Source organism: Callithrix jacchus, chromosome 17 (genome assembly GCF_049354715.1).
Source record: "Callithrix jacchus isolate 240 chromosome 17, calJac240_pri, whole genome shotgun sequence".
Classification (NCBI taxonomy): domain Eukaryota; kingdom Metazoa; phylum Chordata; class Mammalia; order Primates; family Cebidae; genus Callithrix; species Callithrix jacchus.
This window is the reverse complement of record NC_133518.1, coordinates 43,450,398-43,505,098: the sequence shown is the minus strand read 5'-3', so window position 1 is coordinate 43,505,098 and position 54,701 is coordinate 43,450,398. Positions and strand designations below refer to the sequence as shown.

The 54,701-nt window shown below is 37.2% G+C and overlaps 1 protein-coding gene across 1 annotated transcript; it reads left to right on the top strand.

The window, feature by feature from the left end:
• Window positions 1–5,893: 5,893 nt before the first annotated feature.
• Window positions 5,894–48,907, top strand: SLC25A36 (solute carrier family 25 member 36). The gene is made up of 7 exons (XM_003735051.6): window positions 5,894–6,141; window positions 17,189–17,353; window positions 20,560–20,637; window positions 30,537–30,637; window positions 38,434–38,500; window positions 41,334–41,623; window positions 43,911–48,907. The coding sequence occupies exons 1-7, from the start codon at window positions 6,101–6,103 to the stop codon at window positions 44,102–44,104; spliced, it is 936 nt and encodes a 311-aa protein (XP_003735099.1). The 5' UTR covers window positions 5,894–6,100; the 3' UTR covers window positions 44,105–48,907.
• The last annotated feature ends 5,794 nt before the right edge of the window (window positions 48,908–54,701 follow it).

Here is a 54,701-nt window from a genome sequence, read left to right as displayed (position 1 = left end):
GTAAAAAATAAAATGAAATACTTATGATCCAAAGTAGGGTGGGGGTTGTCTCACCCAGGAAGTGCAAGGGGTCAGGGAAATCCCTCACCTAGCCAAGGGAAGCCGTGAGGGATGACGCTGTGAGGAATGGTGCATTCTTGCCCAGATACTATGCTTTTTCCCACAGTCTTTGCAACCTGCAGACCAGAAGATTGGTGGCTATACCACCAGGGCCCTGGGTTTCAAGTACAAAACTGGGCAGCCATTTGGGCAGACACTAAGACAGCTGCAGGAGTTTTTTTTTTTTTCATATCCCAGTGGTGCCTGGAACACCAGTGAGACAGAACCATTCACTTGCCTAGAAAAACGCTGAAGCCAGGGAGCCAAGTGGTCTAGCTCAGTGGATCCCACTCCCATGGAGCCCAGCAAGCTAAGATCAACTGGCTTGAAATTCTTGTGCCAGCACAGCAGTCTGAAATGGAATTGGGATGCTCGAGCTTGGTGGGGGGAGGGGCATCTGCTATTACTAAGGTTTGAGTAGGCAGTCTTCCCCTCACAGTGAAAACAAAGCCACCAGGAAGTTCAAACTGGGCAGAGCCCACTGCAGCTTGGCAAAGCTGCTGTAGCCAGATTGCCTCTCTAGAGTCCTCCTCTCTAGGCAGAGCATCTCAAAAGAAAGGCAGCAGCCCCAGTCAGGGGCTTATAGATAAAACTCCCATCTTCCTAGGATAGAGCACCTAGGGGAAGAGGCAACTGTGGGCACAGCTTCAGCAGACTTAAATGTTACTGCCTGCCAGCTCTGAAGAGAGCGGCAGATGTCCCAGCACAGTGCTCAAGTTCTGCTAAGGGGACAGACTGCCTCCTCAAGTGGGTCCCTGACCCCAGTGCCTGTTGACTAGGAGACACCTCCCAGCAGGGGTCGACAGATACCTCATACAGGAAAGCTCCAGCTGGCATCTGGTTGGTGCCCCTCTGGGATGAAGCTTCCAGAGGAAGGAACAGGCAGCAATCTTTGCTGTTCTGCAGGCTCCACTGGTGATACCCAGGCAAACAAGGTCTGGAGTGGACCTACAGCAAACTCCAGCAGACCTGCAGCAGAATGGCCTGTTAGAAGGAAAATTAACAAATAGAAAGGAATAGGATCAACATCAACAAAAAGGATATCCACACAAAAACTCAATTCTAAGGTCAGCAACATCAAAGACCAAAGATAGGTAAATCCATGAAGATATGGAAAAACCTGTGCAAAAAGGCTAAAAATTCCAAAAATCAGAATTGGGAATAATACACTCCTCAGCAAATACAAAAGAATGGAAATCATAACAACCAGTCTCTCAGACCAGAGTGCAATCAAATTAGAACTCAGGATTGAGAAACTCACTCAAAACCACACAACAACATAGAACCTGAAAAACCTGCTTCTGAATGACTACTGGGTAAATAAGAAAATTAAGGCAGAAATAAAGAAGTTCTTTGAAACCAATGAGAACAATGACACAACATACCAGAATCTCTGGGACATAGTAAAGCAGTGTTTAGAGGGAAATTTATAGCACTAAATGCCCACAGGAGAAAGTGGGAAAGATTTAAAATTGAGCCTAACATCACAATTAAAAGAACTAGAGGAGCAAGAGCAAACGAATTCAAAAGCTAGCAGAAAACAAGAAATAACTAAGAGCAGAGCAGAAGTGAAGGAGATAGAGACAGGAAAAACAATTCGAAAAATCAATGAATCTAAGAGCTGGTTTTTTGGAAAAGATTCACAAAATACCTAGACTGCTAGCCAGACTAATGACAAAGAAACGATAAAAGAATCAAATAGACACAATAAAACATGATAAAGGAGATATTACCACTGATCCCACAGAAATACAAACTACCATCAGAGAATACTATAAACATTTCTATGCAAATAAACTAGAAAATCTAGAAGAAATGAATAAATTCCTGGACACATACAGCTTCCCAAGACTCAACCAGGAAGAAGTCAAATTTCTGCATAGTCAATAACAAGGCCTGATATTGAGGCAGTAATTAACACTCTACCAACACAAAAAGCCCTGAACTAGATGGATTCACAGCCATAATCTATCAGAGGTACAAAGAAGAGCTGGTACCATTCCTTCTGAAACTATTCCAAACAATAGAAAAAGAGGGATTCCCCCTAACGCATTTTATGAGGCCAGGATCATCCTGATACAAAAACCTGGCAGAGACACAACAAAGAAAAAATTTTAGGCCAATATTCCTGATGAACATAGATGTAAATATCCTCCATAAAATACAGGCAAACTGAATCCAGCAGCACAGCAAAAAGCTTATCCACCATGATCAAGTCAGCTTCATCCCTGAAATGCAAGGCTGGTTCAACATATGCATATCAGCATCATATATGCATATATCCATCATATAAACAGAGCCAATAACAAAAATCACATGATTATCTCAATAGGTGCAGAAAAGGCCTTTGATAAAATTCAATACCCCTTCATGCTAAAAACTCTCAAGAAACTAGGTAAAAATGGAATGTATCTCAAAATAATAAGAGCTATTTATGACAAACTCAAGCCAGTATCATACTGAATGGGCAAAAGCTGGAAGCATTCCCTTTGAAAACTGGCACAAGACAAGGATGCCCTCTCACCACTCCTATTCAACCTAGTATTGGAAGTTCTGGCCAGGGCAGTCAGGGAAGAAAAAGAAATAAAAGGTATTCAAATAAGAAGTCAAATAGTCTCTGTTTGCAGATGACATGATTGTATATTTAGAAAACCCCACCATCTCAGTCCAAAAATCTCTAAGCTGATAAGCAACTTCAACAAAGTCTCAGGATACAAAATCAATGTGCAAAAATCACAAGCATTACTATACATCAATAATAGACAAACAGAGAGCCACATCATGAGTGAACTCCTATTCAAAATTAGTACAAAGAGAATAAAATACCTAGGAATACAACTCACAAGGGATGTGAAGGACCTCTTCAAAGAGAACTACAAATCACTGCTCAAGGAAATAAGAGAGGACACAAACAAATGGAAAAACATTGCATACTCATGGATAGGAATAATCAATATCATGAAAATTGCCATCTGCCCGAAGTAATTTATAGATTCAGTGCTACCCCCATCAAGTTACATTGACTTTCTTCAAATAATTAGAAATAACTACTTTAAATTTCACATGGGACCAAAAAAAGAGTTTGTATAGCCAAGACAATCCCAAGCAAAAAGAATAAAGGTGGAGGCATCACGCTACCTGACTTCAAACTATAGTTCAAGGCTACAATAAGCAAAATAGCATGGTACTGGTACCAAAACAGAAATATAGGCCAATGGAACAGAACAGAGGCCTCAGAAATAACACTACATATCTATAACCATCTAATCTTTGAGAAACCTGACAAAAACAAGGAATGGGGAAATAATTTCTTATTTGATAAATGGTATTGTGGAAACTGGCTAGCCACATGCAGAAAACTGAAACTGGACCCCTTCCTTACACCTTATACAAAAATTAACTCAAGATGGGGTAAAGATTTAAATACAAGACCTAAAATCATAAAAACCCTAGAAGAAAACCTAGGCAATACCATTCAGGACAAAAGAAGGGACATGGATAAAGCTGGAAACCATCATTCTCAGCAAACTAACACAAGAACAGAAGACCAAACACTGCATGTTCTCATTCATAATCAGGAGTTGAACAATAAGAACACATGGACACAGGCAGGGGAACATCACACACACAGGAGCTGTCAGGGGGTGGGGGGCAAGGGGAGGGATAGCAATAGGAGAAATACCTAATGTAGATGACAGGTTGATTGATTCAGCAAACCACCATGGCACATGTACACTGATGTAACAAACCTGCACGTTCTGCACAGGTATCCCAGAACTTAAAGTATAATAATAACAACAAAAGGAACTGGTAATAACAAAGAAAATCTCAGAACATTTTTTACTCTTTTCAGTTAACAAGAGAAGACATGGAACATATGTAAATTTAAATTTATATAAATATTTTCCCCTAACTAAAAAAAAAAAACTATGCATGAATTTCAAACTTTTTTGGTACCAAAAATTCATATGCACTTGTAACATATCTGAACAAGATCTAGTTTGAGACACAAAAAAGGATAAGACATCGGCTTGAAAATAGCCCCATCAGAGCAGCATGAATTGAAGCAAGAACAAACATCACATTTATGGTTAAGGTTGGGTGGAAGAATGGTGAAATCAAGGATGCTTTACAATTTTGATGGGGAAAATTCCCCCAAAGAAATCTGAAGTTTACAAATGAATAACTTGTTTGCAGAAGGAATGAGATAATGTTGAAGAAGCCTGCAGTGGTAGACCATCCATATCGATTTTTGAGGAAAAGAGTAATCTTGTGTGTGCCTCAATTGAAGAGGACTAACAGTTGACAGCACAAACAACCAGGCAATACCATAGACATCTCAAGCGGTTCTGCTTACACAATTCTCACTGAAAAACTGAAGTTAAGCAAATGTTCCATGTGATGGGTGCAAAATTGTTGCACCTAGCTCAGCTGAAGATAAGAGCAGAGCTTTCAATGGAAATTGTAAACAAGGGGATCAAGATGTTGAAGCATGTCTTTGAAGAATTTTAACAGGAGATCAAACATAGCTTTCTCAGTATGATCCTGAAGACAAAGCACAATCAAAGCAGTAGCTACCAAGAGGTGCAAGTGGTCCAGTCAAATCAAAAGTGGACTGGTCAAGAGCCGAAGTCATAGCAGGCATTTTTGGAATGCTCAAGGTATTTTGTCTGTTGACTTTCTGGAGGGCAGAAGAACAATAGCATCTGCTTATCATGGGAGAAAGTTAACCAAAGTTTTAGCAGAAAAACACCCAGGAAATCTTCACTGCAGAGTCCTCCACTAGGACAATGTTCCTGCTCATTCCTCTCTGTAAATAAGGGCAATTTTCCAGAAGTTTCCATAGGAAATTATTTCTGACCTGGCTCCTTCTGACATATTTTTGTTCCCTAAACTTGAAAAATCTGTAAATGGCACCCACTCTTCTCCAGTTAATAATGTTAAAAAGCCTGCATTTTTATGGTTAAAGTCCCAGAACCCTCAATTCTTTACAGATGTACTAAATAGCTGGTATCATCACTTAAAGTGTCTTTAACTTGATGGAGTTTATGTTGCACAACATAAATTTTTATTATTTTAACACAAATTAAATTTTATCTTTTAATTCCATTTTCCATGAACTTTTACTTTATTCTTTAAAAAATAAATCGAAGTGTTTTAATTCTACTTGCCTTTTTTACTTATTACACCTCAGGAGATTTTTTGCCATATGGATTCACCTCATCCCTTGTCACGATTGCATAATCTTCCGTAGTCGGAATATTCCATGTTTTATTTCTTCATTCCCCCACTGTTCAATTTTCTTCAACTACAAGCATTGTTCATAATTCTGTACTGTTTGTGAGCCTGTACAGGAGTATCCGAGCACAAGCCTTTTTATGCATTGTGGGAGTGTTACTCTGAGATAGACACCAGGGGAATTGCTGGGTCATAAATCCAATTTTTTCAAAGTAAATCCGCCCGTGAACCTGAAACCAAGGCGGTTTTTCCCCATCCCCGGTTCAGGAGCGCGCAGTCGTGACTGGCTTGTTCGCTCGGGCCAGGGGGTCGCCCTGGTCTCAGGTGCCAGGGCAGGGTGACCTACCACTCTTCTCTGCACGCGCTCGGGCCACGCCTCGCGGCCTCTTTCATTGAAAAATCCCAAAGGGATCACGTGAAAGAGCCCTGCCGAGTGCGTGACGTCACGACGCTAAGACCAATGGTAACCTCTGTTTATGTCGGGAGCCATCAAATAGTCATTCCAGCCCCCCCCCCAACCCCGCCCACCCTACGCAGCGTTGCGTCGCGCAGCTCTAGGACACGGAGCTGAGGCAGGCTGCGGCGTGGCTGGAGCGCCGCGGGGAGAGCTGCGCCGGTTGCTCTCGGCAGCCGCGTCTCGGCCAGCTCTCCTCGCAGTCCCCGGGGCGCTGTGCGTCTCCAGTCCAGGACCGAAGCCGCTGGCCGCAGCGGGCGGCCAGATCCGCGTCCCGCCTCAGCGCCCGAAGGACATGCGGGAGAGAGAATGAGCCAGAGGGACACGCTGGTGCATCTGTTTGCCGGAGGGTAAGGTCCAGGCGGGGCGTGCGTACTGGGTCTGAAGGTGCTGGGACCCGAGACGCGGGCGAGAGGGAGGAGGGGGCTCCAGGCTGGGGATGGGGGCGGGCGGGGCGCGGCCTGGGCGGGGAGCAGCCCAGCCGGTGGGTAGCAAGGGGGGACTCCGATTCTGGGAAGCGAGTGGGTGAGGCCCGGGCTCGAGGGCGAGAGAGTGAGGCCTGGGCGAGGAGGGTTGAGGCATGAAACCCAGGCCAGGAGTGAGGCTTTGGGCCCGCGGGGCGGGTGTGGCGGGGGCGGAATCCCTGCGGCTGAGTAGACGCGGGCAGGGCTGGGGTCGATGCTTGATACCCCAGCTGCCGCTGGACCCGGCCACATGCCGCAGTCTAGCGGATGTCGGGGATGCAGGGTCGCTTTGAGGAGCCTGGCTCCGAGTTCGTGTAGGTTGCATGGCCCAAAGGGAACGGGGCGGAAAGTGCGGAGGCCGAGGACAAAATGGGCGCCGGGGCCTCTTCAGCCTTTGCTCCGTGCCGCGCGCGCACGGGCCTCCGCACGTCACTCACGCTCCACCTCGGACCGCGGGCCGCTCATTTCCGGGCTCGGCTCTGCAGGATGGGTTATAGCGGGGCTACCGGCTCTAGCGGGAAAGGCTTTGGTATTGCCGGGTGATTGCTATAAGGTGTTTCTATCCTTTGAAAAATTTCTTGCCCGAGCTTTTCCAGGTGGTGAATGGGGTGCAAAGCTTTGCAGTGACTTTGGGGTCAGATTCCTTTCGAGAAAACCACCTTTTTTGTATACCCTTGCTTTTCTGCTGCTTAGGAGAAAGTAGGAGTGGAGAGGTCAAATTTTTTGACGATAGTGTTAATAGTTACTATGTGTGTGCAAGATTAGGACAAAGCCTAAAGTCTTAGTTCCCTGATTGCCAGCATGAGTACTAGAGCTGCCCATTTAGCCACGTATTTAGATTTGTTCCAAGTTATTTGGAGAATCATAGCAATTTTAAGAATTACTTATTTGGAAGATTATAACGAGTTTTCTTATCAAAAATGGCTTCGGTGAATTATACTAAGACTCTTCCCAGAATCTTCTTAAATCCTACAGTTTTTAGATTGATCACTTTTAAGAATATGAAATACATATGCAGTTCTATTCACGACGTATTGCTTTGAGTTGCACATAGGAACTCTATTGAACCAATGATGGCAATACTTTTTTTAGGTTGGCACACTGTCATTCACCAAATATTACTGCTCATCAGTTACGGGCCAGGCACTGTTCTGGCATAAAAGCAGTATCTTTCTGTTAATCTTTGAGACCCAGTTTAGGCACTTTGCTTTCCATATTTCTGCCGTGTTTACTGCCAATAATCAGGCAAGTTAAAAACATGTTTTTAAGTTTGTAGTTGTGTAGATGCTCTTGAAAAGTAAAGATGCCATGCAAATAATTGTAATTAGATCTGTATCACCTGAAACGAGGAGACCACAGATGTCGTCTAGCACTATTGTAATTTGGATGAAAAATGGACACTTTTATTTTGATTACTTCATCTATAAAATTAGAAGGTCATATTATAGGATCTCTAAAGCCCGTCTCTCGCTCCTAACATTTCTGTTACTCTGCGTTCAGGATTCATATATCAAGTTTTGTTTAAAATGGGGCACACTTATATTTGAAATAAATGTTAGCTTGATTGCTAACAATTTCTCACTTTGGATTAGGATCATGGTTTTGTTATAAAAACATGTAAATATAGGTTTTCTGGTTAGCTTTTTTTTTTTAAGAACAGGAATGGGAGGTCTTTGTAGCATCTAAACACACAGGTTAGGTGCTCCATCCCCCTCCCCCTCCCCAGTCTAGCTCATGTAGTTTATTTAGGGTATTAAATGAGATTGGTATGTAGGATCTGATACAAGAGAGGTGCTCAGCCATGTAATTTCTCTTGCTTTGCATCTCAATTTTATTTTTATATGTGGTTACATAAGTGGGTTCTGTAAAACGCACCTTTATAAAGAAAGTCCATTATATTTTAAAAGAACCAAGAGTAACATTTCACATGGTATTTAATCTTAGGCAAGGGTTATCAGAATATGGAGGCTTTGAGTTGTTTTTCTGATAAGTAAAATTGTAATATTCAAATATATTTATCAGAATCCCAGATTTCTAATAGCCTAGTAGCTGTATTGTTAAAGCCGCAACATTTGAAACACCAGCACTGGACCTTGGTTCTGGGTTAAATACTCACATGCATATCTCGTGCTTTGTTTAAGACACCCTTTGATCCCATTATGCTTTTGCCAGAGTTAATATTCAGAGTTTGTAAGGTCAGGGGTTAGGTTAATTGAGTTACGGAAGCATATCACAGCAGCCTGTAAAAAAAAATATATATATATATATGATTTAATTTTAGCTGTACCTCTAATACTGTATGTCTGTATATAGAGGTGAAAGCAATATGAAATGTATTTTAAATAAATACTTTGATAGAATGATACATTGTCTAGTTGTATCAGCTGCATATATCTACAGAGGCAGCTCATTTTTTTCTATTTGAGGGAGAGATCGTCTCAAATAGGAGCTGTATGCCTTCAGACTTTAAGTGGATGAAGTTTTTTCTTTGTAGCTTCTATTACAGAGAGATAATATATGTACTAAGTAAAATCAAAGATTATCTAAGAACTGTCTATTTTTATATCCTAGAGCTCATTCATTTATTATTTATTCAGTAAGAAACGCCCATTTTGGTATAGTGAATGGTATTTGTTGTTAAATTATTTCACCGGTTTTATTGAAGATCAGGACAGAAGTAGAATACTTAAAAGTTTAATTCATGTGGTTTATTTCCATTTCACTCTGTCCATATTTTTATTAGTCCCATTTCCTTAATTTTTACTACCTCTCTTTTTCCTCTGTCTTGCTCTGTTTAAGCTGCTATTACAAAATACCAAAAACTGGTGGCTTATAATAGCAAACATTTCTAACAGTCCTGAAGGCTGCAAAGTTCAAAATTAAGGTACTAACAGGTTCTTTGTCTGATGATGGTCTACTTCCTCATAGAAGACACTCTCTTGCTGTGTCCTCATGTAGTAGGAGAGGCTAGCCAAGATCTCTGGTATCTACAGAGGCAGATAGTACCTTACAAGGGTACTAATTCCAAATGTCAGGGCTATAGTCTCATGACCCAATCACCTCCAAAGTATCTACTCACCTTGGGATGTGTGTAGGATTTCATCTTATGAATTTTGGAGGAGACAAACAGTCAGACATCATCCTCCCCTTTTTTCCTTCTAAAAATGCATTCTGTCATTCTTACTAATAGATTGCAAAACTAAGGGAAGTTTCTTGTCCTGTTGGAGAATATTCTCAGAGAAACCTTTTTTCTGTAAATAGATAAGTATAGCACAGCAGCTACCATTTTTCTGTAAATGGATTAGTGTAGCACAGCATTTGGGGTCAGGGACTCTTGGGTGTTCTTGAGACCCTTCTTGTGGTCTGAGAGTTTAAACTATTTTCATAAAAATACTAAGACATTATTTGAACAAATATGTTGACATTTGTCCTGATGGTGCACAAGCAATGATGGGTAAAACTGCTGATGCCTTAGCATGCATCAAGGCAGTGGCACCAGACTGTAGTCATTTCACCTTCAGGTACTTGCAATTAAAAAAACCAAAAAGGCCAGTTTCACTTAAAGAATGCTCTTGAAGGGGTAAAAATTACTAATTTAATTAAATTGCAACCTTTGAATACGCTATTTAATATTCTGTGTGACAAAATGGGAAATAGGCATAACGTAATTCTGCATGCTGAAGTGTGGTTCTGCATTGTTTCAATTGCAGGCTGCACTAGCTTCTCTTTTTCATGGAGACCCATTCTACTTATAAGAACAATTAATAGACTGATTACTCAGACTTCTGTATTTAGCAGACATTGTCTCAAAAACTGAAGGAAGTAAGCCTTTTTAAGGAAAACCACTCATAGCATTTGTTACCAATGATAAAATTCTAGTTTTCAAACTGAAATTATAATTTTTGAATTGACCCCTCTCCCTCAGGATGACAGCCTTCCAATAACTAAGCATGTTTCTAATGAGATGGTGATAATAAGTAAATGTAAGTTTTTTAATACTGTGTAATAAAATGTATTGGAAGACCTGCAAACCCAATGAACCAGTATTTTTCAAATGACACACACACACATATATATATATATATATATATGTATGTATACACACACACACATATATATATGATGTCATAGAGTCAGGCATGGCTAAAGGAGTCATTCAGATTTTTAAATAGACCAGTGGATTTTAATATAACAGTACAAAAAGTTTGCTGGTATAGTTCAGATTCTACATTGCAACTAACCTTTAAGAACCTACCACTTGTCCAGTTTTAATATAGTATTGAAGAATATTGACAATTATCTAAAAAGGGACTGACTTGTAAATGTTATCATTACTTTTCGCTTTCTAGTGAAGTACTCTTTACTAGTACATTCACTAGTAAATGTTAAGTGCTATAGGGGAAAAAAGTGGTGCACCTCAAAGGGCTATGGTGAGAGGGCACTCTAGTGCTAAATAGAATGATGAAGAATCTTACTGGGAAGATGACATTTGAGCAAAGACTTGGAAGGGAGGGAATTAGCTATACAGAAGGAACTAGCCCCAGTAAGAGTGAGATCATGAGGCAGGTATGACCAGAATGGTAGAGCCTTTTTAGGCCTTTAATAAATTTTGACCTTTTCTGTTGAGATGGGAGGAGTCATCGTTGAATTTTTAAAGGCTAATTGGTCTCTTAGACTATGCATGGTGCAGGGGCAGAAGTGGGGAGTTGATTTGGCTGTTTCAATAATCCACTTGAGTCATAATGTGATTCAGACTAGGTTGGAGGCAATAGACATTGTGAGAAGTGGTTGAATCCTGGTTAGACTTTGGAATGTGAAGATAATAAGATTTTTGACATACTGATTGCAGAGTGTGAGAAAAAGAAGAGTCAAGAAAAACTCCGGGTTTTTAGTTTGGGCACCTAGAAGGGTGAAATTGCTTTCAACAGAGATACACAAGGTTGCAGATGGAACAGAGTTGGCACAAGGGGAGATCAGAAGTTCTCTTTTAGACATGGTAAGTTTGAGAAGTAGAGAGGTCAAGAAGCTGATAGTTTAAGTGATTGGATATACTAGTCTGGAGTATAGGAAAGAGGATTGGACTAGAAATATACATTTAGTAGTCATTGGAACATATGTGGTGCCATGAGCCTAGTTAAGATCACTAAGGGAGTGAATACAGAGAAGAAGAAAGGACCACGAACTACCATCTGGGGACATCAATAAAAGAGATCAGGAGAAGAGGAGGAACCAGCCAGGTAGACTTCATAGTGACCAAGAAAATACATGGTATCCTGAAATCCAAATGAAGCAAATATCTAGAAAGAAGTAAGTGATCAACTATCAAATGTTACTGTCATTTAAGATGTCTGAAAGCTGTTAACCATTGAATTTAGTTGAGGACCTTTGGTGACTTTGATTAGTAATTTCCAGAGTCGGGGAGTAAAAGTCTGATTGGAGTAGGAGAGAAATTAAAGACAACAAATAGACAGTTTTAAGGTTTGCTATAAAGGGTAGCAAAGAAAGGGGGAAATTTGATAGGGGGAATTTACTTTTGTACTAAATCTACCACATTCCCTGAGCCTATTTTGTTCCTATAGTGGATATTTTTTTTATTCCTCAGTCTGCTGTCTTACTATTTTTCCTTAAAATAATAAGCAGTTTGGGGCCCCCAACAAAGGCCTTGGTCTTTCTTTCAAGACTTATTTGTACGGAGAGTTCTGTTTCTGGTTTTTTTTTTTTAAACCAGTCTCGGTTACACTGTACATAGTTTTACAAAAACAAAAAAAGACTCTAATAGCCAAGCATATATACAGCTGCATCTTGGGTGGCTTGTCTCCATGCTTCCATGTTTATGTAAGTTGGATAAAATTTTCAGAATTACTAGTCTTGATTTTGCCTTATCATTCAAAATAAGAATAACCTGTTAATTTTTTTCTGCATCAGAAACACTTCCTGTGCTTACAGAAAGCTGTTTTACTCTCAACCACGCATAGTTGACTTTTCATAAGTTAGTCTTTCAGGTATATAGATGTCCATCCTCATTTCAAAAACTTGTATTGTTTCTTGTCTAAACACTAAAGCTTCAGAGAAAATACTTACACAAATGTACTATCAGAGAAACAATTTTTGGTAAGACTTCCTTAATGATTTGCATAGAATTTCAGGGACAGTCTACATGGTATTTTTTGTTTTGTTTTGAGATGGAATTTTGCTCTTGTTGCCCAGGCTGGAGTGCAGTGCTATGATCTTGGCTCACTGCATCCTCTGCCTCCCAGGTTCGAACAATTCTCCTGCCTCAGCCTCCTGAGTAGCTGGGATTACAGGCGGCCACCACTATGCCCACCTAATTTTTTGTATTTTTAGTAGAGATGGAGTTTCACCATGTTGGCCAGACCTCCTGACCACAGGTGATTGACCCACCTCGGCCTCCCAAAGTGCTGGGATTACAGGTGTAAGCCACCGCACCTGGCCCAATCTACAAGTTTTAAGATTGAAAAACTCCTTAGGTTTGGCTGACATTTTAAAGAAACCTCATCTTCAGTGATTGATATTTCTTAATTTGACTAATGCCCTAAGTGGATCACAGCAGGCAGAAAAATAAAATATTTTAACCTAGTCATCTTGCTTTATAAAACACTGCTTAAAGTTAACAAAATGAATTATAAAGTACCTTTTTAAATAATGTGCACATACAAGCATTGTGGACCTTATCTGAAAATACTTTGTTTGTCTGTCTATGATCCATGCATGCTCAAGAGGTTAATATTGAGGACATATATCTAAAAGTCACGTCTTGGTATCCTAGTTCTTTTCCATGACACACCCTTTCCTAAGCAGTATCCAGAAGTGCCTTGGATTTTTTCCAACTATGGCTAGTAAAAGTCCTTTTAAAGCCGGGGGAGCCAGATCTAGTGCCTCAGCAGCTTAGGACTATCTAGTTGATGGAGTTTTGTGTCTATGTACCTGTCCTAGAGATTGATGACTGGGTACGAAGGCTGAAATTCATATGCTTGCTATTCATATTCACTTAGTGAAAATTCTTCAGTGATAACCATATTAAACAATTTTAAGTATTTTATAAAATCAATACATAGCTATATGATTATTTGACTCACCAAGCCATCTTGGCCTTCTCATATCTTTAAGATAAAAGACGTTTACCTATAAAACTTTAAATGAGCATTAATCCAGGTAGTTTCACTACGAACATAAAGAACATGTAGTTATTTCTAATCTGGATATACTAGAAGTATAGTGACATTTAACAGTGTTACTAGATTCATAACCAAGAAACTCTCCTTTCTGGATTTTTGATGTTCAGAGTAATGAACTTACGCCCTTCTGCTACAGTAACTATTCTCTCTTTGGAATTCTTTGCTAATCAAGAAAGCATATAGAACAAATGAGTGACTGTTTTATAGAAATAACTTTGATTTGTAACTTTTTAAACCTAGTAAAGCAGCTATCCTTGAACTGTGTTATTAATAGCAAATTACATTGGCCACACCTTACCACTGATGTCATCCACATCACTGATCAGAGGGAAGACCAGTAATGAGTGCCTGCTTCCACTCCACTGTTTTTACTCTCTTGCTTTTTCTTGGTTTTCAAGTTAATATATTGTACATCATCTTTCCGTCGGGTAGATGAGGATTTAGTTATATTGTACCACTCTCTGTTTCCCCTTTCTTTACATCCTGTCAATATATAATTTGATGCAGGTTTTGTTAAATCAGTAGTTAGTGCTTACCTTATTGTGACAATACAAATACTGTTCACTGCAGAGCTAAATTGTCCATTATGTTGACCTTTTCTTTCTTGAATAACTTCATTCCTCCCCACCCCACGCTGCCCCTGAAGTTAGTAATTGCCTCCGTTTAAAAACTTTTGCTTAGTTATGTGAGTACTCGAACATTTGTTTTCATTTTTCCTAGAGATTTTTGTCCCACTGAATTCTGTCATCCTAATTCTATCTTGATTGTTTTGTTTTTCTCCAGGTCTGACATTTGGCTATCATCTTAGGGCTTCTTTCTCTTTCTTGGGTTAGTCTGTTCCTACATTTGATTCCCTCCCCGACTTTCCCGCCATCTTCTTTTAGTTTACTCTCTTAATTCATGGAATATATCTTTTAGTTAGCTATATAAGAAAAGGGTATACAGTAGGCAATTTCTTGAATGCTTCTTTTTCCCAGATATATAGTTTGGTTTAGTGTAGAATTTTAGGGTAAGTAATCTGTAGTTGTCAAGAAGTCTGATGCTAATCGGGTCACTTTTCCTCTGTTATGTGACCTTTTTTCATTCTGGAAGTTGCTGAAGTCCTTGAAAGATTGCAGTAGTGCATCTTGGTGTGGGTTGTTTTTACATCCTTTGTCCCGGCTAAACCTGAGCTCAGAAATGTTGAGTTTGTGTACTTCAGAGAATTAGCTTTCTGCCCAGGAATATAGTTTTATCCAGCATGTATCTCTCTGTGTGTGTGTGTGTGTGTGTGTGTGTGTGTGTGTGTGTGTGTAAAAGGCATAGAGACTGGGCATCCTACCTTTGCCATGCAGCCTGTGACAGCAGCCAGTCCTGCTGTTTTCAGTTCTTTGCCCTTAGTCATTAGGCCTCATAGCAATTCTGCAGGGCAAACCTCTGCTGCTTTTTGGTATTTCCCTCTGCATGCCTTTCTTCCTCTTTATTAAGTTGTCTTTCCTGTTGGCCTTATTGTTTGAAAACTTGCAGCTGCCGATTTCTCTGGGGCTCTCTGTTCTTCTGGCATATTCCCTTAGACAGTGAGGTTTTCGACATGGAAAGAAGATAAATCTAATGTAGTTCATCCCATCTTTATTGAAGCAACAGTTTTGTTCTCTACATCAATTCTGCTTTCCAGTATGTACAGTAATTATTTTTAAGTTGCAGCAAGAGAAATGCCAGAGTGTCACCCCTATACCATACATCTGTTGCATTCTATAATGTAAAATACTTCAGGACAACCTAAGTGCTTGTGCATATACCCACTTATGCCACCCCCACCTCTGTACTATCTGTCTGTCTGTCTATTCATTTATTGAGTCAGAGTCTCACTCTGTTGCCCAGGCTGGAGTGTACAGTGCTACAATCTTGACTTCCCCCACGGCACCCTCCCAAATAGCTATGATTACAGGCATGCACCACCGTGCCCGGCTAATTTTTTTATATATATGTTTTTTCAGTAGAGACAGGGTTTTACCATGTTGGCCAGGCTGGTCTCTAACTCCTAACGTCAAGGGATCTACCTTCCTTGGCCTCCCAAAGTGTTAACATGACGGGTGTGAGCCACTGTGCCTGGACTTTTGTTTGGTTTTGTTTTTTTATTAAAAAAAAATTTTTTTTGAGACAGGGTCTCACTCTGTTGCCTATGTGGGAGTGCAGTAGTGCAATCACCGCTCGCTAAAGCCTTGACCTGCCAGGTGTAAGCAATCCTCTTACCTTGGCCTCCCAAGTAGCTGGGATTACAGGTGTGTGCCACTGTACCTGGCTCTTTCTCCTCTCCTCCCCTCCTCCCCTCTTTCTCTTCTTTTCTTTCCTTTTTCCTTTCCTTTCTTCGACGGGGTCTCACTGTGTTGCCTAGGCTACTCTCAAACTCCTGAACTCCAGTGATCCATCACCTCAGCCTCTGAAAGGTTGGGATTACAGGCATGCACCGTCATGCCTGACCAGTTTCGATTCTCATGTATTTTTCTTGCTGAAGTGGTTTTTAAGTTATCATAGTATTTACCTTGTCTGTTGGTCTGGCCACAAAATATTTATAATACTTATATTATAAAATTTCATAGTTACTATTATCAGTAATGGAGACATAATTACAGAGCTAATATTTATTGAGCACTTTTTATGTGCCACTTTACAAAATACTTTATGTGGGTTATATCATCTTTACAACAAGCATGCAAGGCATAAGTATTGTTTTTACCTGTTCTTGTTTTGTTTTCGTTGTATAGTATTTATTTTCTTGGAACCAGGAATGACTGAGTAGGAATCATGGTTTTATGTGCTCACATTGCTTTAATTATGGAAATAATTCAGTTCATTGAATACATTTTTTAGAAGTAATTCATATTTAAGAATACTCTTTCTTAGGTTTTACAGAATATAAAATCAAAACAAGTACATGTTTATTACAGATTTTGGGCCTATTAGGTTTTATGTTCAATAAATTTAGAAAGTAAATACACTAAACAGTTAAAAAGAAATCAGGCAAAGCCAAATTGAAATTATTATGGTTTGCCATAAATGGATCACTGTTGTAGTGTGAATATTGTATGAACCAATCCACAGGTTCTTCTGAGTTCTGCATTGCTTATACTCCAAGTATACTGTGTCATGATGGCTCATGTCTTTGACCACTTAGGGAGGCTGAAGCAAGAGGACTGCTTGAACCCAGGAGTTCAAGGCTACAGTGAGCTATGCTCATGCTACTGCATTCCAGCCTTGATGACAGAGCAAGACTCTATCTCAAAAAAAAAAAAAAAAAAGATATTGAACATTTTTCATTATTCGAAGAATTCCCCCATGCCCCTTGCAGTCACTTTCTTCCCTCTCTCCTACCCCTTGGAAACCACTGATGTCATTTCTTTTCCTCTCATTTTGCGTTTTCTAGAATATCATAAAAATGTCTGCTTCATGAAGGGGATAATTTTTTAATGTTAAAAAATAAAAGCCTTTTGTACCTAGTAACAGCTCCTATCAATTGAAGACTTCAGCAGTTACTCTTGCCAGATAGTTACTAAGCTATATTCATTTTAGTTACTGAAGGTGTTTTATGTAATCAAATAGTGAAAACTTAAAAATTTGTTTAGTCATAGAACATTAAAAATTATAAATTTTAGTATGTTGGCAAAGCTCCAGATATCCATGTGAATTGCAGTTCTGGACATATATGTACTAACTTAAGAATTAAGTAGATAAGCTTTGTCCCTTTCTTTTATTTTTAGATGTGGTGGTACAGTGGGGGCTATTCTGACATGTCCACTGGAAGTTGTAAAAACACGACTGCAGTCATCTTCTGTGACACTTTATATTTCTGAAGTTCAGCTGAACACCATGGCTGGAGCCAGTGTCAACCGAGTAATGTCTCCTGGACCTCTTCATTGCCTAAAGTGAGAGCATACTATTCATGAGTCTTTTTTAGTTTGTTTGCCTAAGTGATTTTTAGATGCTTGTTTACTTATATTCTGCCACATTTAAAAAGGTTCTTTATAAACTAATTACAGAAGTTACTCTGAATTATACTCGTAAGGAACGATAATCCCTAATGGAGAACAATTAGATAATATAAAATGTAATTTTATTTCCAAGTCATTTGTATTTAGAATATTTCTTTTTTGTATTTTTAATTGAGACAGAATTTCACCCATATTGGTCAGGCCGGTTTTGAACTCCCAATCTCAGATAATCCGCCTGCCTCGGCCTCCCAAAATACTAGGATTACAGGTGTAAACCACCTCGCCCAGCCTGTTTTTAGAGTATTTCTACATTTATCCAGTGAATTTTTTTTCTAAGGCTATTATAAGTATTTTATTTTGGATTATTCATTTACTTTGGAAATGTGATGATGTTTAATGCTAACTCCTTTTGTGTATGTTTTTAATGTTCCAAGAACTCTCACAAGTAAGTATATCCAATTAATGATAATCTGTGATTTTTGTGTAACCTAAACACAGCTGAGACTTACAGCAGAGTTCTAATGCTATTCAGGATTTGTTTAACATTTCCCGATGGTTTGAAAAAGATTTGTTTTTACATTTTCCCATACTTTGTTATGTTGCAATTGGATTTGAAATTTGAAAACTGTTAAAATCAGGTTTTGCATGTTTATACTTGTAAATAATTGAATGCCTGTGTGTCTGCCTTATCAGCTCACTGTTTGAACTTAGCTCAGTAGTGTTTGTTTTGTAGTAACAAATAAACTCATTCTGTGTGTTTACCTTTGTTACTAAAAGATTTCATCAGGGCCGGGCGCGGTGGGTCAAGCCTGTAATCCCAGCACTTTGGGAGGCCGAGGCGGGTGGATCATAAGGTCAAGAGAACGAGACCATCCTGGTCAATATGGTGAAACCCCATCTCTACTAAAGATACAAAAAAAAATTAGCTGGGCATGGTGGCGCATGCCTGTAATCCCAGCTACTCGGGAGGCTGAGGCAGGAGAATAGCCTGAACCCAGGAGGCGGAGGTTGCGATTGCGCCATTGCACTTTAGCCTGGGGAACAAGAGCGAAACTCTGTCTCAAAAAAATAAAAAAATAAAAAATAAATAAAAACAAACAAACCAAAAAAAAGATTTCATCAGCCTTTTCTTTTTTAAAACTTGCTTACATAAGTACATGAATAGGTAGAATAAAATTAATAACAGTTTTGCATTGAAATGCCATAGTTAGGCCGGATGCAGTGGCTTATGCTGGGTGGTAATCCCAGCCCTTTGGGAGGCCGAAGCAGGTGGATCACCTTGAGACAAACCTGGCCAATGTGGTGAAACCCCATCTCTACTAAAAATACAGAAGCCAGCCATGGTGGTACACACCTGTAATCCCAGCTACTCAGGAGGCTGAGGCAGGAGAATCACTTAAACCCAGGAGCAGAGGTTGCAGTGAGCCAAGTTTGCACCACTGCACTCCAGCCTTTGTGATACAGTGAGACTCCATTTCAAAAAAAAAAAAAAGCCGTAGTAATAGAGAAATACTTGTATCTAATTTATAATAGTAAAAGGATTTTAATATCATGATTTTGATATTTACTACCACTGATTACCTCTCCTTAAAATTCTTCTTTTGACCTCTGTAATATACTTATAAATTCTCTTTTTCAGTGGTTTTGCCTTCTCTTCACCGGAACTTCAGGAATCCTTTTGGGCTGTGTTTTAATTCCTCAGTTTTTCAGGCCCTCTTTTAAGCTCTTTATATATTAATTTACTTAATCCCAGTAAATGATAACCAGTAAGGAGGTACTGTTCTTCTTTATTTACTGCTGATGAAACTATGAGAGAAAACTTATTTCATTGTCTTAGAGTTAGCGGTTACCAACATTGGTCTTCACACCTGAGAAGTCTGGCCACTCAGTTCAGGCCTTAAATTAACCATTAGGCCCAACTACCCTTCAAGAGATCACTCTTGAGCAGATAGATGTTTGAGAACTACCTGGCCTAATCTGTTAACTCTGAATTAAAATATTCTTCACTTTCTGTTCCTTCTCATTGCCAAAACTTCATTTCATAACTTACTCCAGGAAAGCCTTCTGTGACTTAGACGTGGCTCTCTATTCCTTTCTCTGCTGGGCATGTTTGTATCTAGGTTGTATAGTATTTGCTTGTTAATATGATCTGTTAATTTAGTTGTTTCGTTATAATTCTTTTTACCAAAACCGAACAGCAAATTTCTCAATGTCGGGGGCCTTACCTTCTTTTTTTATCTACTTACTTTTTCTAGTTATAAACAATTAAGTACTTAGTATAGCAGGTGTTAACTGAGTGGCAGGAGAAATAACAGGCCAACCATTCTAGTACCCTAAGGGACATTAGGGTGATAGATTCTGCTACAGCATTTCAGTGGAATGGGAATGAGGTAATATTGCAGTACTAAGGAGTATTGTTCAATATTGATTAAAAGACCTCAAAACCAGGAAGGAACTACATTTCTAACTGATGTATAGTTATTATTACTAAGCTTTCAACTTGCTGGTAAAGATAGTAAAATTAAGGAAATCAAAGATAAGAGTAGCATGATCACATGAAAATAATGTAGAAGTCTTTATCAATATGTCTTAATCTTTCAGGGAAGAATCCAAACAGACTTTAAAAAAAATCATTACTAGTGAATCTATTATCAGTACAAAACAATTTATGTTGTCATAAAAAAAAAAATGTGGTTTTTTTTTTTTTCTTTTGAGACAGAATTTCCCTTTGTCACCCAGGCTGGAGTGCAGTGGTGTGATCTCAGCTCACTGCAACCTCTGCCTTCTGAGTTCAAACGATTCTTCTACCTTAGCCTCCCAAATAGTGATTACAGGCATGCGCCACGATGCCCAGCTAATTTCTGTATTTTTATTAATAACGAGGTTTCACCATGTTGGCCAGGCTGGTCTTTAACTCCTGACTTCAAGGAATCTGCCCGCCTCAGCCTCCCAAAGTGCTGGAATTACAGGCATTAGACACTGCACCTGGCCACAAATTTTTAATAAATAAGGAAAACTCACCAGAGAAGCGTAACATTATAATACAAAATACCAGATTTAGACTCTAACTTTATTCATGCAAAGTAAATAAATTACCAAACTTTGAAGGGTATTTCTAATATAATTTTTTTCTCTTTCAGGGTGATCTTGGAAAAAGAAGGGCCTCGTTCCTTGTTTAGAGGATTAGGCCCCAATTTAGTGGGGGTAGCCCCTTCCAGGTAAAAAAAAAAAAAAATATGTTTAAAGTTAAGCAGATTATGGCAGTCTCTTTTGTTTCAGCATATCTGGATTTAATCATATACAGTTAAATTTATTTATTTATTTTTTAATTTTGTATTGCATTTTAGGTTTTGGGGTACATGTGCAGAACATGCAAGACAGTTGCATAGGTACACACATGGCAACTCTCCCCTTCACCCACATTTGGCATTTCTCCCCGGGCTATCCCTCCCCAACTCCCCCCACCGCTGGCCCTCCCCTTTTCCCCCCAATAGACCCCAGTGTTTAGTACTCCCCTCCCTGTATCCATGTGTTCTCATTTTTCATCACATGCCTATGAGTGAGAATATGCGGTATTTCATTTTCTGTTCGTGTCAGTTTGCTGAGAATGATGTTCTCCAGATTCATCCATGTCCCTACAAACGACACGAACTCATCATTTCTGATTGCTGCATAGTATTCCATGCTGTATATGTGCCACATTTTCCCAGTCCAGTCTATCATCAATGGGCATTTGGGTTGGTTCCAGGTCTTGGCTATTGTAAACTGTGCTGCAATGAACATTTCGTGTGCATGTGTCCTTATAGTAGAACGATTTATAGTCCTTTGGATATATACCCAGTAATGGGATTGCTGGGTCAAATGGAATTTCTATTTCTAAGGCCTTGAGGAATCGCCACACTGTCTTCCACAGTGGTTGAACTAATTTACACTCCCACCAACAGTGTAAAAGTGTTCCTTTTTCTCCACAGCCTCTCCAGCATCTGTTGTCTCCAGATTTTTTAATGATCGCCATTCTAACTGGCGTGAGATGGTATCTCAATGTGGTTTTGATTTGCATCTCTCTAATGACTAGTGATGATGAGCATTTTTTCATATGATTGTTAGCCTCATATATGTCTTCTTTTGTAAAGTGTCTGTTCATATCCTTTGCCCATTTTTGAATGGGCTTGTTTGTTTTTTTCCTGTAAATCTGTTTGAGTTCTTTGTAAATTCTGGATATCAGCCCTTTGTCAGATCGGTAAACTGCAAAAATTTTTTCCCATTCTGTTGGTTGCCGATCCACTCTAGTGACTGTTTCTTTTGCCATGCAGAAGCTGTGGAGTTTGATTAGGTCCCATTTGTCTGTTTTGGCTTTTGTTGCCAATGCTTTTGGTGTTTTGTTCATGAAGTCCTTGCCTACTCCTATGTCCTGGATGGTTTTGCCTACATTTTCTTCTAGGGTTTTTATGGTGTCAGGTCTTATGTTTAAGTCTTTAATTCATCTGGAGTTAATTTTAGTGTAAGGTGTCAGGAAGGGGTCCAGTTTCTGCTTTCTGCACATGGCTAGCCAGTTTTCCCAACACCATTTATTAAACAGGGAATCCTTTCCCCATTGCTTGTTTTTGTCAGGTTTATCAAAGATTGTATGGATATAGATATGTTGTGTTGCCTCTGATGCCTCTCTTTTGTTCCATTGGTCTATATCTCTGTTTTGGTACCAGTACCATGCTGTTTTGATTACTGTAGCCTTGTAGTATAGTTTGAAATCCGGTAGTGTGATGCCACCCACTGTGTTCTTTTTGCTTAGAATTGACTTGGCTATGCGGGCTCTCTTTTGGTTCCATATGAAGTTCACGGTGGTTTTTTCCAGTTCTGTGAAGAAAGTCAATGGTAGCTTGATGGGGATAGCATTGATTCTGTAAATGACTTTGGGCAGTATAGCCATTTTCACGATATTAATTCTTCCTAACCATGAACATGGAATGTTTCTCCATCTGTTTGTGTCCTCCTCTCTTATTTCGTTGAGCAGTGGTTTGTAGTTTTCCTTGAAGAGGTCCCTTACGTTCCTTGTGAGTTGTATTCCTAGGTATTTTATTCTTTTTGTAGCAATTGTGAATGGCAGTTCGCTCTTGATTTGGCTTTCTTTAAGTCTGTTATTGGTGTAGAGGAATGCTTGTGATTTTTGCACATTGATTTTATATCCTGAGACTTTGCTGAAGCTGCTTATCAGTTTCAGGAGTTTTTGGGCTGAGGCAATGGGGTCTTCTAGATATACTATCATGGTGTCTGCAAATAGAGACAATTTGGCTTCCACATTTCCTATTTGAATACCCTTTATTTCTTTTTCTTGCCTGATTGCTGTGGCTAGAACTTCCAGTACTATATTGAATAGGAGTGGTGAGAGAGGGCATCCTTGTCTAGTGCCGGATTTCAAAGGGAATGCTTCCAGTTTTTGCCCATTCAGTATGATATTGGCTGTTGGTTTGTCGCAAATAGCTTTTATTATTTTGAGATACGTTCCATCGATACCGAGTTTACTGAGAGTTTTTAGCATAAAGGGCTGTTGAATTTTGTCGAATGCCTTCTCTGCATCAATTGAGATTATCATGTGGTTTTTGTTTTTGGTTCTGTTTATGTGGTGAATTACGTTTATAGACTTGCGTTTGTTGAACCATCCTTGCATTCCCGGGATGAATCCTACTTGATCATGATGGATAAGTTTTTTGATTTGCTGTTGCAATCGGCTTGCCAATATTTTATTGAAGATTTTTGCATCTATGTTCATCATGGATATTGGCCTGAAGTTTTCTTTTCTTGTTGGGTCTCTGCCGGGTTTTGGTATCAGGATGATGTTGGTCTCATAAAATGATTTGGGAAGTATTTCCTCTTTTTGGATTATTTGGAATAGTTTCAGAAGGAATGGTACCAGCTCCTCTTTGTGTATCTGGTAGAATTTGGCTATGAACCCATCTGGACCTGGGCTTTTTTTGTGTGGTAGGCTCTTAATTGCTGCCTTGACTTCTGACCTTGTTATTGGTCTATTCATAGTTTCAGCTTCCTCCTGGTTTAGGCTTGGGAGGACACAGGAGTCCAGGAATTTATCCATTTCTTCCAGGTTTACTAGTTTATGTGCATAGAGTTGTTTGTAATATTCTCTGATGATGGTTTGAATTTCTGTGGAATCTGTGGTGATTTCCCCTTTATCATTTTTTATTGCACCTATTTGGTTGTTCTCTCTTTTCTTTTTTATCAATCTGGCTAGTGGTTTGTCTATTTTGTTGATCTTTTCAAAAAACCAGCTCTTGGATTTATTGATTTTTTGAAGGGTTTTTTGTGTCTCTATCTCCTTCAGTTCTGCTCTGATCTTAGTTATTTCTTTTCTTCTGCTAGGTTTTGAGTTTTTTTGATCTTGCTCCTCTAGCTCTTTCAATTTTGATGATAGGGTGTCATTCTCCTCATATGGGCACTTATTGCTATATATTTTCCTCTAGAGACTGCTTTAAATGTGTCCCAGAGATTCTGCTATGTTGTGTCTTCGTTCTCATTGGTTTCGAAGAACTTCTTTATTTCTGCCTTCATTTCGTTGTTTACCCAGTCAACATTCAAGAGCCAGTTGTTCAGTTTCCATGAAGCTGTGCGGTTCTGGGTTGGTTTCTGAATTCTTGAGTTCTAACTTGATTGCACTATGGTCTGAGAGACTGTTTGTTATGATTTCAGTTGTTTTGCATTTGCTGAAGAGTGCTTTACTTCCAATTATGTGGTCAATTTTAGAGTAGGTGTGATGTGGTGCTGAGAAGAATGTATATTCTGTGGATTTGGGGTGGAGAGTTCTGTAAATGTCTATCATGTTTGCTTGCTCCAGGTCTGAGTTCAAGCCCTGGATATCCTTGTTGATTTTCTGTTTGGTTGATCTGTCTAATATTGACAGTGGAGTGTTAAAGTCTCCCACTATTATTGTGTGGGAGTCTAAGTCTCTTTGTAAGTCATTAAGAACTTGCCTTATGTATCTGGGTGCTCCTGTATTGGGTCCATATATGTTTAGGATCATTAGCTTTTCTTGTTGTATCGATCCTTTTACCATTATGTAATAGCCTTCTTTGTCTCTTTTGATCTTTGTTGCTTTAAAGTCTATTTTATCAGAGATGAGAATTGCAACTCCTGCTTTTTTTTGCTCTCCATTTGCTTGGTAAATCTTCCTCCATCCCTTTATTTTGAGCCTTTGTGTATCCTTGCATGTGAGATGGGTTTCCTGGATACAGCACACCAATGGGTTTTGGGTGTTTATCCAATTTGCCAGTCTGTGTCTTTTGATTGGTGCGTTTAGTCCATTTTCATTTAGGGTTAATATTGTTATGTGTGAATTTGATACTGCCATTTTGATGCTAGCTGGCTGTTTAGTTGATGTAGATTCTTCATTATGTTGATGCTCTTTAGCATTTAGTGTGATTTTGGAATGGCTGGTACTGGTTGTTCCTTTCTATGTGTAGTGCCTCTTTCAGGAGCTCTTGTAAAGCAGGCCTGGTGGTGACAAAATCTCTTAGTACTTGCTTGTTCGCAAAGGATTTTATTTTACCTTCACTTATGAAGCTCAGTTTGGCTGGATATGAAATTCTGGGTTGAAAGTTCTTTTCTTTAAGGATATTGAATATTGGCCCCCACTCTCTTCTGGCTTGTAGAGTTTCTGCTGAGAGATCTGCTGTGAGTCTGATGGGCTTCCCTTTTTGGGTGACCCGACCTTTCTCTCTGGCTGCCCTTAGTATTTTCTTCTTTATTTCAACCCTGTTGAATCTGACGATTATGTGCCTTGGGGTTGCTCTTCTTGCGGAATATCTTTGTGGTGTTCTCTGTATTTCCTGCATTTGAGTGTTGGCCTGCCTTGCTAGGTGGGGGAAATTTTTCTGGATAATATCCTGAAGAGTATTTTACAGCTTGGATTCATTCTCTTCGTCACATTCTGGTACACCTATCAAACGTAGGTTAGGTCTCTTCACATAGTCTCACATTTCTTGGAGACTTTGTTCATTCCTTTTTGCGCTTTTTTCTCTGATCTTGGTTTCTCATTTTATTTCATTGAGTTGATCTTCGACTTCTGATACTCTTTCTTCTGCTTGGTCAATTCGGCTATTGAAATTTGTGCATGCTTTGCGAAGTTCTCATATTGTGTTTTTCAGCTCCTTCAATTCATTCATATTCCTCTCTAAGTTATCCATTCTTGTTATCATTTCCTCAAATCTTTTTTCAAGGTTCTTAGTTTCTTTGCATTGATTTAAAACATGTTCTTTTAGCTCACAAAAGTTTCTCATTATCCACCTTCTGAAGTCTTAATTCCGTCATTTTTTCACAGTCATTCTCCGTCCAGCTTTGTTCCCTTGCTGGTGAGGAGTTTTGGTCCTTTCTAGGAGGCGAGGTGTTCTGGTTTCGGGTGCTTTCCCTCCTTTTTGCGCTGGTTTCTTTTCATCTTTGTGGATTTACCTACCTGTCGTCTGAGTAGTTGCTGACTTTTCGATTGGGTCTCTGAGTGGACACCCAGATTGTTGATGATGAAGTATTTCTGTTACTTGGTTTTCCCTCTACTAGTCTAGCCCCTCCAGTGTATGATTGCTGAGGTCCACTCCAGGCCCTGCTTGTCTGGGGTGCACCTATAGCAGCTGCGGAACAGGGAGGGATGCTACCAGTTTCTTTTTCTGCTATCTTTGCCCCAAAATGATGCCTGCCAAATGTCAGTCTTCTGGATATAGAGGGGTCAGGGAGCTGCTTGAGGAGACAGTCTGTACTTTATAGGAGCTCAAGTGCTGAGCTGTGAGCTCTGTTGTTCATTCAGGGCTGTTAGGCTGCTACATTTAATTCTGCTGCAGCAGAACTCATAAAAAAAACCCTTTTCTTCTCAGATGCTCTGTCTCGGGGGGTTGGGGCTTTCTTTATGAATGTCCGTTGTGCTGTCCTGCCCAGCTAGGAGGCAGTCTAGTCACTATTTGCCTGCCGAGGCTCTGCCCTGCTGGTGTGAGGTCTGCCCTGTTTCTGCAGGCTGCCCTGTTGCTGAGGTCTCCTCCCTGCTGCCACGGGCTACGCCCTGCAGCAGAGTCTCTCTGTTGTGGCGGGTTGCCTCAACAACAGCAGGCTGGGTCAGCGATGAGAGTGTAACCTCAGTAGGGGCGGATTGCCTCAGTAATGGCAGATGCCCTTCCCCCCACTGAGCTGCACCGTCCTGGGTTCAGCTGTGCCTGCAGTGAAACTCTCCACCCAGAGCGTTCAGAATCGCCGTTTTGTTTGTCCCACTGCGCTGGCCCAAATGCCGTTCCCTTGAAATCTCCTAGCCTGGCTCACTGTCCAAGTCCCGTTCAATCAGATGGATATGCCAGTCTGCCCTCTGAAGTCTCAGATTGCCGGTTAAACAGGGCACTTGGACCAGTGCGCTTTGTGCAGAGTGCTGTGGAGCGCCGCTGCACTGTAGTGCCGGCCGCTGGCTGCACCGGCCGTCGGCTGCACCAGCCAAAACCGCTGTGCTGGCGTCCTGCTGTCTCTTTTATACCTGGGGATTTTTCCGTTCTGTGGGCAACAAAGATCCGTCTGGAAATGCGGCCGTGGCTCACCCTCCGCGCGTTCACCTAGAGCTTCAATCCTGGATTGTTCTCACCACGTTATCTTGAGTCAGTCCTACAGTTAAATTTATAAATGTAGTTTTCAGTGTTTATGGGATGTTAAAATACTTAATTTTCTTTTTACAAATTTCAGATGCTAGCCAGAACACATTTATATAATAATGTAATGTTTGGTGATAGGAAATGGTACTGGATATTTTGAAGATAACAATATTTCAGTACTGTTAGAAATTAACGATAGTAATACGAATACAAAGACTGTGTTTCATAATGTAAGGGAGAAGGTATAGTATTTGCATTGAATTATTGATAGTCTTATAACTGGGGGAGAATAAAGAAGTACAGCATATTATAGCTAGAAGTTTAAGGAAAACTGTATTTATAGATAAGCATTTTAAATGTTAAAATTCTATAGGTGGACCTGATATTTTTGGGGGAGATGTTGTAATTACAATAATGAAGATATTATATATCTTTATATTGCATAGATACAAAATTAGTAGTATTTGAAAGCTAAATCTGGAAACACCCTTGTAGCTGGTGGCACTGTATTGAGTCTTCTAGGGAAATGACAGTATAAGCAATACTCTCATCTGACCATAGGAATTAGAAGAATTTGGGGGTGCAGAATTGGAAATCTACACAGGGCTAAACCTTATTTTGAGATAGGTGTTTGGTAGATTTGTGCATTTAACTAAACCAGCTTTTGCATCTCGAAATATTTTGTCTCTAAGAAAAATAAGCATTCTTTTAAACAAGTATTTTCCTTGGGCCAAAAGGCATTTAGGGTATCTCAAATTTTTCTACTTTTCATACCTTCCTGCTCTGCGCTCTGCCTGAAGTTAGTGCTCCTTTCTCACTTTCCATATAGAAATTAAACTTCAAAGAAACAAAATGGAAACGTAGAACTAAAGGATGAGGAAAAATGTCAGGGCTTAGAACAGGGTTGAAGAAAGGGACAAAAAGTCTGAAAATATGAGAATTTGTATATAATTGAAGAGCAGTATGTGATGCACATGACCTTTACCATAATAAAAAGGTAGCTAATCAAGGAAGATGCTGAAAGATGTCAAGGTGATAAGGATAAAGACCTATAGAGTAACAAACAGGTATCAGAAACTGTCTAAAAGGTTGGGCATGGCACCATGTATAGGTGCAAAGGACCTCATAGTAAGATCATTGTGAAGCAGTTTTTATACAAAGTCAAAAGACAGAGAACAAGCAAAGGAACTAATAAAGGAACAGCCAAAGGAACTAACAGTAAGAAAGGGGAAGATCTGAAACTCTTAAAACTAAGTCATTTTTTGGCTTATGGGACAAACCAAACAGATAGAATGGTTCCATTCCCTAAGAAGCCAAAAGGACATGAAAACATCACTGTCATTTTTCTCTGACACTGTTGTTGATTATTAACCTCTTCCATGATAGAACACTGCAAAATTCATATTTAGAGTGAAAATGCTTTCTATATCCAAACCTTGTACCAGATCCATGTCTTGGTATTTATTAGGTTTCAACTTTGTATGGGTTCTTTTCTCTAACAAAATATCCAAAATTGCATCCTAATTATAAAAAAAAAAAAAACCTTTAAAGAAAAGAATAAAAACACCAAATGCAGTGGCTCATGCATGTAATCCCATCTTCTTGGGAGGCTGAGGTGGGAGGATCATGTGAGACCAGGAATTCAAAACCAGCCTGAGCAATATAGGAAGACTCTGTCTCGTTAAAAAAAAAAAAAAAAAAAAACTATGGCATAAAGTTTCTACTCTAAACACATCACCTCTCACCCTGTGTACCTTCCCAAATACTCACACTTCTCATAAATAAAACCACCATTAATACAAAGTTCATGTACATTCTTCCAGTAATTTTTCTGGGTTATATACATAAAAATGTGTATACTTGATATTTATTATACCTTACATAAACTCAATCATACTAAATATTTAACCTAATTTAACTTGAGGTTTTTCCATGATAATATGTGTTTTTTAATTGTATAGTATTCCATCATTAATAAACATTTCCTTATTAACATACATTTAGATTTTTTAGATTTTCACTGTATAAACAATGGTTCAGTAAACATACCTCAACCTTTAAACACTTTAGGAAATATATTTTCTTAGGATCATTACCTAAAATTAGATTTCTGGATAAAAAGGGATATGCATATTTAAGACCAGTGAAAATTACTAAATTACCTTACTATAAAAAGGCACATTAGATTTTTATTCTTTATCCACATCCTTACCAATGCTGGCTACTATCTTTTTTTAATACTTACCAAATGGACTGAAAGGGACTTTTTTCACTGTTTTAATATGTATTATTTAATTTGGGTACAGTCATAATTTGTTTCTTACAATTTGTCATTTGTATAAATCTGTGAATTGCATATATATATTTCATGGCCACTTTCTCATTAGGATTTCCTTTTTTCTTACTGATTTCTAGAAATGCATTCATTGTTTATTCCTCTTCCCAATTTGGTACCAAGTGTAATTTATGTTTTTCTTTCTCAGAAAGTAGAATGTTTCTTTTTTTTTTTTTTTATTGCATTTTAGGTTTTGGGGTACATGTGCAGAGCATGCAATACAGATGTTTCATTTTAAGTTACATCAATTTTCCTTTTTTCTTAAAGCACAGTAAAAAAGGTACAACAGTGAAATTCTCCTCATTTGTACTTGTCTACTCTGTTTCTCATTGGATGAGTAATCAGGATTGTTGGGGAAATAACATGATATTTTATATAGCAAGCAAGTAATTCAAAGCGTGGGAAGTTCACATAGAGGAGGTGGCGGGGATGCATAAAATCGTAGTCAATAAGTTAACAATGAGGGAAATAATTAAATTTCATTCAGTGTTTACAGACATTGGAAAACATAGCCTGACACCTGATGAGTCTGATTTCTTTTGCTGGAATTGTTCTGTCTCTTTAAAGATAATGTGAATTACCGCAAGTATAGAATGAATTAGAATATACCACAGTAGCTTAAAGTTGTTGAGCATATACTTGAATGAATTGGATCTGTTTTACCTTCTTCTCCCCATCAAAAAATCATATGTTAAATGCTCATACCATATCTACTTATCTCCAGTAACTGTATTTAGCCTTAGCATTGCACCAGCCATACAGCCTTATTCACTCATTTAGTTTCTAAACATCGTAATCTTAAATAATTTTTATTTAAATTAGTTATTTTTATTTTCTTTTTTAAAAAAAATTCCTTTTTTTGTTTTATCTTCTTGGATACCAAGTTTCAGTGAGTTAAGTGGCTATCAGAATATTGGATGGGGGTCTGTTTGTGGATGAATGGTATGAACTTTACATTTGATACTGTCTTATTTTAATGAGTCAATACAAAAAGTACTTCAGGGTATTTATGAAAAGTGTAAGTCTAATGTTACATGAGAATATGGCTAAGACTTTATGGTTTTAAAATTTCTCCATTCTAAAATTGTGAAGTTCAATTTATATTTAAATCTTATGCATGAAGAACATGCTTATTGATAATCTAAAATCTCTATTTTAGAGCAATATACTTTGCTGCTTATTCAAACTGCAAGGAAAAGTTGAATGATGTATTTGATCCGGATTCTACCCAAGTACACATGATTTCAGCTGCAATGGCAGGTATGAATGTATGATATTAAAAAACAAAAAACTTTCTGAAACCTAGAGGCTTAATATTGAATTATAAGTTTGTATTGAAAAATTAATGATGGATGTGCTTTTCATTATTAGATGGTTTTTACATTTATCAATATAAAACAAATTAGATATATGTAAAGTCTTCATCAGGTGACATTTTTGTAGTTAGGAGTTTACATGCTAGGGTACAGGTAAATATATTTATATTGCCTTGTGTAGTCCACTGAATGTTTAGTGATCATTGTTAATAGTTTTAAGAATTCAACCATAATTACACTATAAATAAATTATGGAGCTATAATTTATGCTTCTCTCCTCATTTCTGTTAGTGCCTTTTCCCTTTTTGCTGCATGTTTTGGCTTCTGTCTGAAATGTGTCGGCAATTCTTGGTAAAGTATTCATTTTGTCCTGTGCTCAAATGCTGAAATTTTTATAAGTGATATATTTTTGATAATTCACTTACTATGTGTATATTTTTAAATTGTTTATTATTCCATGTAAATTAGACTAGATGGTACCTGAAATTTAGACAATGGCTATGTGTACATGCTTACTATAGAAATGTTTCCAGGAACTCTCTGTTTCTGTCATCATTGATAAGTATATATGATTCTGAATTAAAATAACTAGTTTTAGGTCTTTGCACTGCCGTAAAGATAAGCAGTTGGAGGTTGGTTTGACCAGTCTCATTCTGGAATCATTTGCTATTATGCATGTTAGACAGAGCCATCCATGAACTTTGATTTCCAATAGAAAATTCTCTCCGATATCTAAGATTTATTGCGTATTTATTTACCTGTATCTCACATTTTCAAATTATGCTATGACTATAAACTGTGGCTGCTTTCATCAGCTATTGATCAGTAAATTGAGTATCAATTATGTACTTATTCTTAATGAGTGCCTTAAACTGTTAAACATTTTAGAAATAAATTGAATCCATTTGACCTACATATAAATTTCGGTTTAGAAATAAATTGAATTTATAAATTCGGTTTAGAAATAAATTGAATCCATTTGACCTATATACTTCATGAAGTAAGTTTGAAATACAAATTTCTGAAAGATCGATAGCCCTTATCATATTACAAATTGGTTTTAAGGCTTTTTATATTTAATGATTGTCAATTGACTCACCGAAGCTTTAAAACTGGAAGAGACAATCTAAAGGTCAAAATGGTGAAATATTCTGGTTTACCAATAAGGAGACCTTGGACAATTTATGTAACTTACACAAACCTCTGTTAGCTTACCCATGGAATGAGTCAGGTGGTCTACATAGATCTGGATTTTGAAAATTAGTTCTTTGATTTAGTGTCATAGAGACTATCTTGTTACAACTAGAATTATTTTTAATGTAATTTTTACAGATGTTAAATATTAATAGATAGGATTTTTCCCCTATGAATTTGATTGGATATAAGGTAAAGGTTGGTGGCCAGTGACAAACCTTATAACCACTCTATCAGGTTCTTTAGAAATATATTTCTGAATTATCAGTGATTATGTTTTTGACTTTTAACCTCAGATAATTATAAAGAAACGTTAATTTTATTTGAAAAAACTGAAATCTAGAAAGTAGATGAGCAGCCATTTTAAATTGATATTTGTTATATCAGTATTGCAAATGTAGAGGTTCAGAATATTTTTATTTCCACTGGAACATCTTATTTCATTAGAGTAGGTCATCAGAATTTATTACTGTGTTTGTATCGCATTGCAAAGAATTTCGGAATTGTCAGTTTGCACTTTTTTCTCAAATGTGTACAAATGTTGATATATAGTTTGTTTTTATCTATACATTAATACCATTTCCCAACTTGAATTCCTTGAGTTTTGGTAAACTGATAGTCTCAAACTTGTTCAGAGATTATACTGCTTGAACTTGTTTGCAGTTACATTGTTTGAGAATTGTGCTTTCAGAGCTTCTGTGCACTATTCATGAGCATTAACATTTAGTTTTGCAGTTTTATACATAACTATATGGTTGGTAAAATTGAATGGTCCAATGCAGACTTATTAAGGTAGCCTTTTGCCCCCTTTGTTCTTGAATAATCTAGACCAGATTACTTGGGGGTTTTTTAGGATTATTTTTGTAGGTCTATATAAGAATGATTTGGGAGTATGAAGTACTTAAAGATAGTTCTGTGAAAAATCATTTTTTAACTGTCTATTTTAAAGGGAAAAAATGCTAACCTTGTCACTTTAGTACACAATAACACGCTAATAGACCGTTAATGATACTGCCTGCAAGATTTTAGCACACCAAATAGCATACACATTAAGAATTTATAAGGCAGTGTATATGTAATTTTTATTCCAAGTGACCTTTCAATTCATTTTGCATTTTATCCATATGAACTCATGTTTAAGTTCGATACTAAAAATTTACTTTAATAAGTAGAGTTATTAAATAACTCTATTAAATAAAAGGAGAGTTTATTTAAAGTGGGTCTTTTTATTTGTTGTAGTGTACACTATAGAATTTGGAAGCCTCTAAAATTGAGTTATCAATTTTCATGCATAAAGGTTTTTTAAGTTGTGAGGATAATCAAATTAAATAATGTTGATTCTTAATATTTTGCCTGCCTGTTTTTCCTCCTACACATGACTTTTGACAGACTAAGTAAATCTTAGCTATTGACAGACTAAGTAAATCTTAGCTATTGAGGGTATCTGTCTTCTTGCCTGTATATTTTGTTTAAATTAACTTGTATATTCCTCCATATACACACCTAGGCACGGATGTATGCAAAAAAATTTTATTACTTCTTTATAGTAATTCCCAACTTTTAAAAGATTTTATCTGGCATGTATATACTTTTATATACAATATTATAAATGTACAGGAAATGAATTCTGATTTTAATTGGATTGTATATCCATATAGTTACTTCTCAGTTTTTAAAATACTTACATTTATTGAATGTTTCCTGCATACCTAGTGGGTTTGATTTGCTTACAGTATACACTATTATTTTTCAATTTATGTTTTTCTGTTAGACTTAAACTTCATTATAATAAAGGCTTTTACTCATTAAATACAGGTATTGTCTTGCATTTATGAAATATTTTTAAACAATATTTTATTTGTCCATGGCAGTTAATTCAGCCAGATGGATGGTTGGACAGATGTTTTGTGTGTTTGTGTGTAAACATTCTTCCTGTTTTTTGTTTTGTAGAACACAAGAAATTAAATACAAAATAATGCAAAATATTTCATAAGTATGGATGTGCAATATTACTGGCCATAGTGCAAAAGGTGAAAGGTACTATTGTAGCAAATATATACTTTTATTAAAAATTTATATAAATAGCTCCAAAATGAAGTTACTTGAATATTCTGTTGGGTTTTTTTTTTTTTTTCAAGATTTACTAAGTAGGTTGATTGTTAAAGAATAGAAATTGTGTTTTCAGCTCCTTAATCATAGTAGATAATAGTGGTGGGGAAATGGGACATGATGATCCCCTCTAAATATTCCCTTTTGACAAGGTTAGCATTTTTTCTTTAAGGCAGAATTGATCTTCTTTTAGGTAAGTATTTAGATTCTGAAACTGCTGCAGATGGCAGGATTTTCAGTACTCGGTACATTTTTTTAAATGGCCCATTTTGATATTTCTTTTTTTTTTTAACTTAAAATTTTCAAAAAAGTTAGATCTCACAGTAAATATTTCTCAAATCCTTCCAATGGGATTCAGTTTGTACACATGTTTCTGATGAGGTCACTGCTTGTTGTTATGATACAGAAAAGCCTGTGTCTATTTTAGGCATTTACTGTACATTTCTCCCGAGAAAAGAGTGAGATCGTGTCATCTCATGCTCCCCATCCGCAGGTCACTTCCTGTAGAAATATGGACTAACTTAAACCTCGTGAGTACTGATCTGAGCATCTCTTGCAGCCTGTAGTATAAGAAACACACCCTGGGATTTTGTAATAGCTGTGGAATTAGAAGGCGGGAAATTAACTTTTATTTCCTGAATTTGTGTGTGCATTGCATATTTTATAAAGGCTAAGTCTGATCCCATTTTTTAGTCATCGTGTAATAAAAACCTGGGGTCTTCAGCTTGGCCATAACAGCCTTGACCCCCAAAGAATTTGATAACTCTCTCTATGTATATATATTGCTGTAAATGGTATTATACTATCTTAAAAGTTTTAGACAAAATCATAGTTCTCTTTGCTTAGCATAACATATTTAAAAGCCTAATACAATGCTTTTCATTCTTTTGTCTGTTGATACTTGGCTTTCTTAGAGCGTTTTTGCAAAACAAATAAATAAATAAATAGATTTTAATATCATTACTTTGCAAATAAATGCAGGATAAGAATATATGGGATCTTAGCTGTTTTCGTTTTAATTACTTTAAAAAGTAGTGTTAATATTTATTTTTCTTAGGAGGTTAGGTGGGCTTTGTTCTTACAGAAGTTAGTTGAAATAAAAAGTACTGAAAATGCAACACTACAGGTATCACTCACTTAATGAAAACATTTTCAGCAAGTTTAAGCAGAATTTTTCTGTTAATCTGGTTTTTAATTGGTTGACAACTATCAAATGGAGTCTTACTTCAATAAAGCAAAACTTTTAAAATAGTTTTTTTTTAACGTTTTTTAAGCTTTCTAATATGCTAACCACCCTACTAACAATATGGCCAATATACTGGCACTTGGCTTTAACTGACTGTGGAACAATATTAGTTCTTCTTAACTTACAAATGGATCCCTCATGTCATCTTAAGTTCATTTTAATGTTTCACTGGGTGCTCAGAATCTTAATATAAATTAGCATGTTATTAAAATGTCACAAAACTAAAATGCAAAATAAAAAGTAATAGGCAATTTCTAAATTTCAGGGGCACCATTCCCAGTATCTTTGTGTGTGTTCGTCTCATAAGTAGTAGGAAGAATGTTTAGCTTTGGCTAACCTCAAATTGCCTTACCATATATAATGCTAAGTTACGATAAATTTTTGTTTTATTCCATTGGCTTTATTTATTAGATTAGTAGATTATATTTATTAGATGTAATTAGCCTAGTAATGTCTATTTAGTTTGTTAAAGTGTCTTTGGTTAGGGGATAGCATAAAACTCAAGGACCTGAGTTTTAAGAGGTAAAAGACTAATAGTGGATTGTGCCTAGATTATTTATCTAACCTATGGTTTGCTAGCAGTTAGGCTAGTGTCTTTAATTAAGAGCTAGCTCTCATTAGGAGAGTTGAGCCAGAGCAACCGTAGTAAACATAGCTTGCTGATAGTAGCAATTACATAGGGATAAGATGACATTCTCTCACTTACCTAAATTTTAATGTGTCCTGTTAACATAGGTTAATTTGTGCTTGGAAATGAATTTTAGTTAAGTGAGAAATACCTGTTGTTTGCTTTCTGATGTTACACTAATATGTACAGAGAATAAAATTTATAATTTGGGGATCTATAAAAAGTTTTATTCCTAACATTTACAAAAATTGATTGTATTGTTGTGAAGTTTTTTATGTATGGGTTTTTTTCCAGCCTCAAAATCTTTTGTGACTTGGAAGAGTATTATGGACAGAAGCTTGGGTATTAACTTTATGTTTTTAGAAACAGAACTTTTATTAAAAAAAAAAAACTTAGATGCTCATCTTCTTTCAAATAAGTATAATAAGGTGAATGAGAACTTTCACCTAGATTGGCTGTTTTTTTTTTAAGTTTGTTGTAATGATTCCCATTTTTAAGCTTTTAAAATTCAATAAAAAGAAAATTGTTTTTCTTAAGATTTCTACAAAATGATTAATAAAAATTATTGTGAGTAATGCAGAATATTTTGTTGGTTTATGCTGCTTAGCGGCTTTTTACTAATAAACCCTTAATTTTGCCGTACAGACATTCAGCTAATAGAAATATTTAAGTTTATAAAACAAGAATTATTAAATTGGAGTTTGACCAGAATATTGATGTCTGATTGCTTTAAAATATAATTTGAATATCCTAGCCTTTTCATTTAGAAAAATGAGGTTCAAAAGAAGAAAAAAAATAATACTCTATAACTTTGTTCTCAGTTAAGCTAGAACCATGCAAGAAAAATATTTAAACTGGTCTGATAGTTTCATGTTTTTCTTTTCATTCCTTTTACCAAGAATAGATGCATGAAAAAAACCTTTTATTTAAAAAGATGTTCCTGGCAATCTGCTCAACACTTTAAATTTTATCAATTTAGTACCTGCTGATGCGTCTAAAATTGTTGGTCCCATTCTAGTTTTATATTTATATATGTAGTATTTAGAGCACTTAAGAGAAATGTAGACTATGTAATCTCTCCAAAAGTATTAAAGGAGTTATTTAAACAGAATTTTTACTCTATTTATCTTGCTTGCTAAATAGATTTAATTGGAGCATCCATCTGTGTAACTTCTGGCTATTTCTTCAGTGTTAAAACAGTGGGTTAAGGAAGTAAATTTTGAATTAACCAGTTAGTGACATAGAAAAGAACCTTGTGAGACCAAATTCAGCTTTGTAAACAATTTAGTCTAATTATTTTGCATATGTAGATAATACCTTTGAAAGCCAAGAAAGATTTATTATTGGATCTGTATATTAATAATAATTTTAAAACAAATTATTCTTAAGTACATTATAGCACTTCCATTCCTGTAAGTACTTTACTCATCTTAAATATACTGATCATAAGCTACCTTTATAAAAATAGTACGCTTGACCAGTATTTGATAGGAATATTAAAACAGTTAAATCCTTAAACATTTCTGCATATCAGTTTTTATTGAATTTAAAGGCCAGTTGAATAAATGTAGCTTAATGTGAGTAGTTATATGAAGTCTGTGTAAATTAAAACCCTGTTTTGTGTAGATACAGCAATCTTTGTAAGTTTCTGTCAAGATTGTATTTAGTGTACAATTTTTCCATAGCTAGGAAGGTGGCAAGTAAAACATATACACTAGCCTAGAAACAGACTGTTCCAGGTAGATCTTAATTTACTGCCTGGAATGAGCCATCTTAGGTGACCACCATTTTGCACCAATACTTAGTACATAGTACTTTACTTTTAAAGTAAACTAGAGCTGTCTTCTACCCTGAGTTTCTTTCTTCCATGTCTATAAAAGTAAGAGGGAGCTTCCAATTTGTAATTTTTTTGAACTTTTGAGTTTTTGTATGTGTTTAAGTAGATGAAAATAGGTGTGTCCTATTAACCCTAACAAAAATCTTACTTCTGTGATACCATTATTTTAACAGTATTAGTAAGTATATATGCAGAAAGTGTTCATGGGCCAAACAGCAGTCTTTTCTACTATGTAATCAACTAAAGATCAAAATATTGGTAAAATTTGACATTTGCGGAGAATTCATTTTGAATGTGGTGATTTGGGATGCTAATTGAATCCCAGGTAGCTGTTTTTTTAGCTGGTTTTTAGGATCTCAAGTGCATGCTTTTTAGCCATAGAATACACAAAATGTCTATGTGTTTGTAGAGATGAATTTCTGAATTCAGCTTAGACAGTAGAGAGTACCCTAAAGGATAGTCTAAATTTTAAAAGCAATTTATATTCATTTTGCTCTTAAAAGAATCTTAGTTAAGGACAGAATTTGAGAATTCATATAGATTGGAAATGAAGACTAATATTTGTCGTATGGATTTGTAAAATGAAAGTGTAACATACACACAAATTAATAATTTAAATATTTATATACATTTTCTTTAATGTAGATTGATAGAATTTTTAAAACCTTAAAGTTAATAGTGTATTCTTCATTTTTACCGGAGTTCATTTTAAACATGTTTGTTTAGGTTTTACTGCAATCACAGCAACCAACCCCATTTGGCTTATAAAGACTCGGTTACAGCTTGATGCAAGGTATGTTAATTCCTAAAAATGGTTAAAGTGGATTTAACTAATTTTTTTCTACAGATTTTGTTTTTCTTACCTTTTGCTGCTGAATTTGTTTTTTGTTGTGGTAGTTTAGTTTTGAAACTTGGGTCTGCCATCAGAAAAAATATAATGTAATAGTTGACAATATGAGCTTTTCCAGGTGAGAAAAGTGTATTATTAATATGTGGTGTTGTTTTTTTGTTTTGTTTTAAAAAGAGTGGCTAGAAAGATTCCATAGAGAAAAAAACAAGAAAAGAAAGAGATAAATTAACCCAGCCCAAAAGGTAATACTTCCCTTTATACTTGGCCTCGCAGAAGCTAAATAAGCCACAAGTTCAGCTAATCTAGACTGAATGTTTGAGGATCATTGCTTAAATTTAGTGACCTTATGTATAGAGAACTCTAGGCTGAGAAATAGTTTGCGTGTATCATCTGTTACCACAAACCACTTTACAATAGCAAGATTCGTTCGTTCAACAAATCTGTATTAGATACTGCTATGTTTTAGAGATGCACTTGGAAACTGGGAACTAATTTTAAATGGAGTAATCAAGGAATGGTTTTTTGAACCTATTTTAAGCAGAGGAACCAAGTGGTGCAAACTTCAGAGGTTCTAAAGTGTAGGGCCTTTGGTGTTCTGGGAACTGAGAGTAGGCCAAAAGCAGTGTTGTGTAGAGTCTTGCCATCTTAACTCTCCTATTGACTTTACAGTAGAGACTGGGGAAAGATAATACTTTCAAGTAGAGAGATGGTCCTATATTATATGTTACAATAATAATGGTTTTGAACTATTTTAGACTTTTAGTCTGGAGTAGGTTCTGCGTATAACATGTTTCTACTGTTTTTATATTTTGGTGTTTGGGAAATAGCATTACATCCAATAGGTTTAAGTAAAACTGATCTAACAAATCATTAACAATTATGCCTGCTAAGATTCTGTTTTCCATCTTCTGTCATGTTGAACTGTATACTGTTTGGAAACTTGAAATATCTAATTGTTTCTTCTAAAATAGATCTTTTAATGAAATCTTAAGTGTTGTAGCAAAACTCCAAGTTTATTTCTTAAAGCCAAATATCTGAAAAGTAATGGTAACTAAGACTTATTCCAAAGCTTAGAAAGTACAAGATGCTAGTTTACTAAACTACCAGAGTTAGGTTTCACTATGTTTAGGGTTGCTCTGTAAGGCAGCTAGGAAAAGCATGACTTAAAACTCTTTTTCTTTTTTTTTCTGAGGTGGAGTTTTGCTCTTCTTGCCCACGCTGAAGTGTAATGGCACGATCCTGGCTCACCGCAACCTCTGCCATCTGGGTTCAAGCAATTCTTCTGCCTCAGCCTCCCGAGTAGCTGGGATTACAGGCATGCGCTACCACACCCAGCTAATTTCGTATTTTTTTTTGGTAGAGATGGGGTTTCTCCATGTTCGTCAGGCTGGTCTCAAACTCCTGACCTCAAGTGATCCGCCTGCCTTGGCATCCCAAAGTGCTGGGATTATAGGCGTGACTTAAAACTCTTTAATATTATTTTTTTCCCACTTATAATTGTAGCACAAGCTAGCACAATTCTTATGCTTGTGAGGATGGGGAATTGGTTAGGGATGGGGTAATAATGAAAGGTTGACTTGAGGATTCTAGTTTATAGGACTGAGGGCTGGGTGCAGTGGCTCATGCCTGTAATCCCAGCACTTTGGGAGGCCAAGACAGGAGGATTGTTTGAGGCCAGGAGTTTTGAGATCAGCCTGGGCAACATTGCAAGACTTCATCTCTACAAAAAATGCATGTCTGTAGTCCTAGCTACCTGGGAGGCTGAGGAAGGAGGATTGCTTGAGCCCAGGAGTTTGAGGCTGCAGTGAGCCATGACTGCACTGCTGAGACTCCATCTGTTAAAAAAAAGAAGAAGAAGAAGAAGAAGAAAAATCAAAAAACTAAAATAGGGCTCGTATGTCACCTTTTAGGATTTGTAACAAGGATCTCTAATGGTGGAAACTACAGTTGGATATGTGTGTCATTTAATAGGTGTTCAATATCTAAAGACAATCAGTTGATAAAACTGGTGGAATCTGTAGGTGATTAGGTGGGTGTTGTAGTTGTGATTTTATGTCAGAAACAAGTTAGAAATAATTTACAAATAGGTACATTTTATATTTCTTTTGTAGGTAGCATTTAAACCTATCTCTTATAGATAAAGTCCTTTTTGTGGAACCAGTGTAAGGTAACAAATATTGTTAAAACTCAAAACCCTATATGCATGTGTAGGAGGAGATTTTGTATTCTATAAGAGTAAGTACTGCCCCCTTAAGTAGAACTAAAAAAAATTGTCTTAGGCAGATTGCTGAATAAATACTTTAATAACATTACAGGTTCTCATTCATATTCACCACGGAGACTGACATGGCCATTGCCATTAAATGATCACAGGGAGTTTCACTTATATTCACCCCATCACTTCTTGGGGAGAATATGAATGGGGTTGGAAGAGAATCCCTCATGTGCAGAGAATTTTAATTAATCATACTGCTTGCTTTATGATATGCTATCATCATTAGTGTCTCAGTCATTCTATTTGTGTTACTAAATGCAGAGGAAATTCAACTTACTTAGAACTAGAATTTATATCACCCATTTAATATGACAAATTTGGGACAAATGAATAGGAAATCTAAAATATGAATACTGTTTTAAAATTCTAATTTAATTCCTTATGAATTAAAGAAGACCATTCTTTATTATTAGAGTGACATATTTTATCATACTTTACTTACTTTATTTAAAAACCTGTGCTATTTGATTTTTCAGTGAGATGTTTCTTTTTGCTTTTTAGGAACCGTGGGGAAAGGCGAATGGGTGCTTTTGAATGTGTTCGTAAAGTATATCAGACAGATGGACTAAAAGGATTTTATAGGGGCATGTCTGCTTCATATGCTGGTATATCAGAGACTGTTATCCATTTTGTTATTTATGAAAGTATAAAACAAAAACTACTGGAATATAAGACTGCTTCTACAATGGAAAATGATGAAGAGTCTGTGAAAGAAGCATCAGATTTTGTGGGAATGATGCTAGCTGCTGCCACCTCAAAAACTTGTGCCACAACTATAGCATATCCACATGGTAAGAACAGTTGAGTTTATATGAGTAATATTCTATTAAATCAGAAATATTTTCCCACCCCAGCCAACAGCTCACTTATTAAAGATTTATAATTTTACTGCATTCTGGCATAACAAAATACAATTCTTTGGAATTCACAATGAAATTAAATCTGGTTAAGTAATGTAGGCTGTATTGATAGGTCAGTGTTATGCTTGCTATCAAATAGAATGGTGGTGATTGAGCATGAGCTCTGAAGTCAGTCAAATTCCACCCTTACTCACTTCAGCTTGGTGACTTTGGGGCAAGTTTCTAATTTTTTAAAAAAGCCTGTATGTACGTGCTATGGTAGATAGTTTACATACATTACTACTAATCTACATAAAAATTATTTATTTTTTCTGTTATGCTAGAACATAAGCAGAATTGTTCTCCTTTTCAAATGGAGTACTGAAAATAAATGTAAACATTAAATAACTTGTATTTAATTTGTAAACATTAAATAAGTTGGTCACATACCTACTTAATGGTGAAACTCAAATTTGAATTAAAGTCTATGATCCCAAAGAACAAGCTCTATTTTACATTGTTTCATGTTGACAAGTATATGTTAATAATTTCTTCTTTTATTTCTGTATTTAAGTTTTTATAATAGCCTATTTCATTAACAGCTAGATAAATTACTTAATAATTTATCTGCTACATGCTGAGGTTTTTTGGTAGCTTTTTTGATTATTTTATTTAAGTATAGTTTTTGATTTTTGCGTATTTAACATTTGTTTAATGTAAGCGCTTTATTTTTGTCCACTTAACTGATTAACATTTTTCTTCTCCATTGTATATCATATCAGGAAAAATGAGACAGTCCTAGAAAATGAGTATTTGCTCTAATAATAATTTATGAAACAAACTCTGACTAGGTTGGACTATGAACTTATCTCAACTTCCTGAAGGAAGTTCCTGACTTTTCTAAAAGAAGTCAAAATAGGACAGTATCAGCAATATTGTTTAGGTACTGAGCTCCCGTGGATGGGTTAGGATGCTGGCTGCTAAAGTGTAAGGGATAGAGTTTTGGAGTTTAAGCAGTCTTTTCCCTTGAGTGAGAGGATGTCATTACGAGAAGAGGTACGATTGATAAACAAGATACCTTGTTCTTTTTTTTTAATAAACAGGATCTCACTCTGTCATCCAGCTTGAGTGTAGTGACATGATCACAGCTCACTGCATCCTTGAACTCCAAGGCTCAAGTAATCCTCCTGCCCCAGCCTCCCAAGTAGCTGGAACTATGGGCTCAGGCCACCATGCACCGCTAATTTTTTTTATTTTTAGTAGAGACAGTCTTGCTGGGTTGCCCAGGCTGGTTTCAAACTCTTGGGCTCATGTGATTCTCCCACCTCGGTCTCCCAGAATGCTAGGATTACAGGCATGAGCCACCACACCTGCCAAACAGGACATTTTGGAGTTAAATGTGTAAATAGCATGAATCTTTAAGACAGAACAGATTTCAAGTAAATAGTTAGAATTGCTGTGGATTGTTTTAGACTATTTCCACAGGCCCATCAGGAATATTTTGCTGAAAAAATTTGAGAAATCGTGGATGTAAAAAAAAGTAGTTAGTTACATAGGAAGCTCTGAATTCTTGTCCCGTCCTCTACCCTCAATTGGCCAAAATCTCTCAGTATCTCACCTTTTAAAATGAGGAAAAATTGGACTGACTATAATCTTTAAGGTTCATTCAGCTTTTAAAAATTCATGATTTTTGCTTATTTGATTCCCAGGCTGGTTTTTATAGCTAGCAGCTAGCGTTTTGAACATTTTCAGCTTCTTTGTCCACATGATGTTTCACATTCATATATGTGGACTGTTTTGAATAGATTATTAATGCTATTGTTTCTTCGTGTTTTTACTTTTTAGAAAATCTTTTCTGCTTGTTTCTCACTATATTCTTTACATATTAATCCTGGATGCTACCTCTACTCTTTCCTGCTTCTTCACCTTTTTCTCCTTCTCATATCTGTCCTTCCTTTTATCTGTTTATCTAGCATATAACTGATACTTTTGTTTTATTGTGTCTTTTTACATTCGAAGACTATAAAGTCTTACCATTAATGTACATGATTTTGGCCATATTAGAAGTTTGGTGTTACTATAATGTGTCTGGTTGCAATAAGCTACACATTGGAAGCCACTCCTTTTTTATCCTGAGCTTACACTTACACACTGATAAATGGGATGTGCTCAGGTATAAGAAGAGTATAAAGATGTTAATAATGTTTAAGTAAACTGATTTTATTTCTTTCCTAAACAGAAGTTGTAAGAACAAGACTACGTGAAGAGGGAACAAAATACAGATCTTTTTTTCAGACGCTATCTTTGGTTGTTCAAGAAGAAGGTTATGGGTCTCTTTACCGTGGTCTGACAACTCATCTAGTGAGACAGATTCCAAACACAGCCATTATGATGGCCACCTATGAATTGGTGGTTTACCTGCTCAATGGATAGCAGCATGAGGGCTGCTGTACTACAACGAAGGAAGACCAAAAGATGACAGTGGACCATGGAATGTGGAAGCCAGCATGGTGGACAGAAGAAAAATAGTTTGGGAACATGTAACTATTCTAAGTGGAAGTTGCGTTGTAGGAATTACAGTAATCACACCACATTACTTGGCCTTTCAGTAATGTGAAGGGGGAAAAAAAAAAAAAAAAACCTCAGAGCCTCCAAGGAAATGCCTTTAGAAGCACTCCTCTCAAAATTGCCATTTTCTCTACCATGTCCACCGGACACAGTTGGGTTTTGTTGATTTATGGCAGTCCTCTAAACAAAGCCATCTTTAATTATATACTGTACTGCAACTCTCCAAAGATAGTATTGGCGGTCATAAATTTGTAACTTCTGGATTTTCTTTATCCCATTGAAATAACAATCACAGTGAGATCATCAGTATTATTTTCACATTTTCCTGAGAGGACCTGGCACAATATTTTAAATTTAATTATTTGGCAGTAGTCACTGTTTTTGACAGCCAATGAAATAGTGTCTAAATATTGTGTACATTTTTAGCATTAAAATGTTTCGGTTTCCACTGCTAACAGGTGTTTGTTGTTTAGCTTAATGTGGGTATTTAAATTGTTAACATACCAAACACACATGGTAATAGTTTGGGACAAAATAGTAAAATGTTTTATTCTCGGCTATTTCACTGACTGCGGCAGGTCCTCATATCTTCTCTAATTTTATGGTACATGAATGAATGCAGTTATCTTTTCAGTGACTTACTAGTTAATGAACTTGAATTATCACCTGTTTGTCATACTTAAGAATTGTTTACATGAAGTGTAAGATTTTTCACTTTTGAACTTTTCTTTGCTTGCTTTCACATTAAGAGTTTGAACTTTTGGATTTTTTTCCCAGTCTATATATAATAGGTTACATTTATTTTGTAGAGAAAATGGTAATTTAAAGTTTTGTCCTTTTAAGGTAACATTAATATTAATATTTGGGACAGTATAAATATTATAGACAAGAGCCCCGCTGCTATCTGCTTCAGCAGATAGTGACATTAATTGACATCTAGTTTTGTGTAAATGAACAAATTGCTTTTGACAAGAAATTTATTCTGTCCTAGTTTCCTGAGTGGTAAAGCATAGAAGGATTCAAGTTCATTTGGGATAAATGTGCTAACAGGATATAGCTTTAAAATTTTGCTATTGAGTCAGCTGTACCTTTTTAATACTTTAAATGTGTTATAAGTATGGCCCTTATAAAGATGTTTGCTATAATTCTGTTGAAAGACTTCGCCTATGCTATACTGGTGTATAAAAACAGATTTCAGTATACCTGAACTGTACATTTTGTGCAATGGCTTTACCTTAAAGAATGACTCTTTGTGAAAGCACTTTGTGGCCTTTTTGGGGGGTAAGAGAGTAGGAGAGAATTCCACGTTAATATTTTTTTTTTAGAAAAACATTGGTGTGTATTAGGCAGAAACAGTGTTCATAAAATTTTTCTGGGTTTTAAGTATGTTGTTTTGGAGATCTTTAATATAAATGTTTTAGATATTCTGTACCCTGCAGTTTCCCCAACATTATAGAATATTGCCGCATGTTATCGCAAGCTTTCTCTACTGTCACCAGTGAAAACAGTGCCCTCTTAAATTTCCCCCCCCCCTTAACTTCCTTGTGGTCAACAGTAACTGGATGTTTTTGAGGTGCTCAGTTGGAATAAAAATATTCCAATCTATTTGGAGACCAAAGGCAAAATCAGTTTTCTGACCTTTGGAATTATTAGTACCTTTTATGGTAAATTTCAGCTTGACATGTATTGTGAGGAACATACCAAAAACACCCAAAAACGGGTTTGTAACAAATCTGTAGAGAAGGTCTGAATCTATCATGTTTGCCTTTCCAGGTGCCATTTCTACTGCCTAATACAGTGCCATTTGCCTTGTGAAGACTCATAAACATTCGTTGTGTTGAATGTAAGATAGACTCCCTTGTCTTACTGATCTCAGTACCCCACAAATGATTAAGAATGATATGAAAACCAGCAGCTAAGGAACATCTTATTATTTAGTTGTAGCAAACTCTTAACAAGTCAAGTGTCCTTCAAGGATGAACATATATTCTATTTCTATTTGTATTTAGCAAATAAAACTTATGTTGACCTTTAGTGCATTATATTCAGCTTTTAAAAGTATTATGTATGTACTGGAAAGAAAAGAAATCTTAGAGTCTTAGACATTGTTTATTTGTGCAACAACTGGAAAGGAGCAATGAATTTTATTTCAGTTGTATTTTTCCCTGGTACAATCTGCCATAGTTTATGTGTGACAAAGATAATTCAGAAAGGAAAACTGTATATAAAAGTTATATATAAAGTTTGTCTCTGAAATATTTCTTTGAAGTTTTTAAAAAATTGGCTCATGTTTAAAAACAAAAACATTCAAAGCATTATACTTTTTAACGTGTTTTCATCTGTTTATCATAACTTCTATTTCTGTTGTAGAGGTAGTCCACATTATTTAGATTGTATGTACTTTTTTTTTTTTTTTTTTTTTTGAGACAGAGTTTCGCTCTTGTTACCCAGGCTGGAGTGCAATGGCACGATCTCAGTTCACCGCAACCTCCGCCTCCTGGGTTCAGGCAATTCCCCTGCCTCAGCATCCTGAGTAGCTGGGATTACAGGCACGCGCCACCGTGCCCAGCTAATTTTTTGTATTTTTAGTAGAGACGGGGTTTCACCATGTTGACCAGGATGGTCTCGATCTCTTGACCTCATGGTCCACCCGCCTCGGCCTCCCAAAGTGCTGGGATTACAGGCTTGAGCCACCGTGCCCGGCTTTGTATGTAATTTTAAATTTCAAAGTTCAAATCTGAAGGATTACCAACCCTGTGATTTCGGGATACCATGCAGTGCTTTTAATCCCAGGAAGAAAACGATCGCCAAAGTTGACTTGATTCTCAATATGGGACTTTCTAGAACGTTTCTTTCTAGATGGGCTCCCCCACAGTGGATTTGTAACTTTGAAGTCAGAATAGAATATCATTAGATTATCTGTGCAATAGCATTATTATGCTAGGACCAGCAGAGTTTGGGTTCGTAAAAACAGTGTTTATTACTAGATTACAAACACTTCAGCATTTTTAGCTTGATTTTAAATCTCTTAAAAATACTCAGATTTGAAGGATTTAAGTGCTAGAAATCAGTCCATTTCTTACCCTTCAAGAACGGTCCATGTCTGCCTTTTGTTGTTTACATGTTCTTCTGCCCAGACCGTTCGTACTCTAGGGACCCCCTTTGCAGCTGATAAAGTTCAGCCTTTTTTCCTCAAATATCTAATGACTTTAACATTCCTAAGAATATAGGTATTTCTGAATTTAAATTGGATGAACTTTAATATATAAAATACAATGTACAAACTTTCTGCCCACACAGATCTCTTCCCCATCATGTGCTTATATTTCCCATTAACCTACACACTGATTTTCATGCTACTCCTTGTAGAAACCAAATTCTAGTTTGACTCAGCTTTTGTGTTTATAAACTTTGGAATGTCTACCCCCTGTGTATGTGAACAATGATGACCCATCAGTCATAGCTAAATAATGAATTTCAAAAGTGTTTAACTTTTGACCATTCATGTGAGGTTTGCTATCTTGCATTTATGTACATGGCTGTAAATTATGTGCATTTATTCTGTATTTATGTTATCTAGCTGACTTCTACTTGAATTGTTCAAATTTTTAAAATTAAAATATGCTTATGAAAATATGGTGGCTTTTTTTCTATAATATGTCAACATTTTATTGAGAATGTAATCACACTTGTATCCTGTGTATTGCCGTTTTTATTAGGCTTGTTTGATTCAGTCAGCAAACCTTATCTTGAGCACTTTGTATCTATTAGACTTGGTGATGTCTTTAGGACCCAAAAGGTCAAATAATCTAACTCCCTCATTGTGGAGTAAGAAATCTTGCATGTCATCTGCAGGTTTATTGACCTTTATCCAGCGCTTTTCATGTTTTAATTTCAGCCTTCATGAAAGTTGATATTAGAAATACAGAGGGAAGAATTTGTTAGAATAACCGAATGAATCCACGTATGTTAGGTGGAATTACAAATGACACAGATAAAATGCTGTGTAGTGCCTACCCTCTTTACATTTTGTCTGTTTTACTTAAAGTTTTTCTAAACTGTAGTTAGCATCAAACATTGCCCAGTCTCGTAGGTGAGGAAGCCAGAACAAAATGTGTATTGTATCTCAACATTAACATAAAGCTGAAATTGTTGGCTCTACTAATAGTGCTCTGCACTGAAGACACTGGCAAAATAATGGTTAAGGTCAATGTAATTGAGCACAAGTGTTGCAACTTGTGTGTGTGTGTGTGTTTATCACTGAATGTTGGGAGCCATGATAGAGGTAACTTGTGAGTTCATGATTTATAAGGTTCTAGTGTGACATCTATAAAACTGATAAAACTCAGGCAAGCAAAGTGTAATTAAATGATTTCTCCCTCCCCCACCGCCTTTTTTTGAGATGAAGCAACTTGTTGCCCAGGCTGGAGTGCAATGGCATGATCTCAGGTCACTGCAACCTCTGCTTCCAGGATTCAAGCGATTCTCCTGCCTCAGCCTGATTTCCCTTTTGTTTACTTTCTGTTCGCACTGTATAAGATCAGGTGACTGCCTTTATATGTATCGAATCAGTTGGAGATTTATGTTCATAGAGTACTGTTTATACAATGATTTCATGTGATTTCTCAATAGCCTGTAAATCCAATAAATAAATGACATACAGAGGAATATTAATCACAACTGGATTTTGTGACTTGGGTGCTCTCAATCTTAGTCCTGTTTTTTTTTTTACTTACTACATAAAAATTCACCAGCACTTGACACTAGGATGATGTTTTAGAAACTTTATTTTAAAGGAAAGATGTATAGAAGTTGGCTCTGAATGAAACATTAGGAATAATCAATAGAGTTGAATACATGAGTGAGAACAGTATATGAACTGTTTTGAAGCTAACGTCTATAGACCTTAGGTTACATCCTGAGACCAGTGAGGAGCCTCTCTCTTTTTTTTCTCTCCCAAAGAATATCTTATGAAGTCAGACTTAACAAATGCTAGTTTGTCTTATGTAAGTCGCTCTTAATTATACCGTCTGTGAGCCTCGGGAGTATCAGAAGATGATATATGTTCTCTCAAAGTGTTAATTATTTTAGCAAAATCTGGTAGCAGGGAGAAAGTGGCATTTTAACTAGATGTTGAAACATAAAAATTTGCAGACTGATACGGGGAGGGGTATTCTTTGCTAAAGATTAGTGTTTTAGCCCAAGTAAGGAAAAATAACCCATTTTCTTTTGTTCTTCTGGGAATTGACTCAAAAGTTGTAACTATTGAGATTTTAAAACCAGAGATAGACCAGGATTGCAAACCCAATCTAACTCAGGAGCTTATCAAATCCAGCCAAGCAATTTAGTACTAGACCCCTGATTTTCTGTTTCCCAGTCCCCTGCCTGCTCTTCCAATGCACTGCAGAATTCCTCCTTGAGGCTTTTCCTTGTCAAGGATAAGCAGCCCTAACATTCTTCAACCATTACCTGTAAATCTTAGCTTTTTTTTTTTGTTTGTTTTGTTTTTTGAGATGGAGTTTCGCTCTTGTTACCCAGGCTGGAGTGCAATGGCGTGATCTCGGCTCACCGCAACCTCCACCTCCTGGGTTCAGGCAATTCTCCTGCCTCAGCCTCTTGAGTAGCTGGGATTACAGGCACGTGCCACCATGCCCAGCTAACTTTTTGTATTTTTAGTAGAGACGGGGTTTCACCATGTTGACCAGGATGGTCTCTATCTCTTGACCTCGTGATCCACCCGCCTCGGCCTCCCAAAGTGCTGGGATTACAGGCGTGAGCCACCGCGCCCGGCCTAAATCTTAGCTTTTAAGTTTCTCCAATATGATCGATCCTAGTATGAACTTAACTGAGGTGTCTTTAGTCACCCAGACTATTTGATCTATGCCTTCCTAAATTAGTTTTAGGGTGTGTTTTTTGTTGTTTTCCTAACTTGCAAAAATTGTGCTAGAGCAACTGGACATCAATATGAATTAAAATGAAGCATTATTTCACCCCCATGATCTGATCACCTCCCACCAGAACCAATCACAGATATCATGAAAGAGACTGCGGATATGGGCAAAACAGATAGGGGCTGAAGAGTTTTAAGATACAGATCGTGGAGAAATTCAAGAGCGAATAGACACCACCATGTCAGAGGAATTAAGAGAAGGTGACTTGACAGAGATAAGTGCTTCCAAACAGTGCCAGATGATAAGAAGATGTAGAGGAAGCAGTGACGGAAAGCAACTTGACATTAAACAATCTGGCAGAAGGATTCTGATTATTCAAGACTACTTTTGACTTCTTTTACAACATGGACCATTCTATGATACTGGCAATGAAACCAAAGCAGAAGGTGAAATGAGAATTGGGACCCAATATAGTTAGGATATTTGCGTGCTCCAAATCACATGTTGAAATTTGACCCCTAGTGTTGAAGGTGAGGCCCAGTGAGAGGTGTTTGGGAGACAGGGGCTGATACCTCATGAATGGCTTGGTGCCCTCCCCGCAGTAATGAGTGAGTTCTCATTCCATTCCATCATGAGAGCTGGTTGTTTAAAACAGTGTGGCATCCATCGCCTTGCTTTCTCTTGGGTACTCTCTCTCTTTCTCACTCTCTTCCTCTCCCTCTCACCATGTAACACACTGGCCCTCCTTCTCCTTCAACCACAATTGGAAGCTTCCTGAGGCCTCCACCAGAAGCTGATGCTGATTCCATGCTTCCTGTACAGTCTGCAGGACCATGAGCCATATAAACCTTGTTTTCTTTATAAATTACCCAGCTCAGGTATTCCTTTACAGCAATGCAAAATGGACTGAGTGTCATACAGGAAAGTATTTTTACAGAAATGAAAAAACAAAAATGCCAGACAGACATTATTAGGTACTTCTATAGAGTTTACATAGAATGTGCCAGCCTCTCCCGCCTCCCCTTCCATTCTCTCTACCTCTTGTGCCTCTGACACCTGAGGCAGCAAGACCACCCCTCTTCTTTCTCCTCCTCCTCCTACTCAGCATCAAAATTACGAGGATACAGACCTTTATGTTAATTCACTTTCACTTAATAGTAAATTTATTTTCTCTTCCTTATGATTTTCTTTACTCTCTCTTTGTTGTAAAACTACAGAATATAATATATGACATATGAAATGTGTGCTAACTGTCTATGTTATTGGTAAGTCTTCTAGTCAGCAGATTATAACTACTTTAGTTTGGGGGGGTCAAAAGTTACACATGGGTGTTTAATTGTGTGGGGGGTTGGTGCCCCTAACCTCAACATTGCTCAAGGCAAAACTATAGTAATGTTAAATGGGAATGGACCAAATGTTCTGATATAAAGATGATTAGACAAGATTTTGAAACTATGACAACCAACAAACTGTGAGAGACATGGCTAAAACCAAAAGGTACGTTGAAGTTGAAAATAAAGGAATTAAGGGGATAAGGCATGAAAATATTACCCAAAGGAAACAGTCATAACTATATTACTCTCAGATACAATTCACTTTAAGACAAGAAAGCATTTCTAAAATTCAAGGTCACCTCATGATAAATAAAACACTTGTTTCACCAAATATATAATGATTAAAAATTTTCAAATATTTAAAAAATGTCCAGAGTACATAGAGTCAAAATAGAAGTTGAAAAGAACTGTAAGAATTGAAAGAACCACAAGCAAAACCTCAACCACAAGAATTGAAAGAACCTTAACAAATTCCAAAGAATTACAGTCATACAGAGGTTGTTCTCCGCCCACAATACGACTAAGCTGGAAATCAACAGAGATAATTGAAGAACCACATATGTTTGGAAATTAAGACATTCTTCTAAATAACCCATAGGTCAGATAAATCAGGTGAAACAAATATTTTGAACTGAATGATAGTGAAAATTCTAAATGTCAAAACTGGTGAGATGCAACTTGCATTTGGGTTCTCCAGAGAAATAGGGCCAATAATATGTATTAGGAAACTGGTTCACATGATTACGGAGACCCAGAAGAGCCAGTGCTGGAGTGCCAGTCAAAGGCTGACACGCATGAGGCCCAGCAAGAGCTCATGTTTCTGTCTGAGTCTGAAGGCAGGGAAAAACCAGTGTTCCAGCTTGATGGCAGTCAGGCAGGTGGAGTGTTCTTACTTTGCCTTTTATTCAGGCCTTCAACTGATTGGATGAGGCCCACTCACATTGGGAAGGGCAGTTTGCTTTACTCAGTCTACTGATTTAAATGTTAATCTTGGCCAGGCCTCCTGGCTCATGCTTGTAATCCCAGCACTTTGAGAGGCCGAGGTGTGCAGATCGCTTGAGATAGGAATTTGAGATCAGCCTAGCCAACATGGTGAAACCCCATCTCTACTAAAAATACAAAAAAATTAGCTGGGTGTGATGGTGCACACCTGTAGCCTCACACTACTCAGGAGGCAGAGACAGAAGAATCGCTTGAACCTGGAAGATGGAGGTTGCAGTGAGCTGAGATCGTGCCACTACACTCCAGCCTGGGTAACAAAGTGAGACTCCATCTCAAAAATAAATAAACAAATGTTCGTCTCATCCAAAACACCATCACAAACACACCCAGAATAATATTTGGCCAACTATCTGGGCATACCCTGTGGCCCAGTCAAGGTTAGCCATCAGGCAGCTTAAGCAGTCTTTAGGAAAACAATTTAAAATTCAAGTCTGTATACTAGAAAAGAAAAAAGGCTGAAAATTAATGAGATGAGTATTTATTTAATTAGGGCTAGCTAGAGCACAGTAGTTCAGAGACATAAACGCATAATGGTTCAACTTGGTAGATACTCATTTCTTCCTCATTTAGTCATCTTGGACAGAGGAACAAGTGTTCTGCTCCAGCAGCCTTTCTGGGAATCAGCTGACTGAGCCTCTGCTATTCTCCACATGTGCCTTCCAAGGTTGCACCGGCTGTGGTTCTCACACTTTAGCATGTATCCAAATCACCTGGAGGGACGTTTAAACACTGATGGCTGGGAGTTACCCCTAGAGTTTGATTTAGTAGGTCTAAGGCTATGGCCCATGAATTTGCATTTCTAACAGGTTCATGGGTGATGCTGCTGCTGCTATTGGTTCAAGGACCACACACACAACTTTATCTCTAAGTCAGCTGAAAAGAGAATGATCATAGGGGAGTACATACTTCTGCTTTTTTTTTTTTTTGAGACGGAGTTTTGCTCTTATTACCCAGGCTGGAGTGCAATGGCGTGACCTCGGCTCACCACAACCTCTGCCTCCTGGGTTCAGGCAATTCTCCTGCCTCAGCTTCCTGAGTAGCTGGGATTACAGGCACGCGCCACCATGCCCAGCTAATTTTTTGTATTTTTAGTAGAGACGGGGTTTCACCATGTTGACCAGGATGGTCTCTATCTCTTGACCTCGTGATCCACCTGCCTCGGCCTCCCAAAGTGCTGGGATTACAGGCGTGAGCCACCACACCCAGCTTTTGCTCACATTTTACTGGCAAGAAGCCAGTTAGATCACCACATCTACTGCAAGGGAGGCTGGCAAATACCCAGTAGTTGTTGGCTCATGAAGAAAAGGAAACAATTATTACTGCTGTGTCTTCTAAATGGTGACTTTCTATTTCCATATTCCTCCTACATTTATTCATTGAAATTTTACTAGAAGGAAGAATAATGTCTTCACCCAATTTATTTATTTATCCAATTATTTATTACTTTCTTTATAGAGATACACTCTCACTATATTGCCCAGGCTGGTCTTGAACTCCTGGCCTCAAGTGCCTCTCCTGTGATCATCCTACCTTGTGGCCCAAAAGTGCTGGGATTACAGGTGTGAGCCACCCCACCCAGCCCAATTATTTATTTATACCACTGTGGACTGGTGGCTATCCGATATATGTGTAATAATCTACTGATGATTACTTGTTTTTTTGTTCAAATTGTTCCAGAATTAGCCACTGGGATTGCCTTCAAGTTTTCTTCTGTTTCATTTTAACATACCTTCACTATATTTGTGCATTTTCTTACTTTCTGGCACCACAAGATGTTTCACATTCATCTTGTACTCACTGTATTCCAGCCATGGAATCAGACATTTCTCCAAGGATCCCTAGTTGCTTTCCTTGGAGGATGCTGCGTAGAAACAATTATCTAAGCACCAAATATACTCATTGTTCATTGGGTATCGTGGCTTCTTGTCTTTCTCAGCAACAGAACCAATATATACACACACATGTATATATCTGTATCTATACTGTATATCTCCATGTATATAGCTGTATACCCAGTACCATGAGTTCATGCTAATACACTGTATTCTAAACCAGCACCACGGTGTTCGTTCTAACAGTCTCCTCCTTTCCTTTATTTGTAAGTTCTTTCTCTGACAGTGAGAAACCTGGTTCTCATTGTTCATGGTGAGTCCTAGAATATACATAAGGCTGTTTAAAAATTGTAAACTCACTCCCCTGAAAACAGATTTACAAAGTAGAGTACAACATTGTACA

Bases quoted from the DNA above. Each gene is read 5' to 3' on its own strand.
- SLC25A36 (XM_003735051.6), top strand. From the start codon at position 6,101: ATGAGCCAGAGGGACACGCTGGTGCATCTGTTTGCCGGAGG. The intron at 6,142-17,188 runs GTAAGGTCCAGG...TTTTATTTTTAG, and splicing joins GTGCATCTGTTTGCCGGAGG to ATGTGGTGGTACAGTGGGGG. The intron at 30,638-38,433 runs GTATGAATGTAT...ATGTTTGTTTAG, and splicing joins GATTTCAGCTGCAATGGCAG to GTTTTACTGCAATCACAGCA.